Source organism: Oncorhynchus tshawytscha, unplaced genomic scaffold, assembly GCF_018296145.1.
Source record: "Oncorhynchus tshawytscha isolate Ot180627B unplaced genomic scaffold, Otsh_v2.0 Un_scaffold_5493_pilon_pilon, whole genome shotgun sequence".
Classification (NCBI taxonomy): Eukaryota; Metazoa; Chordata; class Actinopteri; order Salmoniformes; family Salmonidae; genus Oncorhynchus; species Oncorhynchus tshawytscha.
This window is the reverse complement of record NW_024609741.1, coordinates 325,001-379,739: the sequence shown is the minus strand read 5'-3', so window position 1 is coordinate 379,739 and position 54,739 is coordinate 325,001. Positions and strand designations below refer to the sequence as shown.

General features: G+C 47.4%; 1 protein-coding gene across 8 annotated transcripts; it reads right to left on the bottom strand.

The window, feature by feature from the left end:
* Positions 1–8,616: 8,616 nt before the first annotated feature.
* On the bottom strand, positions 8,617–50,098 carry LOC121845695 (UDP-GlcNAc:betaGal beta-1,3-N-acetylglucosaminyltransferase-like protein 1). Of its 8 annotated transcripts, none has more exons than XM_042317471.1 (14): positions 49,991–50,098; positions 49,617–49,754; positions 48,674–48,790; positions 48,204–48,303; positions 47,618–47,682; positions 39,816–39,881; positions 30,494–30,589; positions 19,557–19,652; positions 18,531–18,655; positions 13,498–13,633; positions 11,852–11,920; positions 11,266–11,340; positions 8,855–9,020; positions 8,617–8,808 (listed from the first exon to the last, which is right to left on the bottom strand). In XM_042317471.1, the coding sequence occupies exons 2-13, from the start codon at positions 49,752–49,754 to the stop codon at positions 8,940–8,942; spliced, it is 1,164 nt and encodes a 387-aa protein (XP_042173405.1). In that variant the 5' UTR covers positions 49,991–50,098; the 3' UTR covers positions 8,617–8,808; positions 8,855–8,939. The 8 variants fall into 8 exon arrangements, with proteins under 8 accessions (XP_042173405.1, XP_042173401.1, XP_042173403.1 ...); XM_042317467.1 differs by having other exon boundaries at positions 47,618–47,760; positions 49,991–50,079; XM_042317469.1 differs by lacking the exon at positions 49,991–50,098 and adding an exon at positions 49,863–49,983 and having other exon boundaries at positions 47,618–47,760.
* Between the last annotated feature and the right edge of the window lie 4,641 nt (positions 50,099–54,739).

The following is a 54,739-nucleotide window of genomic DNA, read 5'->3' as shown; positions in this document are numbered from 1 at the left end:
CTAGTGAATCAGTGTTCTGTTGTAACCCTGGTGATTTAGATATAAAGCCTCTAGTGAATCAGTGTTCTGTTGTAACCCTGGTGATTTAGATAGAAAGCCTCTAGTGAATCAGTGTTCTGTTGTAACCCTGGTGATTTAGATATAAAGCCTCTAGTGAATCAGAGGAATCAGTGTTCTGTTGTAACCCTGGTGATTTAGATATAAAGCCTCTAGTGAATCAGTGTTCTGTTGTAACCCTGGTGATTTAGATATAAAGCCTCTAGTGAATCAGTGTTCTGTTGTAACCCTGGTGATTTAGATATAAAGCCTCTAGTGAATCAGTGTTCTGTTGTAACCCTGGTGATTTAGATATAAAGCCTCTAGTGAATCAGTGTTCTGTTGTAACCCTGGTGATTTAGATATAAAGCCTCTAGTGAATCAGTGTTCTGTTGTAACCCTGGTGATTTAGATATAAAGCCTCTAGTGAATCAGAGATATAAAGAATCAGTGTTCTGTTGTAACCCTGGTGATTTAGATATAAAGCCTCTAGTGAATCAGAGGAATCAGTGTTCTGTTGTAACCCTGGTGGTTTAGATATAAAGCCTCTAGTGAATCAGTGTGTTCTGTTGTAACCCTGGTGATTTAGATATAAAGCCTCTAGTGAATCAGAGGAATCAGTGTTCTGTTGTAACCCTGGTGATTTAGATATAAAGCCTCTAGTGAATCAGAGGAATCAGTGTTCTGTTGTAACCTGGTGGTTTAGATATAAAGCCTCTAGTGAATCAGAGGAATCAGTGTTCTGTTGTAACCCTGGTGGTTTAGATATAAAGCCTCTAGTGAATCAGTGTTCTGTTGTAACCCTGGTGATTTAGATATAAAGCCTCTAGTGAATCAGTGTTCTGTTGTAACCCTGGTGATTTAGATATAAAGCCTCTAGTGAATCAGAGGATCAGTGTTCTGTTGTAACCCTGGTGATTTAGATATAAAGCCTCTAGTGAATCAGTGTTCTGTTGTAACCCTGGTGATTTAGATAGAAAGCCTCTAGTGAATCAGTGTTCTGTTGTAACCCTGGTGATTTAGATATAAAGCCTCTAGTGAATCAGTCAGTGTTCTGTTGTAACCCTGGTGATTTAGATATAAAGCCTCTAGTGAATCAGTGTTCTGTTGTAACCCTGGTGATTTAGATAGAAAGCCTCCAGTGAATCAGTGTTCTGTTGTAACCCTGGTGATTTAGATATAAAGCCTCTAGTGAATCAGTGTGTCTGTTGTAACCCTGGTGGTTTAGATATAAAGCCTCTAGTGAATCAGTGTTCTGTTGTAACCCTGGTGATTTAGATATAAAGCCTCTAGTGAATCAGAGGAATCAGTGTTCTGTTGTAACCCTGGTGATTTAGATATAAAGTCTCTAGTGAATCAGTGTTCTGTTGTAACCCTGGTGATTTAGATAGAAAGCCTCTAGTGAATCAGTGTTCTGTTGTAACCCTGGTGATTTAGATATAAAGCCTCTAGTGAATCAGTGTTCTGTTGTAACCCTGGTGATTTAGATATAAAGCCTCTAGTGAATCAGTGTTCTGTTGTAACCCTGGTGATTTAGATATAAAGCCTCTAGTGAATCAGTGTTCTGTTGTAACCCTGGTGATTTAGATATAAAGCCTCTAGTGAATCAGTGTTCTGTTGTAACCCTGGTGATTTAGATAGAAAGCCTCTAGTGAATCAGTGTTCTGTTGTAACCCTGGTGATTTAGATATAAAGCCTCTAGTGAATCAGTGTTCTGTTGTAACCCTGGTGGTTTAGATATAAAGCCTCTAGTGAATCAGTGTTCTGTTGTAACCCTGGTGATTTAGATAGAAAGCCTCTAGTGAATCAGTGTTCTGTTGTAACCCTGGTGGTTTAGATATAAAGCCTCTAGTGAATCAGTGTTCTGTTGTAATCCTGGTGATTTAGATATAAAGCCTCCAGTGAATCAGTGTTCTGTTGTAACCCTGGTGGTTTAGATATAAAGCCTCTAGTGAATCAGAGGAATCAGTGTTCTGTTGTAACCCTGGTGGTTTAGATATAAAGCCTCTAGTGAATCAGAGGAATCAGTGTTCTGTTGTAACCCTGGTGATTTAGATATAAAGCCTCTAGTGAATCAGAGGAATCAGTGTTCTGTTGTAACCCTGGTGATTTAGATATAAAGCCTCTAGTGAATCAGAGGAATCAGTGTTCTGTTGTAACCCTGGTGGTTTAGATATAAAGCCTCTAGTGAATCAGTGTTCTGTTGTAACCCTGGTGATTTAGATATAAAGCCTCTAGTGAATCAGTGTTCTGTTGTAACCCTGGTGATTTAGATATAAAGCCTCTAGTGAATCAGAGGAATCAGTGTTCTGTTGTAACCCTGGTGGTTTAGATATAAAGCCTCTAGTGAATCAGAGGAATCAGTGTTCTGTTGTAACCCTGGTGGTTTAGATATAAAGCCTCTAGTGAATCAGTGTTCTGTTGTAACCCTGGTGATTTAGATAGAAAGCCTCTAGTGAATCAGTGTTCTGTTGTAACCCTGGTGATTTAGATAGAAAGCCTCTAGTGAATCAGTGTTCTGTGGTAACCCTGGTGATTTAGATATAAAGCCTCTAGTGAATCAGTGTTCTGTTGTAACCCTGGTGATTTAGATAGAAAGCCTCCAGTGAATCAGTGTTCTGTTGTAACCCTGGTGATTTAGATATAAAGCCTCTAGTGAATCAGAGGAATCAGTGTTCTGTTGTAACCCTGGTGGTTTAGATATAAAGTCTCTAGTGAATCAGTGTTCTGTGGTAACCCTGGTGATTTAGATAGAAAGCCTCTAGTGAATCAGTGTTCTGTGGTAACCCTGGTGATTTAGATATAAAGCCTCTAGTGAATCAGTGTTCTGTTGTAACCCTGGTGATTTAGATAGAAAGCCTCCAGTGAATCAGTGTTCTGTTGTAACCCTGGTGATTTAGATATAAAGCCTCTAGTGAATCAGAGGAATCAGTGTTCTGTTGTAACCCTGGTGATTTAGATATAAAGTCTCTAGTGAATCAGTGTTCTGTTGTAACCCTGGTGATTTAGATAGAAAGCCTCTAGTGAATCAGTGTTCTGTTGTAACCCTGGTGATTTAGATATAAAGCCTCTAGTGAATCAGTGTTCTGTTGTAACCCTGGTGGTTTAGATATAAAGCCTCTAGTGAATCAGTGTTCTGTTGTAACCCTGGTGATTTAGATAGAAAGCTTCTAGTGAATCAGTGTTCTGTTGTAACCCTGGTGATTTAGATATAAAGCCTCTAGTGAATCAGTGTTCTGTTGTAACCCTGGTGGTTTAGATATAAAGCCTCTAGTGAATCAGTGTTCTGTTGTAACCCTGGTGATTTAGATCTGTTGTAGTGAATCAGTGTTCTGTTGTAACCCTGGTGGTTTAGATATAAAGCCTCTAGTGAATCAGTGTTCTGTTGTAACCCTGGTGATTTAGATAGAAAGCCTCTAGTGAATCAGTGTTCTGTTGTAACCCTGGTGGTTTAGATATAAAGCCTCTAGTGAATCAGTGTTCTGTTGTAACCCTGGTGATTTAGATATAAAGCCTCTAGTGAATCAGTGTTCTGTTGTAACCCTGGTGATTTAGATATAAAGCCTCTAGTGAATCAGTGTTCTGTTGTAACCCTGGTGATTTAGATATAAAGCCTCTAGTGAATCAGAGGAATCAGTGTTCTGTTGTAACCCTGGTGGTTTAGATATAAAGCCTCTAGTGAATCAGAGGAATCAGTGTTCTGTTGTAACCCTGGTGATTTAGATATAAAGTCTCTAGTGAATCAGTGTTCTGTTGTAACCCTGGTGATTTAGATATAAAGCCTCTAGTGAATCAGTGTTCTGTTGTAACCCTGGTGGTTTAGATATAAAGCCTCTAGTGAATCAGTGTTCTGTTGTAACCCTGGTGATTTAGATAGAAAGCTTCTAGTGAATCAGTGTTCTGTTGTAACCCTGGTGATTTAGATATAAAGCCTCTAGTGAATCAGAGGAATCAGTGTTCTGTTGTAACCCTGGTGGTTTAGATATAAAGCCTCTAGTGAATCAGAGGAATCAGTGTTCTGTTGTAACCCTGGTGGTTTAGATATAAAGTCTCTAGTGAATCAGTGTTCTGTTGTAACCCTGGTGATTTAGATATAAAGCCTCTAGTGAATCAGTGTTCTGTTGTAACCCTGGTGATTTAGATATAAAGCCTCTAGTGAATCAGTGTTCTGTTGTAACCCTGGTGATTTAGATAGAAAGCCTCTAGTGAATCAGTGTTCTGTTGTAACCCTGGTGATTTAGATATAAAGCCTCTAGTGAATCAGAGGAATCAGTGTTCTGTTGTAACCCTGGTGATTTAGATATAAAGCCTCTAGTGAATCAGTGTTCTGTTGTAACCCTGGTGATTTAGATATAAAGCCTCTAGTGAATCAGTGTTCTGTTGTAACCCTGGTGATTTAGATATAAAGCCTCTAGTGAATCAGTGTTCTGTTGTAACCCTGGTGGTTTAGATATAAAGCCTCTAGTGAATCAGTGTTCTGTTGTAACCCTGGTGATTTAGATAGAAAGCCTCTAGTGAATCAGTGTTCTGTTGTAACCCTGGTGATTTAGATAGAAAGCCTCTAGTGAATCAGTGTGAATCTGTTGTAACCCTGGTGGTTTAGATATAAAGCCTCTAGTGAATCAGTGTTCTGTTGTAACCCTGGTGATTTAGATAGAAAGCCTCTAGTGAATCAGTGTTCTGTTGTAACCCTGGTGATTTAGATTTCTAGAATCAGTGTTCTGTTGTAACCCTGGTGAGATATAAAGCCTCTAGTGAATCAGTGTTGTTCTGTTGTAACCCTGGTGGTTTAGATATAAAGCCTCTAGTGAATCAGAGGAATCAGTGTTCTGTTGTAACCCTGGTGGTTTAGATATAAAGCCTCTAGTGAATCAGTGTTCTGTTGTAACCCTGGTGATTTAGATAGAAAGCCTCTAGTGAATCAGTGTTCTGTTGTAACCCTGGTGGTTTAGATATAAAGCCTCTAGTGAATCAGTGTTCTGTTGTAACCCTGGTGATTTAGATAGAAAGCCTCTAGTGAATCAGTGTTTCTGTTGTAACCCTGGTGATTTAGATATAAAGCCTCTAGTGAATCAGTGTTCTGTTGTAACCCTGGTGATTTAGATATAAAGCCTCTAGTGAATCAGCCTCTAGTGAATCAGTGTTCTGTTGTAACCCTGGTGGTTTAGATATAAAGCCTCTAGTGAATCAGTGTTCTGTTGTAACCCTGGTGGTTTAGATATAAAGCCTCTAGTGAATCAGTGTTCTGTTGTAACCCTGGTGATTTAGATAGAAAGCCTCTAGTGAATCAGTGTTCTGTTGTAACCCTGGTGGTTTAGATAGAAAGCCTCTAGTGAATCAGTGTTCTGTTGTAACCCTGGTGATTTAGATAGAAAGCCTCTAGTGAATCAGTGTTCTGTTGTAACCCTGGTGATTTAGATATAAAGCCTCTAGTGAATCAGTGTTCTGTTGTAACCCTGGTGGTTTAGATATAAAGCCTCTAGTGAATCAGTGTTCTGTTGTAACCCTGGTGATTTAGATAGAAAGCCTCTAGTGAATCAGTGTTCTGTTGTAACCCTGGTGGTTTAGATATAAAGCCTCTAGTGAATCAGAGGAATCAGTGTTCTGTTGTAACCCTGGTGGTTTAGATAGAAAGCCTCTAGTGAATCAGTGTTCTGTTGTAACCCTGGTGATTTAGATAGAAAGCCTCTAGTGAATCAGTGTTCTGTTGTAACCCTGGTGGTTTAGATATAAAGCCTCTAGTGAATCAGTGTTCTGTTGTAACCCTGGTGGTTTAGATATAAAGCCTCTAGTGAATCAGAGGAATCAGTGTTCTGTTGTAACCCTGGTGGTTTAGATAGAAAGCCTCTAGTGAATCAGTGTTCTGTTGTAACCCTGGTGATTTAGATATAAAGCCTCTAGTGAATCAGTGTTCTGTTGTAACCCTGGTGGTTTAGATAGAAAGCCTCTAGTGAATCAGTGTTCTGTTGTAACCCTGGTGATTTAGATATAAAACCTCTAGTGAATCAGTGTTCTGTGGTAACCCTGGTGATTTAGATAGAAAGCCTCTAGTGAATCAGTGTTCTGTTGTAACCCTGGTGATTTAGATATAAAGCCTCTAGTGAATCAGTGTTCTGTTGTAACCCTGGTGATTTAGATAGAAAGCCTCTAGTGAATCAGTGTTCTGTTGTAACCCTGGTGATTTAGATATAAAGCCTCTAGTGAATCAGTGTTCTGTTGTAACCCTGGTGATTTAGATATAAAGCCTCTCGTGAATCAGTGTTCTGTGGTAACCCTGGTGATTTAGATAGAAAGCCTCTAGTGAATCAGTGTTCTGTTGTAACCCTGGTGATTTAGATATAAAGCCTCTAGTGAATCAGCATTCTGTTGTAACCCTGGTGATTTAGATATAAAGCCTCTAGTGAATCAGCGTTCTGTTGTAACCCTGGTGATTTAGATAGAAAGCCTCTAGTGAATCAGAGGAATCAGTGTTCTGCTCCAGTCAGAATGTAAACAGTCCTCGGGGAGAGAGTGGACAGGTCAGGGAGGGTGTGTGTGTCGGGGGTTAGACGTGGAGACCATGTGTTAACTGGAGGTGCTAGTTTTCTCCAGCTCTGTACTGGGCTCAGCTAGCCTGTCACTATGGTAACCATGAGAGAGGTTTCCCAGGTTACACACCATCTTTTTTGATTTTGCGGGATTTTCTCCCTACCTTTTGAGGAGAACAGAAAATACAGGGAGCGTTACTTTAAATCGCTCTGTGATCGGCTTCTACCCACCTATTTGTTTTGCCACTATATCACTACCCAGAATCCCATGTGTAGCTAGCTGTGGTCAGAGTTCCAGGGGGTTTCTGTTGAAATACCATAGCATTGGTGTTGGTGGTAAGGTTTGTTGACCTTTCAACAGTGAAACTCAAGAGCTCTGTGTGGGAAAACGAATGCCCTTACTGGGCATGGTGTGTGTGTGTGTGTGTAGTGTGTGTCAGAGCATAGTACTCTAAAATACATCATTGTTCCTGAGGTTTTATAAGAGACTTGTGGAAAGAAAAACAAATATGGGAGTGTGTGTGTATAGTGTGTGTAGTGTGTGTATAGTGTGTGTGTGTGTGTGTGTGTGTGTGTGTGTGTGTGTGTATAGTGTGTGTGTGTGTGTGAGATTGGACAGCACAACATATTTCTGGAAAGTCTCTTTCAGAGGACATGATGGAAACGTTTGTATTTGTGATTTATCTCCACGATCAACATGGACATGCTGCCACACATATTACACTAACTAGATAGCAGGCAGGCAGGCGCACCAGGTGACTGTCATAGTCCTTCTCAGCATCCAACCCTCAAACACTCAATTACCATCTACCAGACTCCCCCTCCCTCCCCTCCCTCTGTCTCTCCATCCCATCATCTCTACATCTCAGAGTGTTAGTTGAAGTGGTAGTAGTCAACTCCTCTCCATCTCTACATCCCAGAGTGTTAGTTGAAGTGGTAGTAGTCAACTCCTCTCCATCTCTCCATCCCAGAGTGTTAGTTGAAGTGGTAGTAGTCAACTCCTCTCCATCTCTCCATCCCAGAGTGTTAGTTGAAGTGGTAGTAGTCAACTCCTCTCCATCTCTCATCCCAGAGTGTTAGTTGAAGTGGTAGTAGTCAACTCCTCTCCATCTCTACATCTCAGAGTGTTAGTTGAAGTGGTAGTAGTCAACTCCTCTCCATCTCTACATCTCAGAGTGTTAGTTGAAGTGGTAGTAGTCAACTCCTCTCCATCTCCATCCCAGAGTGTTAGTTGAAGTGGTAGTAGTCAACTCCTCCCATCTCTACATCTCAGAGTGTTAGTTGAAGTGGTAGTAGTCAGTCTCCATCTCTCCATCCCAGAGTGTTAGTTGAAGTGGTAGTAGTCAACTCCTCTCCATCTCTACATCTCAGAGTGTTAGTTGAAGTGGTAGTAGTCAACTCCTCTCCATCTCTACATCTCAGAGTGTTAGTTGAAGTGGTAGTAGTCAACTCCTCTCCATCTCTCCATCCCAGAGTGTTAGTTGAAGTGGTAGTAGTCAACTCCTCTCCATCTCTACATCTCAGAGTGTTAGTTGAAGTGGTAGTAGTCAGAGTGTTAGTTGAAGTGGTAGTAGTCAACTCCTCTCCATCTCTCCATCCCAGAGTGTTAGTTGAAGTGGTAGTAGTCAACTCCTCTCCATCTCTCCATCCCAGAGTGTTAGTTGAAGTGGTAGTAGTCAACTCCTCTCCATCTCTCCATCCCAGAGTGTTAGTTGAAGTGGTAGTAGTCAACTCCTCTCCATCTCTACATCTCAGAGTGTTAGTTGAAGTGGTAGTAGTCAACTCCTCTCCATCTCTACATCCCAGAGTGTTAGTTGAAGTGGTAGTAGTCAACTCCTCTCCATCTCTCCTCCCAGAGTGTTAGTTGAAGTGGTAGTAGTCAACTCCTCTCCATCTCTCCATCCCAGAGTGTTAGTTGAAGTGGTAGTAGTCAACTCCTCTCCATCTCTACATCCCAGAGTGTTAGTTGAAGTGGTAGTAGTCAACTCCTCTCCATCTCTACATCCCAGAGTGTTAGTTGAAGTGGTAGTAGTCAACTCCTCTCCATCTCTCCATCCCAGAGTGTTAGTTGAAGTGGTAGTAGTCAACTCCTCTCCATCTCTCCATCCCAGAGTGTTAGTTGAAGTGGTAGTAGTCAACTCCTCTCCATCTCTCATCTCCCAGGGTGTTAGTTGAAGTGGTAGTAGTCAACTCCTCTCCATCTCTACATCTCAGGGTGTTAGTTGAAGTGGTAGTAGTCAACTCCCTCCTCTCCATCCCAGAGTGTTAGTTGAAGTGGTAGTAGTCAACTCCCTCCTCTCCATCTCTACATCTCAGGGTGTTAGTTGAAGTGGTAGTAGTCAACTCTCCTCCTCTCCATCTCTCCATCCCAGGGTGTTAGTTGAAGTGGTAGTAGTCAACTCCTTCTTCCAGATGGAGAGACTTCAGGTTTTCCTCAAACACTCCTCCGGTCATGTCCTGGGAGAACGAAATGACAGAACATGAAAAGAGTGAGAGTGAGGAGGAGATGCTGGTCATCGCTCTAATTATCACCAACGCCCATGGTCAGTCTCATACTTCCTGTCTGTAGGTGAGGTCACTTCCTGTTTTGAGTTATCTCTGGCATCTGATTGGTCAACAGTTAAAGAGATAAGGACCAGGGTTGGGGCCAATTCCAATTCATTTCCAGTCAAGTCAGAAAGTAAACCTAATTAAATTACAGATGTTCATTGAAAATGGAATTTAAATGGAATTAAACCCAATCCGGTACTTGTAACATATGGGTGTGTTTAACAATTCATTGTGTGATTGGCTCCAGGTGTGTGTGTGTGTGAGAGAGATTGAGTCCAGGTCCCAGTGTCCTCTGACTGAATAATCACTGATTCCCATAATTGGCCAATTAGAAGCTCTGGGAGGCAGGGCCAGTCGATTAGCTGTCTGCAGCTCATAATTAGATAAACACAACATTAACTGTCTGTCTGCCTGGGCTGGCCAACAGAGAGTGTGTGTGTGTGTGTGTGTGTGTGTGTGTGTGTGTGTGTGTGTGTGTGTTTTCTAAACCCAGAGGCAATTCAATTCCCCAGTTAAAGGATCACCAAATAACTTTTAGGAAGGCTTTATAACTGTTGAATATATATATTTATATTATACCCTGTCTGGTTGTTACTAAGGCTTTATAACTGTTATATATTTATATTATACACTGTCTGGTTGTTACTAAGGCTTTATAACTGTTATATATTTATATTATACCCTGTCTGGTTCTTACTAAGGCTTTATAACTGTTATATATATATATTATACCCTGTCTGGTTGTTACTAAGGCTTTATAACTGTTATATATTTATATTATACCCTGTCTGGTTGTTATATATTTATATTATACCCTGTCTGGTTGTTACTAGGCTTTATATGTTATATATTTATATTATACCCTGTCTGGTTGTTACTATTTATAACTTATATAAGATATTATACCCTGTTCTGCAGTCAAAGGTTTATAACTGTTATATATATACCCTGTCTTATATTATACAGTCTGGTTGTTACTAAGGCTTTATAACTGTTATATATTATTATACCCTGTCTGGTTGTTACTACGTGTCTGGTTGTTGTGCGTTATAATACATGTCTGTTTTATAACTGTTATATATTTATATTATACCCTGTCTGGTTATATTTATATTATACCCTGTCTGGTTGTTAAGTTATATGTGCCAGGGCATACCCTGTCTGGTTGTTACTAAGGCTTATAACTGTTATATATTTATATTATACCCTGTCTGGTTGTTACTAAGGCTTTATAACTGTTATATATTTATATTATACCTGTCTGGTTGTTATATTTATATTATACCCTGTCTGGTTGTTACTAAGGCTTTATAACTGTTATATATTTATATTATACCCTGTCTTATTTATATTATACCCTGTCTGGTTGTTACTTATATTAAGGCTTTATAACTGTTATATATTTATATTATACCCTGTCTGGTTGTTACTAAGGCTTTATAACTGTTATATATTTATATTATACCCTGTCTGGTTGTTACTAAGGCTTTATAACTGTTATATATTTATATTATACACTGTCTGGTTGTTACTAAGGCTTTATAACTGTTATATATTTATATTATACCCTGTCTGGTTGTTACTAAGGCTTTATAACTGTTATATATTTATATTATACCCTGTCTGGTTGTTACTAAGGCTTTATAACTGTTATATATTTATATTATACCCTGTCTGGTTGTTATATATTTATATTATACCCTGTCTGGTTGTTATATATTTATATTATACCCTGTCTGGTTGTTACTAAGGCTTTATAACTGTTATATATTTATATTATACCCTGTCTGGTTCTTACTAAGGCTTTATAACTGTTATATATTTATTGAGGCAAAACGCTGGTTAAAGAGGGTGTGTGTGAAGGTGAGCGCCGGTCAAAGTATCAGTGAGGTTCATGGTAAAAAAAGATTGTTCTGCAGTCAAAGATCAGCAGGCTGTGTGTGTGTGTACGTGTGTGTGTGTGCGTGCATGTGTGTGTGTGTACGTGTGTGTGTGTACATGTGTGTGTGTGTGTACGTGTGTGTGTGTGTGTGTGCCAGGGCACACGCCCTAGCTCATTATACCATTAGCAGAGATTACCGACCTGGCGGAGATACGATCTGGAACAACGAACAACAGGACACACAGACGCACACACACTTTCTCCACTCACCAGCTTGACACAGATGATGTAGGGTGGAGAGGCATCTCTGTAGTGCAGTACAGGGATCTGAGGCTTGGGCCTCTCCTGGGAGGAAGACAGGAGGAACAATGAGGAGAGGAAAAGGACACAAACATAATAACATGGTTAGGACTTCTCCTTCTATGGTAGCTTAGCTCCAGGATCTGATCTGACATCTATGGTAGTTTGGCTCCAAGATCTGATCTGACATCTATGGTAGCTTAGCTCCAGGATCTGATCTGACATCTATGGTAGCTTAGCTCCAAGATCTGATCTGACATCTATGGTGGCTTAGCTCCAAGATCTGATCTGACATCTATGGTAGCTTAGCTCCAAGATCTGATCTGACATCTATGGTAGTTTGGCTCCAGAGTGTTGTGGTATCTATGGTAGTTTGGTTCTAGAGTGTTGTGGTATCTATGGTAGTTTGGTTCTAGAGTGTTGTGGTATCTATGGTTCTAGAGTGTTGTGGTATCTATGGTTCTAGAGTGTTGTGGTATCTATGGTTCTAGAGTGTTGTGGTATCTATGGTTCTAGAGTGTTGTGGTATCTATGGTTCTAGAGTGTAGGGTCTCACCTTGGACTCCTCATAGGTGTAGAAGCCTTTCTTGATCTTATTCTCGTCCACGTCGCAGAACGCTCGAACCTGACCAACACACACACAAACCGCTGTTTGTAAATGTATGTACACACACTATTAAGGTCAACATCTGTCGTTCTGCCCCTGAGAAAGGCAGTTAACCCACTGTTCCCCAGGTGCTGAAGACGTGATGTTGATTAAGGCAGCCCCCCACACCTCTGAGTCAGCCCACCACACCTGGTGTATCAGTCAGTGTAACAGTAGATTGTGATCCACGACCCATTATGACCAGCTGGCTCCTCCTACTACAGTGTCTCAACACAGAGTGTCCCAAATCGCATCCTATTGCCTATTCAGTGCACTACCAAATCGGATCCTATTATTGACACTAAATAGGGAATAGGGTGCCATTTGAGATGCAGCTCCATGTTGTCATGACGGATCAGAGGACACAGCTCCATGTTGTCATGATGGATCAGAGGACACAGCTCCATGTTGTCATGACGGATCAGAGGACACAGCTCCATGTTGTCATGATGGATCAGAGGACACAGCTCCATGTTGTCATGATGGATCAGAGCACAAAGCTCCATGTTGTCATGACGGATCAGAGGACACATCTCCATGTTGTCATGACGGATCAGAGGACACAGCTCCATGTTGTCATGACGGATCAGAGGACACAGCTCCATGTTGTCATGACGGATCAGAGGACACAGCTCCATGTTGTCATGACGGATCAGAGGACACAGCTCCATGTTGTCATGACGGATCAGAGGACACAAGATAAACAGCTCCATGTTGTCATGACGGATCAGAGGACACAGGATAAACAGCTCCATGTTGTCATGACGGATCAGAGGACACAGGATAAACAGCTCTGTGTTGTCATGACGGATCAGAGGACACAGCTCCATGTTGTCATGACGGATCAGAGGACACAGGATAAACCACTCCGTGTTGTCATGACGGATCAGAGGACACAGGATAAACAGCTCTGTGTTGTCATGACGGATCAGAGGACACAGCTCCATGTTGTCATGACGGATCAGAGGACACAGGATAAACCACTCCGTGTTGTCATGACGGATCAGAGGACACAGGATAAACAGTTCCATGTTGTCATGACGGATCAGAGGACACAGCTCCATGTTGTCATGATGGATCAGAGGACACAGCTCCATGTTGTCATGATGGATCAGAGGACACAGCTCCATGTTGTCATGATGGATCAGAGCACACAGCTCCATGTTGTCATGATGGATCAGAGCACACAGCTCCATGTTGTCATGATGGATCAGAGCACACAGCTCAATGTTGTCATGATGGATCAGAGGACACAGCTCCATGTTGTCATGATGGATCAGAGGACACAGCTCCATGTTGTCATGATGGATCAGAGGACACAGCTCCATGTTGTCATGATGGATCAGAGGACACGGGATAAAGGATCATTGAACCTACAAACAGATCTAAGGTCAGCACTGTGTTCTGGGGAGGAGGGTCACCTGATCCTACCAATCAGAGAGTACTGACTGTGGAAGATGCAACCTAATTGGCTATTGAGAGTTTTGTTAACCTTTCCTGATTGGCTAGCAAGTGTTGCATAACCTTTTGCGATTGGCTGTTGGAAAGGTACATACCTTCTTCTGATTGGAGGAACTGAGGCAGCGGTATAGTTTCCGGCCCTGTTTCCCAGCATTCCATATGGTGAAGGATTCCCATTGGTTGATAACTCTCTCCTGGAGGAAGGCCACACGGAGGTTCCAAATGGTTTCCCTGGAGACCGGAGGACAGAGGAGGAGTTAGACATGGACCACACACACACACACACACACACACACATAGAACAACAGCCTGATAGTTATCATATGGAGACATTAGTGAGCTCTTCCTCTGATGTGATGGTTTGACTAAAACACTGGGCCTCCATGACAAACAACCCTAATCCACCACCATAAACCATGGTTCTAGTCAAATACACACACACACACACAGGTGTACACACACGCACATATTCACACACACACATCAATTAAACACATACACACTGTGCATGGGTGGTCCCCATATTGCTTCCTTTAGCAGTTTCACTGATGCTTTGATTTAGGGGGACCTAGATTAACACATAGAAATATATACACGCAGTGTGGACACACACACACACACACACACACACACACATATGTAATCGTAGAGGGATTGACTCAGAAGTGTGAAGTGTCTTTAGAGTTAAGATGGTATAAAAGAGAAACAGAAAGAGAGAGAGAGAGACAGAGGGAGAAGTTAAGTGAGAGATAACAGAAGGAGCTGGAAATAAGACTGATAGACAAATAGAAAGAGAAAGGAGAGGGAGGAGAGAGGGAAGAGAGAGGGAGGAGAGGAGAGAGGGAGGAGAGGAGAGAGGGAGGAGGGAGAGAGGGGGAGGAGAGAGGGAGGAGAGGAGAGAGGGAGGAGAGAGGAGGAGAGGAGAGAGGGAGGAGAGGAGAGAGGGAGGAGAGAGGGAGGAGAGGAGAGAGGGAGGAGAGGGAAGAAGAGGAAGAGAGGAGAGGGGGAGAGAGGAGAGGGGGGGAGAGAGGGAGAGAGGGAAGAGAGGGAGGAGAGAGGGAGGAGAGGAGAAGAGGGAAGAGAGGAGAGAGGGGAGAGAGGGAGGAGAGGAGAAGAGGAGAGAGGGAAGAGAGGAGAGAGGGAGGAGAGAGGGAAGAGAGGAGAGAGGGAGGAGAGAGGGAAGAGAGAGGAGAGAGAGGAGAGAGGGAGGAGAGAGGGAAGAGAGAGGGAGGAGAGGGAAGAGGGAGGGAGGAGAGAGGGAGGAGAGGAGAGAGGGAAGAGAGAGGAGAGAGGAGGAGAGAGGGAGGAGAGAGGGAAGAGAGGAGAAGAGAGGAGAGAGGGAAGAGAGGAGAAGAGAGGAGAGAGGGAAGAGAGAGGGAGGAGAGGGAAGAGAGAGGGAGGAGAGAGGGGGAGAGGGAAGAGAGAGGGAGGAGAGAGGGAGGGGAGGAGAGAGGGAGGAGAGAGGGAAGAGAGAGGGAAGAGAGAGGGAGGACAGGGAAGAGAGAGGGAGGAGAGAGGGGGAGAGGGAAGAGAGAGGGAAGAGAGAGGAGAGAGAGGAGAGAGGGAGGAGAGAGGGAAGAGAGAGGGAGGAGAGGAGAGGGAAGAGGGAGGGAGGAGAGAGGGAGGAGAGGAGAGAGGGAAGAGAGAGGAGAGGAGAGGGAAGAGAGAGGGAGGAGAGGGAAGAGAGAGGGAGGAGAGAGGGGGAGAGGGAAGAGAGAGGGAGGAGAGAGGGAGGAGAGAGGGAAGAGAGAGGGAAGAGTGGGAAGAGAGAGGGAGGAGAGAGGGGGGAGAGGGAAGAGAGAGGGAGGAGAGAGGGGAGGAGAGGGAAGAGAGAGGGAGGAGAGAGGGAGGAGAGGGAAGAGAGAGGGAGGAGAGAGGGGGAGAGGGAAGAGAGAGGGAGGAGAGAGGGAGGGGAGGAGAGAGGGAGGAGAGAGGGAAGAGAGAGGGAAGAGAGGGGGAAGAGAGGAGAAGAGGGAAGAGAGGAGAGAGGGGAGAGAGGGAAGAGGGAGAGAGAGGAGAGAGGGAGGGAAGAGAGGAGAAGAGGGAAGAGAGGAGGAGAGGGGAGAGGGAGGAGAGAAGGAGGAGAGGAGAGAGAGGAGAGAGGGAAGAGAGGAGAGAGAGGAGAGAGGGAGGAGAAGATGGAAGAGAGGAGAGAAGTTAAGTGAGAGATAACAGAAGGAGCTGGAAATAAGACTGATAGACAAATAGAAAGAGAAAGGAGAGGGAGGAGAGAGGGAAGAGAGAGGGAGGAGAGAGGGAGGGAAGAGAGGAGAAGAGGGAAGAGAGGAGAGAGGGGAGAGGGAGGAGAGAAGGAGGAGAGGAGAGAGAGGAGAGAGGGAAGAGAGGAGAAGAGGAGAGAGGGGAGAGAGGGAGGAGAGAGGGAAGAGAGGGAAGGGAGGAGAGAGGGAAGAGAGGAGAGAGGGAAGAGAGGAGAGAGGGAAGAGAGGAGAGAGGGAAGAGAGGAGAGAGGGAAGAGAGGAGAGAGGGAAGGGAGGAGAGAGGGAAGAGAGGAGAGAGGGAAGAGAGGAGAGAGGGAAGAGAGGAGAGAGGGAAGAGAGGAGAGGGAAGAGAGGAGAGAGGGAAGAGAGGAGAGAGGGAAGAGAGGAGAGAGGGAAGAGAGGAGAGAGGGAAGAGAGGAGAGAGGGAAGGGAGGAGAGAGGGAAGAGAGGAGAGAGGGAAGAGAGGAGAGAGGGAAGAGAGAGGGAGGAGAGGAGAGAGGGAGGAGAGGAGAGAGGGAGGAGAGGAGAGAGGGAGGAGAGAGGGAGGAGAGGAGAGAGGGAGGAGAGAGGGAGGAGAGGAGAGAGGGAGGAGAGGAGAGAGGGAGGAGAGAGGGAGGAGAGGAGAGAGGGAGGAGAGGGAAGAGGGAAGAGAGGAGAGGGGGAGAGAGGAGAGAGGGGGAGAGAGGGGAGAGAGGGAAGAGAGGGAGGAGAGAGGGAGGAGAGGAGAAGAGGGAAGAGAGGGGAGAGAGGGAGGAGAGGAGAAGAGGAGAGAGGGAAGAGAGGAGAGAGGGAGGAGAGAGGGAAGAGAGGAGAGAGGGAGGAGAGAGGGAAGAGAGAGGAGAGAGAGGAGAGAGGGAGGAGAGAGGGAAGAGAGAGGGAGGAGAGGGAAGAGGGAGGGAGGAGAGAGGGAGGAGAGGAGAGAGGGAAGAGAGAGGAGAGAGAGGAGAGAGGGAGGAGAGAGGGAAGAGAGGAGAAGAGAGGAGAGAGGGAAGAGAGGAGAAGAGAGGAGAGAGGGAAGAGAGAGGGAGGAGAGGGAAGAGAGAGGGAGGAGAGAGGGGGAGAGGGAAGAGAGAGGGAGGAGAGAGGGAGGGGAGGAGAGAGGGAGGAGAGAGGGAAGAGAGAGGGAAGAGAGAGGGAGGACAGGGAAGAGAGAGGGAGGAGAGAGGGGGAGAGGGAAGAGAGAGGGAAGAGAGAGGAGAGAGAGGAGAGAGGGAGGAGAGAGGGAAGAGAGAGGGAGGAGAGGAGAGGGAAGAGGGAGGGAGGAGAGAGGGAGGAGAGGAGAGAGGGAAGAGAGAGGAGAGGAGAGGGAAGAGAGAGGGAGGAGAGGGAAGAGAGAGGGAGGAGAGAGGGGGAGAGGGAAGAGAGAGGGAGGAGAGAGGGAGGAGAGAGGGAAGAGAGAGGGAAGAGGGGAAGAGAGAGGGAGGAGAGAGGGGGGGGAGGGAAGAGAGAGGGAGGAGAGAGGGAGGAGAGGGAAGAGAGAGGGAGGAGAGAGGGAGGAGAGGGAAGAGAGAGGGAGGAGAGAGGGGGAGAGGGAAGAGAGAGGGAGGAGAGAGGGAGGGGAGGAGAGAGGGGGAGGAGAGAGGGAAGAGAGAGGGAAGAGAGGGGGAAGAGAGGAGAAGAGGGAAGAGAGGAGAGAGGGGAGAGAGGGAAGAGTGGAGAGAGAGGAGAGAGGGAGGGAAGAGAGGAGAAGAGGGAAGAGAGGAGAGAGGGGAGAGGGAGGAGAGAAGGAGGAGAGGAGAGAGAGGAGAGAGGGAAGAGAGGAGAGAGAGGAGAGAGGGAGGAGAAGATGGAAGAGAGGAGAGAAGTTAAGTGAGAGATAACAGAAGGAGCTGGAAATAAGACTGATAGACAAATAGAAAGAGAAAGGAGAGGGAGGAGAGAGGGAAGAGAGAGGGAGGAGAGAGGGAGGGAAGAGAGGAGAAGAGGGAAGAGAGGAGAGAGGGGAGAGGGAGGAGAGAAGGAGGAGAGGAGAGAGAGGAGAGAGGGAAGAGAGGAGAAGAGGAGAGAGGGGAGAGAGGGAGGAGAGAGGGAAGAGAGGGAAGGGAGGAGAGAGGGAAGAGAGGAGAGAGGGAAGAGAGGGAGAAGAGAGGAGGAGAGGAGAAGAGGGAGGAGAGGAGAGGAGAAGAGGGAAGAGAGGAGAGAGGGGAGGGAGGAGAGAGGGAAGAGAGAGGGAGGGAAGAGAGGAGAAGAGGGAAGAGAGGAGAGAGGGGAGAGGGAGGAGAGAAGGAGGAGAGAGGGAAGAGGGAGGGAGGAGAGAGGGAGAGAAGTTAAGTGAGAGATAACAGAAGGAGCTGGAAATAAGACTGATAGACAAATAGAAAGAGAAAGGAGAGGGAGGAGAGAGGGAAGAGAGAGGGAGGAGAGAGGGAGGGAAGAGAGAGGGAAGAGAGGAGAGTGGCAGGGGAAGAAGAGAGAGCGAGGGAGAGAGAGGGAGGAGAGAGGGAAGAGAGAGGGAAGAGAGAGGGAAGAGAGGAGAGAGGGATGAGAGAGGGAGGAGAGAGGGAAGAGAGAGGGAGGAGAGGATGATTTGTAAAGGAGTAGATGGTGACAGCGCGTCAACAAGGTTAGATATACGATGGACAGATGGAAGGAAGGAAGGAGTGATAACAGGAACGAGGGGATGAGAGAAGGGAAGGAGAGGGAAGGGAAGGAGAGGAGAGGTCTTCCCTATCAGAGTATTTACAGAAACAGGCTTCCGCTACGCGTGTCCTACGTGTGTGTGTCGCTATAGAGGTTGGAAAGGGCAACACACACACACACACACACACACGAGGCTAGGGAATTCCAGAGCTGAGTGTGTGTGTCCAGGGATGAGGCTCAGGAAGGGGTCAGCTGGACAGCTGTGTGTAGCTGGAGGACATGTTGTGTGTGTGTGTGTGTGTAAGCGTGGCTGTGTGTGCATGTCTTACTCCAGGACAGAGTGTGTAGCAGCTTGTTGATGGTAGCGGTAGACTAGTAAACACTGGTCCACTCTGACCACACCTCCTCCCTGACCAACACTCTGATAGAACCACAACAGATCCTCTGGAACTCCCTGGAGAGGAGAGATGAGAGGAGAGGACAGGAGAGGAGAGATGAAAGAGGAGAGGACAGGAGAGGAGAGAAGAAGAGGACAAGAGAGAAGAAGAGAAAAGAGGACAGGAGAGAGGAAGAGGACAGGAGAGTAGAGAGAAGAGGACAGGAGAGAAGAAGAGGACAGGAGAGAAAAAGAGAGAAGAGGACAGGAGAGAAGAATAGAGAAGAGGACAGGAGAGAAGAAGAGAGAAGAGGACAGGAGAGAAGAAGAGAGAAGAGGACAGGAGAGAAGAAGAGAGAAGAGGACAGGAGAGAAGAATAGAGAAGAGGACAGGAGAGAAGAAGAGAGAAGAGGACAGGAGAGAAGAAGAGGACAGGAAAGAGGAAGGGAGAAGAGGACAGGAGAGAAGAAGAGGACAGGAAAGAAGACAGGAGAGAAGAATAGAGAAGAGGACAGGAGAGAGGAAAGAGAAGAGGACAGGAGAGAAGAGGACATGAGAGAAGAAGAGAAGAGGACAGGAGAGAAGAAGAGGAGAGAAGAAGAGAGAAGAGGACAGGAGAGAGGAAAGAGAAGAGGACAGGAGAGAAGAAGAGAAGAGGAGAGGTGAGAAGAAGAGGACAGGAGAGAAGAAGAGAGAGAAAAGAGGGTGATGAGGGAAGAGGTGGTAGAGAAGGGAAGAGTGAGGTCACATTATTCAAATGATTTTGTGATCTAACGTTGGACAAATTACATGCAGTCTTGTGCTTGCACTTCTTGACCCCTAACCCCTGAGCACACCTGAAAGGGAAGTCCTCCCTCGACTTCCCTTCCTTTTCAGACTCGGTGGACCCACTGTTCAAATAATTCAAATCTGCATAAGTGGTCGGTTTTAGATTCTAAATTTGACTTCCGTGGAGATGTTTTAGGGGTGGAGTCTCACCTTGCCGCCCTCGTCAAAGGTTCCGACCCGTTGGAACCAATCCCTGGAGCAGAACCAGGTTGGCATGATGACCGTAGGGCCGTGAGAGGTGTACACCTGAGAGAGGACACACACACACACTCAGCGGCGCCGGACTGCTTGTGGATCCAGTGACTAGAGAGCAGTGAGATATCAACACCCTGCGAGAGAGACTAGAGAGCAGTGAGATATCAACACCCTACTAGAGAGACTAGAGAGCAGTGAGATATCAACACCCTGATAGAGAGACTAGAGAGCAGTGAGATATCAACACCCTGATAGAGAGACTAGAGAGCAGTGAGATATCAACACCCTGCTAGAGAGAGACTAGAGAGCAGTGAGACATCAACACCCTGTTAGAGAGACTAGAGAGCAGTGAGATATCAACACCCTGATAGAGATACTGGAGAGCAGTGAGATATCAACACCCTACTAGAGAGACTGGAGAGCAGTGAGATATCAACACCCTGTTAGAGAGCAGTGAGATATCAACACCCTACTAGAGAGACTGGAGAGCAGTGAGATATCAACACCCTGATAGAGAGCAGTGAGATATCAACACCCTACTAGAGAGACTGGAGAGCAGTGAGATATCAACACCCTGATAGAGAGCAGTGAGATATCAACACCCTACTAGAGAGACTGGAGAGCAGTGAGATATCAACACCCTACTAGAGAGACTGGAGAGCAGTGAGATATCAACACCCTGTTAGAGAGCATTGAGATATCAACACCCTGATAGAGAGCAGTGAGATATCAACACCCTACTAGAGAGACTGGAGAGCAGTGAGATATCAACACCCTGATAGAGAGCAGTGAGATATCAACACCCTACTAGAGAGACTGGAGAGCAGTGAGATATCAACACCCTACTAGAGAGACTGGAGAGCAGTGAGATATCAACACCCTGTTAGAGAGCATTGAGATATCAACACCCTACTAGAGAGACTGGAGAGCAGTGAGATATCAACACCCTGTTAGAGAGCATTGAGATATCAACACCCTACTAGAGAGACTGGAGAGCAGTGAGATATCAACACCCTGATAGAGAGCAGTGAGATATCAACACCCAACTAGAGAGACTGGAGAGCAGTGAGATATCAACACCCTGATAGAGAGCAGTGAGATATCAACACCCTACTAGAGAGACTGGAGAGCAGTGAGATATCAACACCCTGCTAGAGACTAGAGAGCAGTGAGATATCAACACCCTACTAGAGAGACTGGAGAGCAGTGAGATATCAACACCCTGCTAGAGAGACTAGAGAGCAGTGAGATATCAACACCCTACTAGAGAGACTGGAGAGCAGTGAGATATCAACACCCTGCTAGAGAGACTAGAGAGCAGTGAGATATCAACACCCTGCTAGAGAGACTAGAGAGCAGTGAGATATCAACACCCTGCTAGAGAGAGACTAGAGAGCAGTGAGATATCAACACCCTGCTAGAGAGACTAGAGAGCAGTGAGATATCAACACCCTGATAGAGAGTAGTGAGATATCAACACCCTGCTAGAGAGCAGTGAGATATCAACACCCTGCTAGAGAGAGACTAGAGAGCAGTGAGATATCAACACCCTGATAGAGACTAGAGAGCAGTGAGATATCAACACCCTGCTAGAGAGCAGTGAGATATCAACACCCTGCTAGAGAGACTAGAGAGCAGTGAGATATCAACACCCTGCTAGAGAGCAGTGAGACATCAACACCCTGCTAGAGAGACTAGAGAGCAGTGAGATATCAACACCCTGCTAGAGACTAGAGAGCAGTGAGATATCAACACCCTGCTAGAGAGACTAGAGAGCAGTGAGATATCAACACCCTGCTAGAGAGAGACTAGAGACCAGTGAGATATCAACACCCTGCTAGAGATACTAGAGAGCAGTGAGATATCAACACCCTGCTAGAGAGACTAGAGAGCAGTGAGATATCAACACCCTGCTAGAGAGACTAGAGAGCGGTGAGATATCAACACCCTGCTAGAGATACTAGAGAGCAGTGAGATATCAACACCCTGCTAGAGAGAGACTAGAGAGCAGTGAGATATCAACACCCTGCTAGAGACTAGAGAGCAGTGAGATATCAACACCCTGCTAGAGACTAGAGAGCAGTGAGATATCAACACCCTGCTAGAGAGAGACTAGAGAGCAGTGAGATATCAACACCCTGATAGAGAGAGACTAGAGAGCAGTGAGATATCAACACCCTGATAGAGATACTAGAGAGCAGTGAGATATCAACACCCTGCTAGAGAGAGACTAGAGAGCAGTGAGATATCAACACCCTGCTAGAGAGAGACTAGAGAGCAGTGAGATATCAACACCCTGATAGAGATACTAGAGAGCAGTGAGATATCAACACCCTGCTAGAGAGAGACTAGAGAGCAGTGAGATATCAACACCCTGCTAGAGATACTAGAGAGCAGTGAGATATCAACACCCTGCTAGAGAGACTGGAGAGACTAGAGAGACTAGAGAGCAGTGAGATATCAACACCCTGCTAGAGAGACTGGAGAGACTAGAGAGCAGTGAGATATCAACACCCTGCTAGAGAGACTAGAGAGACTAGAGAGACTAGAGAGCAGTGAGATATCAACACCCTGCTAGAGAGACTAGAGAGCAGTGAGATATCAACACCCTGCTAGAGATACTAGAGAGCAGTGAGATATCAACACCCTGCTAGAGACTAGAGAGCAGTGAGATATCAACACCCTGTTAGAGAGCATTGAGATATCAACACCCTACTAGAGAGACTGGAGAGCAGTGAGATATCAACACCCTGATAGAGAGCAGTGAGATATCAACACCCAACTAGAGAGACTGGAGAGCAGTGAGATATCAACACCCTGATAGAGAGCAGTGAGATATCAACACCCTACTAGAGAGACTGGAGAGCAGTGAGATATCAACACCCTGCTAGAGACTAGAGAGCAGTGAGATATCAACACCCTACTAGAGAGACTGGAGAGCAGTGAGATATCAACACCCTGCTAGAGAGACTAGAGAGCAGTGAGATATCAACACCCTACTAGAGAGACTGGAGAGCAGTGAGATATCAACACCCTGCTAGAGAGACTAGAGAGCAGTGAGATATCAACACCCTGCTAGAGAGACTAGAGAGCAGTGAGATATCAACACCCTGCTAGAGAGAGACTAGAGAGCAGTGAGATATCAACACCCTGCTAGAGAGACTAGAGAGCAGTGAGATATCAACACCCTGATAGAGAGTAGTGAGATATCAACACCCTGCTAGAGAGCAGTGAGATATCAACACCCTGCTAGAGAGAGACTAGAGAGCAGTGAGATATCAACACCCTGATAGAGACTAGAGAGCAGTGAGATATCAACACCCTGCTAGAGAGCAGTGAGATATCAACACCCTGCTAGAGAGACTAGAGAGCAGTGAGATATCAACACCCTGCTAGAGAGCAGTGAGACATCAACACCCTGCTAGAGAGACTAGAGAGCAGTGAGATATCAACACCCTGCTAGAGACTAGAGAGCAGTGAGATATCAACACCCTGCTAGAGAGACTAGAGAGCAGTGAGATATCAACACCCTGCTAGAGAGAGACTAGAGACCAGTGAGATATCAACACCCTGCTAGAGATACTAGAGAGCAGTGAGATATCAACACCCTGCTAGAGAGACTAGAGAGCAGTGAGATATCAACACCCTGCTAGAGAGACTAGAGAGCGGTGAGATATCAACACCCTGCTAGAGATACTAGAGAGCAGTGAGATATCAACACCCTGCTAGAGAGAGACTAGAGAGCAGTGAGATATCAACACCCTGCTAGAGACTAGAGAGCAGTGAGATATCAACACCCTGCTAGAGACTAGAGAGCAGTGAGATATCAACACCCTGCTAGAGAGAGACTAGAGAGCAGTGAGATATCAACACCCTGATAGAGAGAGACTAGAGAGCAGTGAGATATCAACACCCTGATAGAGATACTAGAGAGCAGTGAGATATCAACACCCTGCTAGAGAGAGACTAGAGAGCAGTGAGATATCAACACCCTGCTAGAGAGAGACTAGAGAGCAGTGAGATATCAACACCCTGATAGAGATACTAGAGAGCAGTGAGATATCAACACCCTGCTAGAGAGAGACTAGAGAGCAGTGAGATATCAACACCCTGCTAGAGATACTAGAGAGCAGTGAGATATCAACACCCTGCTAGAGAGACTGGAGAGACTAGAGAGCAGTGAGATATCAACACCCTGCTAGAGAGACTGGAGAGACTAGAGAGCAGTGAGATATCAACACCCTGCTAGAGAGACTAGAGAGACTAGAGAGACTAGAGAGCAGTGAGATATCAACACCCTGCTAGAGAGACTAGAGAGCAGTGAGATATCAACACCCTGCTAGAGATACTAGAGAGCAGTGAGATATCAACACCCTGCTAGAGACTAGAGAGCAGTGAGATATCAACACCCTGCGAGAGAGACTAGAGAGCAGTGAGATATCAACACCCTGTTAGAGAGACTAGAGAGCAGTGAGATATCAACACCCTGATAGAGAGACTAGAGAGCAGTGAGATATCAACACCCTGCTAGAGAGACTAGAGAGCAGTGAGATATCAACACCCTGATAGAGAGACTGGAGAGCAGTGAGATATCAACACCCTGCTAGAGAGACTGGAGAGCAGTGAGATATCAACACCCTGCTAGAGAGACTGGAGAGCAGTGAGATATCAACACCCTGATAGAGAGACTAGAGAGACTAGAGAGCAGTGAGATATCAACACCCTACTAGAGAGACTAGAGAGCAGTGAGATATCAACACCCTGCTAGAGATACTAGAGAGCAGTGAGATATCAACACCCTACTAGAGAGACTGGAGAGCAGTGAGATATCAACACCCTACTAGAGAGACTAGAGAGCAGTGAGATATCAACACCCTGCTAGAGATACTAGAGAGCAGTGAGATATCAACACCCTACTAGAGAGACTGGAGAGCAGTGAGATATCAACACCCTACTAGAGAGACTGGAGAGCAGTGAGATATCAACACCCTGCTAGAGAGCAGTGAGATATCAACACCCTGCTAGAGAGACTGGAGAGCAGTGAGACATCAACACCCTGCTAGAGAGACTAGAGAGACTAGAGAGCAGTGAGACATCAACACCCTACTAGAGAGACTAGAGAGACTAGAGAGACTAGAGAGCAGTGAGACATCAACACCCTGCTAGAGAGACTAGAGAGCAGTGAGATAAACACCCTGCTAGAGAGACTAGAGAGCAGTGAGACATCAACACCCTACTAGAGAGACTAGAGAGCAGTGAGACATCAACACCCTGCTAGAGAGACTAGAGAACAGTGAGATAAACACCCTGCTAGAGACTAGAGAGCTCTCTCTCTCTCTCTCTCTCATAAAATATTCTACTTGTGTATATATTTGTTCTATTTCTCAACTTTATTATTTCCTTCCGAGTCATCATCTCATCTCTATAGACCTGCTGCCTGTGCTGTCTGACAAAATCACTATTTTAGTCGTTTTTTGTAGATTTTTGTAACTGCTGAATACCAACAACTGTCAATCACTTGGATGATGTATTTTCAGGTAGAGACATCTCTCACAGCAACTGTTCTCTATCCCTCGTCTTCTCTCTCTTCCCTCTCTTCCCACACAGACTGGGCAAGAGGGCTTATGGTCATTTTAGTTAATTACCACGTTTTCTGCGATAAACTATGTTGAATATTGGCCTGTAGGAAACGACAACATCACACAGTTCAGGATTCATCTGATTTCATCTCTAGAGAAACACATTGAACTCACAGAAGGAAAAAAACATTTAGTCAATTAGATGTTTAAAAACGGTTAATCACTCAGCATTTCTCCCAGCTGGTGTTCCAGTCTGACTCTGGTCCAGCTCACTAATCAACAACCTTCCCATTTCTCCCAGCTGGTGTTCCAGTCTGACTCTGGTCCAGCTCACTAATCAACAACCTTCCCATTTCTCCCAGCTGGTGTTCCAGTCTGACTCTGGTCCAGCTCACTAATCAACAACCTTCCCATTTCTCCCAGCTGGTGTTCCAGTCTGACTCTGGTCCAGCTCACTAATCAACAACCTTCCCATTTCTCCCAGCTGGTGTTCCAGTCTGACTCTGGTCCAGCTCACTAATCAACAACCTTCCCATTTCTCCCAGCTGGTGTTCCAGTCTGACTCTGGTCCAGCTCACTAATCAACAACACTCCCATTGCTTCCCCCACTACTGTTCTCTGGGATTATCCCACATCACTGATCTCCATTAGAGATGCAACTGGAGGAACACATCTGGACGGGCAGCTGAATACTATAGAATCTGAAGAGAGAGTGAGTGTGAGTGAGTGTGAGAGAGAGTGAGAGAGAGTGTGAGTGTGTGTGAGTGAGTGAGTGAGTGAGTGTGTGTGTGTGTGTGAGAGAGAGTGAGATTGTGTGTGAGTGTGTCCCACCTTATATCCACTCTCTCTAAACGTAAATTCCAACATTTGCATTTAGCAAATGTCAGCGGTTCAAGATGATATTTTTTTGTTGAGAAAGTTGTGACAGTCATACTGAGAGAGAGAACGAGGGGGAGAGAGAGAGGAGAGGAGAGAGAGAACGAGGGAGTGACAGAGAGGAGAGGAGAGAGAGAACGAGGGAGTGACAGAGAGGAGAGAGAGAACGAGGGAGTGACAGAGAGGAGAGGAGAGGAGAGGAGAGAGAGAACGAGGGAGAGACAGAGAGGAGAGGAGAGGAGAGGAGAGAGAGAACGAGGGAGTGACAGAGAGGAGAAGAGAGAGAACGTTGAGAAAGTTGTGACAGTCATACTGAGAGAGAGAACGAGGGAGAGACAGAGAGGAGAGGAGAGGAGAGAGAGAACGAGGGGAGAGACAGAGAGGAGAGGAGAGGAGAGAGAGAACGAGGGAGAGACAGAGAGGAGAGGAGAGAGAACATTGAGAAAGTTGTGACAGTCATACTGAGAGAGAGAACAAAGGAGAGACAGAGAGGAGAGGAGAGAGAACATTGAGAAAGTTGTGACAGTCATACTGAGAGAGAACGAGGGAGAGAAAGGAAAAGACAAAGGCTAGATAGACAGATAGCGATGTGGTGACGTGTTCACAGTGGGGAGTTGTAGTGTGTAGTTATGGAACAGCCATATCTAATGTCCTTCAGCTGAACACTGTGCTTCCAATCATATCTTCAACTCAGAAAGAACAGACTCCACAGGCTAGAGAACGCACGCACGCACGCACGCACGCACGCACGCACGCACGCACGCACGCACGCACGCACGCACGCACGCACGCACGCACGCACGCACGCACGCACGCACGCACGCACGCACGCACGCACGCACGCACGCACGCACGCACGCACGCACGCACGCACGCACGCACGCACACACACACACACACACACACACGCACACACACACGAATTAAAACAAGCAGCACCTTAGATAAACCTAGGAGAGAGAGGGAGGAGAGGTAGAGAGGAAGAGAGGAGAGAGGTAGAGAGAGAGAGGAGGGGAGAGGAGAGAAGTAGAGAGAGAGAGGGAGGGGAGAGGGGTAGAGAGGAAGAGAGGAGAGAGGTAGAGAGAGAGGAGGGAGAGGAGGAGAGAAGTAGAGAGAGAGAGAGGAGGGGAGAGGAGGAGAGAGGTAGAGAGGAGAGAGGTAGAGAGAGAGGAGGGGAGAGGAGGAGAGAGAGAAAGAGAAGGAAATGAGAGAGGGAAAGAAGGAGTAGAGGGTTACTGAGGCGTTAGATTACTACATACAACCGGAAGGAGAAATAGAACAAGTGTGAGAGAGAGAGACAGAGAGAGAGAGGGGACAGAGAGAGAGAGAGAGAGAGAGAGAGAGAGAGAGAGAGAGAGAGAGAGAGGGACACAGAGAGAGAGAGAGGGACAGAGAGAGAGAGAGAGAGGGACAGAGAGAGAGAGAGAGGGACAGAGAGAGAGAGAGAGAGGGACAGAGAGAGAGAGGGATAGAGAGAGAGAGGGACAGAGAGAGAGAGGGACAGAGAGAGAGAGGGAGAGAGAGAGAGAGAGAGGGACAGAGAGAGAGAGGGACAGAGAGAGAGAGGACAGAGAGAGAGAGAGAAAGACAGAAAGAGGGAGAGAAAGAGAGGGAGAGAAAGAGAGGGAGAGAAAGAGAGGGAGAGCGAGAAAGAAAGAAAGACAGAGAAACTCTGAGAGGGAGAAACTCATATGTAGATATAATCACCACACCAACAGAACCTATGGTCTCATTCTGGCCCATGAAATTCAATACCATAGAAATATATTTACTAGGAATGTCTGCAAAAGAATTCTCCAGGCCGTGTGTGTGTGTCTGTACAGTGTGTGTGTGTGTGTATGTGTGTGTACACAGTGTGTGTCTGTACAGTGTGTGTGTGTACATAGTGTGTGTGTGTATGTGTGTGTACACAGTGTGTGTGTATGTGTGTGTGTGTACACAGTGTGTGTGTGTGTGTGTGTCTACACATGGACCAGCCAGGCAAAATCCAGGGCAGTTGTATGCAGTCCTGTCTCCTAGACGACAGGACTGCACTGAATCACAGAGCTCTACGTTCCTCTCCCTGAGTTAGAGCTGAATCACAGAGCTTTACTTTCCTCTCCCTGAGTTAGAGCTGAATCACAGAGCTCTACTTTCCTCTCCCTGAGTCAGAGCTGAATCACAGAGCTTTACGTTCCCCTCACTGAGTTAGAGCTGAATCACAGAGCTTTACGTTCCCCTCACTGAGTTAGAGCTGAATCACAGAGCTTTACGTTCCCCTCACTGAGTCAGAGCTGAATCACAGAGCTTTACGTTCCCCTCACTGAGTCAGAGCTGAATCACAGAGCTTTACTTTCCTCTCCCTGAGTCAGAGCTGAATCACAGAGCTCTACTTTCCTCTCCCTGAGTCAGAGCTGAATCACAGAGCTCTACTTTCCTCTCACTGAGTCAGAGCTGAATCACAGAGCTCTACTTTCCTCTCCCTGAGTCAGAGCTGAATCACAGAGCTTTACTTTCCTCTCCCTGAGTCAGAGCTGAATCACAGAGCTTTACTTTCCTCTCCCTGAGTCAGAGCTGAATCACAGAGCTTTACTTTCCTCTCCCTGAGTTAGAGCTGAATCACAGAGCTCTACTTTCCTCTCCCTGAGTCAGAGCTGAATCACAGAGCTCTACTTTCCTCTCCCTGAGTCAGAGCTGAATCACAGAGCTCTACTTTCCTCTCCCTGAGTCAGAGCTGAATCACAGAGCTTTACTTTCCACTCAAGTATTTAGGCTTGCAAAATTCAGCAAACTTTCAGAAAATTCCCAGGTTTTACAGAAATCCTGGTTGGAAGATTAATATTCTCTCCTGATTCCGGGAATCTTCCAACCGGAATCTTTGCGCGATACCAGCTAGAGGTCAACCGATTAATCGGAATGGCTGATTAATTAGGGCCGATTTCAAATTTTCATAACAATAGGAAATTGGTATTTTGGGCGCCGATTTTTTTTATTTTTATACCTTTATTTAACTAGGCAGGTCAGTTAAGAACTAATTCTTATTTACAACGACGGCCTAGGAACGGTGGGTTAACTGCCTGTTCAGGGGCAGAACGACAGATTTTCACCTTGTCAGCTCGGGGGATCCAATCTTGCAACCTTACAGTTAACTAGTCCAACGCAATAAAGACCTGCCTCTCTCTCGTTGCACTCTACAAGGAGACTACCTGTTACGCGAATGCAGTAAGCCAAGGTAAGTTGCTAGCTAGCATTAAACTTATCTTATAAAAAACAATCAATCATAATCACTAGTTAACTACACATGGTTGACGATATTACTAGATATTATCTAGTGTGTCCTGCGTTGCATATAATCTGACTGAGCATACAAGTATCTAAGTACTGACTGAGCGGTGGTAGGCAGAAGCAGGCGCGTAAACATTCATTCAAAACAGCACTTTGTGCATCAAGCATTGCGCTGTTTATGACTTCAAGCCCATCAACTCCCGAGATGAGGCTGGTGTAACCGAAGTGAAATAGCTAGCTAGTTAGCGCGCGCTAATAGCGTTTCAAACGTCACTCACTCTGGGCCTGTGGTTGTTTCCCTTGCTCTGCATGGGCAATGCTGCTTCGAGGGTGGCTGTTGTTGTTGTGTTCCTGGTTCGAGCCCAGGTAGGAGCGAGGAGAGGGACGGAAGCTTTACTGTTACATGGGCAATACTAAAGTGCCTATTAGAACATCCAATAGTCAAAGGTAAAGGAAATACAAATGGTATAGAGAGAAATAGTCCTATAATTCCTATAATAACTACAACCTAAAACTTCTTACCTGGGAATATTGAAGACTCATGCTAAAAGGAACAAACAGCTTTCATATGTTCTCATGTTATGAGCAAGGAACTGAAACTTTAGCTTTCTTACATAGCACATATTGCACTTTTACTTTCTTCTCCAACACTTTGTTTTTGCATTATTTAAACCAAATTGAACATGTTTCATTATTTATTTGAGGCTCAATGGATTTTATTGATGTATTATGTTAAGTTAAAATAAGTGTTCATTCAGTGTTGTTGTAATTGTCATTATTACAAATACAAATAAATAAATAAAAGCGGCCAATTAATCAGCTTTTTTTGGTCCTCCAATAATCGGTATCGGCTTTTTTTGGTCCTCCAATAATCGGTCTCGGCGTTGAAAAATCCTAATCGGTCGACCTCTACTACCAGCCCATCCTAAAGCCAGGAGTCATCTCTCTCTCTGTCACACACACAAATGTAGGTAAAATAATTCTGGAATTTTACACAAGTGGTCCTCCTGTTTCCTCTGGTGTGTGTGTGTGTGTGTGTGTGTGTGTGTGTGTGTGTGTGTGTGTGTGTGTGTGTGTGGAAACTGCAGGCTCCATCCTGTTTCCATCGGACATGGTCACTGCCTGGCACGCGACCCCCCCCACACACACACACACACACTGAGTGTGTGTTACCTGGGTGCTGAGTTGATCCTGGCTGATGTTGTTGATCCAGCGTGTGTAGCGCTCAGTAGATCCCTCTGGATCCCTGCGGACCTGACAGCCAATCAACTGAGAGAAACACAGACATCTCTTAGTGATCTACTAGATACATGTGATCAACACAGACACTCACACACAAACAAACCACACATGATTTATGGAAGAGACAAAGAGGGAGGGCTAGAGAGGAACACACCAAGAGAGACATAGAGAGAGAGAGAGAGAGACAAAGAGAGACCGACAGAGCGAGACAGACAGAGCGAGAGAGACAGAGCGAGACAGGGGGGGTTAGAAAGGATAGGGAGAGAGAAAGAGAGGAACAGAGAGGAAAATGTAAGAGAAAAATACAAAGATGAATGCTTCTTCTGTTCTGCATCCTAATGATCCACCAGAGAGATGAAATTCGCAGACGAGTAGGTAAACCACCACTTCCCTCCGTATTACTGGCCAACGTGCAATCATTGGAAAACAAACTGGACAACCTACGATTAAGACTTTCCTACCAAAGGGACATTAAAAACTGTAATATCTTATGTTTCACCGAGACGTGGCTGAATGAGAAGGATAATAAAGAGATGGCTGGCTTCTCCTTCTTCTCCGTGCATCAGCAGGACAGAGAAACGCCGTCTGTTAAGACGAGCGGCGGGGGTGTGTGTCTATTTGTCAATAGCCTACTACACCGGCTCTGACGCTCGTCTGATGTGGCAGGGCTTGAAAAATATTACGAACTACAAAGGGAAACCCAGCCGCGAGCTGCCCAGTGAAGCGAGCCTCACCAGACGAGCTAAATGCCTTTTATGCTCGCTTTGAGGCAAGCAACACTTAAGCGTGCATGAGAGCACCAGCTGTTCCGGACGACTGTGTGATCAAGCTCTCCGTAGCCGATGTGAGCAAGACTTTTAAACAGGTCAACATTCACAAAGCCGCGTGGCCAGACGGATTACCAGGACGTGTACTCAAAGCATGCACGGATGAACTGGCAAGTGTCTTCACTGACATTTTCAACCTCTCCCTGTCTGAGTCTGTAATACCTACATGTTTCAAGCAGACCACCATAGTCCCTGTGCCCAAGGAAGCGAAGGTAACCTGCCTAAATGATTACCCGCCGTAGCGCTCACGTCTGTAGCCAGGAAGTGCTTTGAAAGGCTGTTCATGGCTCACAACAACACCATGCCGGAAACTCTAGACCCACTCCAAATCGCATACTACTCCAACAGATCCACAGATGACACAATCTCAATCACACTCCACACTGCCCTTTTCCACCTGGACAAAAGGAACACCTATGTGAGAATGCCCTCATAGTGCCCTCAAAGCTCATCACTAATATAAGGACCCTGGGACTAAACACCTCCCTCTGCAACTGGATCCTGGACTTCCGGATGGGCCGCCCCCAGATGGTAAGGGTAGGCAACAACACATGTGCCGCTCTGATCATCAACCCTGGGGAACCTCAGGGGTGTGTGCTCAGTCCCCTCCTGTACTCCCTGTTCACCCACTACTGCATGGCCAGGCACGACTCCAACACCATCATTAAGTTTGCTGACGACATAACAGTGGTAGGCCTGTTCACTGACAACGATGAGACAGCCAATAGGGAGGTGGTCAGAGACCTGGCAGTGTGGTACCAGGACAACAACCTCTCCCTCAATGTGAGCAAGAAGGAGGAGCTGATCTGAAATACAGGAAAAGGAGGGCAGGCCCCCATTAACATCAATGGGTCTGTAGTGGAGTGGGTCGTGAGATAACATCTCCAACTGCCATGGTCCAAACAGACCAAGACATTTGTGAAGAGGGGAAGACAACACCTTCCCCCTCCCCAGGAGACTTAAAGTCCCCAGATCCTCAAAAAAGTCCTACAGCTGCACCATCGAGAGCATTCTGACCGGTTGGATCACCGGCCAGTATGGCAACTGCTCAGCATCTGACCGTAAGGCGCTACAGAGGGTAGTGCGTACGGCCCAGTACATCACTGGGGCCAAGCTTACTTCAATCCAGGACCTTTATAATAGGCGGTGTCAGAGGAAGACTATGCATAGTCACTTTACAAATTACCTCAACTAACCTGCACCCCGCACATTGACTCGTTACCGGTACCCCTGTATACAGCCACATTGTTGTCATGTAATTGTATTGTGTTACTTAAAAAAAAAAAATCTTTAGTTTATTTTTTCGTATTTTATCTACCAGACAGATGGAGAGGAATGATCTACCAGACAGAGAGGAATGATCTACCAGACAGATGGAGAGGAATGATCTACCAGACAGATGGAGAGGAATGATCTACCAGACAGACAGAGAGGAATGATCTACCAGACAGACAGAGAGGAATGATCTACCAGACAGATGGAGAGGAATGATCTACCAGACAGATGGAGAGGAATGATCTACCAGACAGATGGAGAGGAATGATCTACCAGACAGATGGAGAGGAATGATCTACCAGACAGATGGAGAGGAATGATCTACCAGACAGATGGAGAGGAATGATCTACCAGACAGATGGAGAGGAATGATCTACCAGACAGACAGAGAGGAATGATCTACCAGACAGATGGAGAGGAATGATCTACCAGACAGATGGAGAGGAATGATCTACCAGACAGACAGAGAGGAATGATCTACCAGACAGATGGAGAGGAATGATCTACCAGACAGATGGAGAGGAATGATCTACCAGACAGATGGAGAGGAATGATCTACCAGACAGATGGAGAGGAATGATCTACCAGACAGATGGAGAGGAATGATCTACCAGACAGATGGAGAGGAATGATCTACCAGACAGATAGAGAGGAATGATCTACCAGACAGATGGAGAGGAATGATCTACCAGACAGACAGAGAGGAATGATCTACCAGACAGATGGAGAGGAATGATCTACCAGACAGATGGAGAGGAATGATCTACCAGACAGATGGAGAGGAATGATCTACCAGACAGATGGAGAGGAATGATCTACCAGACAGATAGAGAGGAATGATCTACCAGACAGATGGAGAGGAATGATCTACCAGACAGACAGAGAGGAATGATCTACCAGACAGATGGAGAGGAATGATCTACCAGACAGATGGAGAGGAATGATCTACCAGACAGATGGAGAGGAATGATCTACCAGACAGATGGAGAGGAATGATCTACCAGACAGATGGAGAGGAATGATCTACCAGACAGATGGAGAGGAATGATCTACCAGACAGATGGAGAGGAATGATCTACCAGACAGATGGAGAGGAATGATCTACCAGACAGATGGAGAGGAATGATCTACCAGACAGATGGAGAGGAATGATCTACCAGACAGATGGAGAGGAATGATCTACCAGACAGATGGAGAGGAATGATCTACCAGACAGATGGAGAGGAATGATCTACCAGACAGATGGAGAGGAATGATCTACCAGACAGATGGAGAGGAATGATCTACCAGACAGATGGAGAGGAATGATCTACCAGACAGATGGAGAGGAATGATCTACCAGACAGATGGAGAGGAATGATCTACCAGACAGATGGAGAGGAATGATCTACCAGACAGATGGAGAGGAATGATCTACCAGACAGATGGAGAAGAATGATCTACCAGACAGATGGAGAGGAATGATCTACCAGACAGATGGAGAGGAATGATCTACCAGACAGATGGAGAGGAATGATCTACCAGACAGATGGAGAAGAATGATCTACCAGACAGATGGAGAGGAATGATCTACCAGACAGATAGAGAGGAATGATCTACCAGACAGAGAGGAATGATCTACCAGACAGATGGAGAGGAATGATCTACCAGACAGATAGAGAGGAATGATCTACCAGACAGATGGAGAGGAATGATCTACCAGACAGAGGAATGATCTACCAGACAGATGGAGAGGAATGATCTACCAGACAGATAGAGAGGAATGATCTACCAGTAGGGATGTAAAACAACCCTAAAGTGAACCCATATTATTATTCCACATAGCTGAACCAATCCCTCTCATTTCCTCTCTACACCCTGTCTGCTGCACACCCACACAGTTCAAAGGGCAAATAAGCAGAGAAAACCACATGGCCTTACTTACCTTTTTCCCCATTCACTCTCTCTGTCTCTCTATTATCTCTCTGTCTCTCTATTATCTCTCTGTCTCACTATTATCTCTCTGTCTCTCTCTCTCTTTTATCTCTCTCTCTCTATTATCTCTCTGTCTCTATTATCTCTCTGTCTCTCTATTATCTCTCTGTCTCTCTGTTATCTCTCTGTCTCTCTCTCTCTCTATTATCTCTCGGTCCCCCTCTCTCTCTATTATCTCTGTCTGTTATCTCTCAGTCCCTCTCTCTCTATTATCTCTCTGTCTCTCTCTCTCTCTCTCTCTATTATCTCTCGGTCCCTCTCTCTCTAGCCACCCCCCCCCACCATCTCCTGCAACTCTCCCTCACCTACTACACATCACTCCCTAACCTTTAACCTGTAATCCCACAGCTCACACTGAGACACACCTTAATATACACCCACCCACACCACTCTACCAGAAACACGACCCCAGTGCACAGGACAGAAGGAATGTGGGGAACTCCGGACATACAGAATGTTAAAGTTTTCCTGTCTGTTATGATCATTTAGAGGAGACAGGGAGAGCAGGAGGGAGAGAGGGAGGGAGGGGGAGATGGAGGGATGGAGAGAGAGAGAGGGACGAAGGGGGGGAGATGGAGAGGGAGGGAGATGGAGAGAGAGAGAGGGAGGGAGATGGAGAGAGAGAGAGGGAGATGGAGAGAGAGAGGAGGGAGATAGAGAGGGAGGGAGGGAGGGAGATAGAGAGGGAGGGAGATGGAGAGAGAGAGGGAGGGAGATGGAGAGAGAGGGAGGGAGGGAGATATAGAGAGGGAGGGAGGGAGGTGGAGAGAGAGGGAGGGAGATAGAGAGGGAGGGAGGGAGGTGGAGAGAGAGGGAGGGAGGTGGAGAGAGAGGGAGGGAGGTGGGAGAGAGAGAGGGAGGTGGAGAGAGAGAGGGAGGGAGGGAGTGAGAGGGAGGGAGGAGATGGAGAGAGGGAGGGAAGAGATGGAGAGAGGGAGGAGAGAGGGAAGGAAGAGATGGAGAGAGGGAGGAGAGAGGGAGATAGAGAGGGAGGGAGATGGAGAGATGGAGAGAGAGAGGGAGGGAGATGGAGAGAGAGGGAGGGAGGGAGATATAGAGAGGGAGGGAGGGAGGGAGGTGGAGAGAGAGGGAGGGAGGTGGAGAGAGAGAGGGAGGGAGGGAGGGAGGGAGGAGAGGGAGGGAGTGAGATGGAGAGAGGGAGGGAAGAGATGGAGAGAGGGAGGAGAGAGGGAAGGAAGAGATGGAGAGAGGGAGGAGAGAGGGAAGGAAGAGAGGGAGATGGAGAGAGGGAAGGAGGACATGGAGAGAGGGAGATGGAGAGAGGGAGGAGATGATGAGATGGAGAGAGGAGAGTGGGAGGGAGGAGATGGAGAGAGGGAGGGAGGGAGATGGAGAGAGAGGGAGGGAGGTGGAGAGAGAGAGGGAGGGAGGTGGAGAGAGAGAGGGAGGGAGGGAGGTGGAGAGAGAGAGGGAGGGAGGTGGAGAGAGAGAGGGAGGGAGGGAGATCGAGAGAGAGAGAGAGGGAGATGGAGAGAGAGAGAGGGAGGGAGACGGAGAGAGAGGGAGGGAGACGGAGAGAGAGGGAGGGAGATGGAGAGAGAGGGAGGGAGATGGAGAGAGAGGGAGGGAGATGGAGAGAGAGGGAGGGAGATGGAGAGAGAGAGGGAGGGAGATGGAGAGAGAGAGGGAGGGAGGTGGAGAGAGAGGGAGGGAGGTGGAGAGAGAGGGAGGGAGGTGGAGAGAGAGGGAGGGAGGTGGAGAGAGAGAGGGAGGGAGGGAGATGGAGAGAGAGGGGAGGGAGATGGAGAGAGAGAGAGGGAGGGAGATGGAGAGAGAGAGAGGGAGGGAGACGGAGAGAGAGGGAGGGAGATGGAGAGAGAGGGAGGGAGATGGAGAGAGAGGGAGGGAGATGGAGAGAGAGAGGGAGGGAGATGGAGAGAGAGGGAGGGAGGTGGAGAGAGAGAGGGAGGGAGGGAGATGGAGAGAGAGGGGGAGGGAGATGGAGAGAGAGAGAGGGAGGGAGATGGAGAGAGAGAGAGGGAGGGAGACGGAGAGAGAGGGAGGGAGACGGAGAGAGAGGGAGGAGATGGAGAGAGAGGGAGGGAGATGGAGAGAGAGAGGGAGGGAGATGGAGAGAGAGGGAGGGAGGTGGAGAGAGAGGGAGGGAGGTGGAGAGAGAGGGAGGGAGGTGGAGAGAGAGAGGGAGGGAGGTGGAGAGAGAGAGGGAGGGAGGTGGAGAGAGAGAGGGGAGGGAGGGAGATGGAGAGAGAGGGAGGGAGGGAGATAGAGAGGGGGAGGGAGATGGAGAGAGAGGGAGGGAGATGGAGAGATGGAGAGAGAGAGGGAGGGAGATAGAGAGGGAGGGAGGGAGATAGAGAGGGAGGGAGGGAGATAGAGAGGGAGGGAGATGGAGAGATGGAGAGAGAGAGGGAGGGAGATGGAGAGAGAGGGAGGGAGGGAGGTGGAGAGAGAGGGAGGGAGGTGGAGAGAGAGGGAGGGAGGTGGAGAGAGAGAGGGAGGTGGAGAGAGAGAGGGAGGGAGGGAGTGAGAGGGAGGGAGTGAGATGGAGAGAGGGAGGGAAGAGCTGGAGAGAGGGAGGAGAGAGGGAAGGAAGAGATGGAGAGAGGGAGGAGAGAGGGAGATAGAGAGGGAGGGAGATGGAGAGATGGAGAGAGAGAGGGAGGGAGATGGAGAGAGAGGGAGGGAGGGAGATATAGAGAGGGAGGGAGGGAGGGAGGTGGAGAGAGAGGGAGGGAGGTGGAGAGAGAGAGGGAGGGAGGGAGGGAGGAGAGGGAGGGGAGTGAGATGGAGAGAGGGAGGGAAGAGATGGAGAGAGGGAGGAGAGAGGGAAGGAAGAGATGGAGAGAGGGAGGAGAGAGGGAAGGAGGAGATGGAGAGAGAGAGGGAGGGAGATAGAGAGGGAGGGAGGGAGATAGAGAGGGAGGGAGGGAGATAGAGAGGGAGGGAGATGGAGAGATGGAGAGAGAGAGGGAGGGAGATGGAGAGAGAGGGAGGGAGGGAGGTGGAGAGAGAGGGAGGGAGGTGGAGAGAGAGGGAGGGAGGTGGAGAGAGAGGGAGGGAGGTGGAGAGAGAGGGAGGGAGGTGGAGAGAGAGGGAGGGAGGTGGAGAGAGAGAGGGAGGGAGGTGGAGAGAGAGAGGGAGGGAGATGGAGAGAGAGGGAGGGAGGGAGATAGAGAGGGGGAGGGAGATGGAGAGAGAGGGAGGGAGATGGAGAGATGGAGAGAGAGAGGGAGGTGGAGAGAGAGGGAGGGAGGTGGAGAGAGAGAGGGAGGGAGGTGGAGAGAGAGAGGGAGGGAGGGAGATGGAGAGAGAGGGAGGGAGGGAGATAGAGAGGGGGAGGGAGATGGAGAGAGAGGGAGGGAGATGGAGAGATGGAGAGAGAGAGGGAGGGAGATAGAGAGGGAGGGAGGGAGATAGAGAGGGAGGGAGGGAGATAGAGAGGGAGGGAGATGGAGAGATGGAGAGAGAGAGGGAGGGAGATGGAGAGAGAGGGAGGGAGGGAGGTGGAGAGAGAGGGAGGGAGGTGGAGAGAGAGGGAGGGAGGTGGAGAGAGAGAGGGAGGTGGAGAGAGAGAGGGAGGGAGGGAGGAGAGGGAGGGAGTGAGATGGAGAGAGGGAGGGAAGAGCTGGAGAGAGGGAGGAGAGAGGGAAGGAAGAGATGGAGAGAGGGAGGAGAGAGGGAGATAGAGAGGGAGGGAGATGGAGAGATGGAGAGAGAGAGGGAGGGAGATGGAGAGAGAGGGAGGGAGGGAGATATAGAGAGGGAGGGAGGGAGGGAGGTGGAGAGAGAGGGAGGGAGGTGGAGAGAGAGAGGGAGGGAGGGAGGGAGGAGAGGGAGGGAGTGAGATGGAGAGAGGGAGGGAAGAGATGGAGAGAGGGAGGAGAGAGGGAAGGAAGAGATGGAGAGAGGGAGGAGAGAGGGAAGGAGGAGATGGAGAGAGAGAGGGAGGGAGATAGAGAGGGAGGGAGGGAGATAGAGAGGGAGGGAGGGAGATAGAGAGGGAGGGAGATGGAGAGATGGAGAGAGAGAGGGAGGGAGATGGAGAGAGAGGGAGGGAGGGAGGTGGAGAGAGAGGGAGGGAGGTGGAGAGAGAGGGAGGGAGGTGGAGAGAGAGGGAGGGAGGTGGAGAGAGAGGGAGGGAGGTGGAGAGAGAGAGGGAGGGAGGTGGAGAGAGAGAGGGAGGGAGATGGAGAGAGAGGGAGGGAGGGAGATAGAGAGGGGGAGGGAGATGGAGAGAGAGGGAGGGAGATGGAGAGATGGAGAGAGAGGGGAGGGAGATAGAGAGGGAGGGAGGGAGATAGAGAGGGAGGGAGATAGAGAGGGAGGGAGGGAGATAGAGAGGGAGGGAGGGAGATAGAGAGGGAGGGAGGGAGATAGAGAGGGAGGGAGATGGAGAGATGGAGAGAGAGAGGGAGGGAGATGGAGAGAGAGGGAGGGAGGGAGATATAGAGAGGGAGGGAGGGAGGTGGAGAGAGAGGGGGAGGTGGAGAGAGAGGGAGGGAGGTGGAGAGAGAGGGAGGTGGAGAGAGAGAGGGAGGGAGGTGAAGAGAGAGAGGGAGGGAGGTGGAGAGAGAGAGGGAGGGAGGTGGAGAGAGAGAGGGAGGGAGGTGGAGAGAGAGAGGGAGCGAGGTGGAGAGAGAGAGGGGAGGGAGGGAGGAGAGGGAGGGAGGAGATGGAGAGAGGGAGGGAAGAGATGGAGAGAGGGAGGAGAGAGGGAAGGAAGAGATGGAGAGAGGGAGGAGAGAGGGAAGGAGGAGATGGAGAGGGAGATGGAGAGAGGGAGGAGATGATGAGATGGAGAGAGGAGAGTGGGAGGGAGGAGATGATGAGATGGAGAGAGGAGAGTGGGAGGGAGGAGAGGAAGAGAGGAGATGGAGAGAGGCAGGGAGGATAAGGAGAAAGAGCGAGAGGAGATAGATGGAGATATGGAGGGAAGAGATGGATGGAGATATGGAGGGAGGAAATGGAGAGGAGGGAGGAGATGGACAGAGGGAGGGATAACTCATCAGACTAGAGCTGTACTCCCTGGGCTCTAGAGGGAGGGATAACTCATCAGACTAGAGCTGTACTCCCTGGGCTCTAGAGGGAGGGATAACTCATCAGACTAGAGCTGTACTCCCTGGGCTCTAGAGGGAGGGATAACTCATCAGACTAGAGCTGTACTCCCTGGGCTCTAGACAGACAGTAGTACTTACAGAGGTAGAGTTGAAGAGGCAGGCCTCGTATTGGAGATGTATTCGCTGAGGCATCATCACATCATCCTGGAACACATAGTTACAGTTAGCATGCTCTCTCTCTCACACACACACAGTTACAGTTAGCATGCTCTCTCTCGCACACAGTTACAGTTAGCATGCTCTCTCTCACACAGTTACAGTTAGCATGCTCTCTCTCACACAGTTACAGTTAGCATGCTCTCTCTCACACAGTTACAGTTAGCATGCTCTCTCTCACACAGTTACAGTTAGCATGCTCTCTCTCACACAGTTACAGTTAGCATGCTCTCTCTCACACAGTTACAGTTTGCATGCTCTCTCTCACACACATAGTTACAGTTACCATGCCTCTCTCTCACACACAGTTACAGTTAGCATGCTCTCTCTCTCTCACACACAGTTACAGTTAGCATGCTCTCTCTCACACAGTTACAGTTAGCATGCTCTCTCTCACACAGTTACAGTTAGCATGCTCTCTCTCACACAGTTACAGTTAGCATGCTCTCTCTCACACAGTTACAGTTTGCATGCTCTCTCTCACACACATAGTTACAGTTAGCATGCTCTCTCTCACACACACAGTTACAGTTAGCATGCTCGCTCTCTCACACACAGTTACAGTTAGCATGCTCTCTCTCTCACACACACAGTTACAGTTAGCATGCTCTCTCTCTCACACAGTTACAGTTAGCATGCTCTCTCTCTCACACAGTTACAGTTAGCATGCTCTCTCTCTCACTCTCACACACAGTTACAGTTAGCATGCTCTCTCTCACACACAGTTACAGTTAGCATGCTCTCTCTCACAGTTACAGTTAGCATGCTCACTCTCACACACAGTTACAGTTAGCATGCTCTCTCTCACACACACAGTTACAGTTAGCATGCTCTCTCTCAAACACAGTTACAGTTAGCATGCCTCTCTCACACACAGTTACAGTTAGCATGCTCTCTCACACACAGTTACAGTTAGCATGCCTCTCTCACACACAGTTACAGTTAGCATGCTCTCTCTCACACACAGTTACAGTTAGCATGCCTCTCTCACACACACACAGTTACAGTTAGCATGCTATCTCTCTCACAGTTACAGTTAGCATGCTCTCTCTCACACACAGTTACAGTTAGCATGCTCTCTCTCTCACAGTTACAGTTAGCATGCTCTCTCACACACAGTTACAGTTAGCATGCTCTCTCGCACACACAGTTACAGTTAGCATGCTCTCTCTCACACAAACACAGTTACAGTTAGCATGCTCTCTCTCACACACACAGTTACAGTTAGCATGCTCTCTCTCACACACAGTTACAGTTAGCATGCTCTCTCTCACACACAGTTACAGTTAGCATGCTCTCTCTCTCACACACAGTTACAGTTAGCATGCTCTCTCTCACACACAGTTACAGTTAGCATGCTCTCTCTCACACACAGTTACAGTTAGCATGCTCTCTCTCACACACACAGTTACAGTTAGCATGCTCTCTCTCTCACACACAGTTACAGTTAGCATGCTCTCTCTCTCACACACACAGTTACAGTTAGCATGCTCTCTCTCTCACACACACATAGTTACAGTTAGCATGCTCTCTCTCACACACATAGTTACAGTTAGCATGCCTCTCTCACACACACAGTTACAGTTAGCATGCTCTCTCTCTCACACACAGTTACAGTTAGCATGCTCTCTCTCACACACACAGTTACAGTTAGCATGCTCTCTCTCACACACACACAGTTAGCATGCGCTCTCTCACACACAGTTACAGTTAGCATGCTCTCTCACACACACACACGCACACACAGTTAAGGTTAGCATTCTCTCTCACACACACACTCTCTCTCACATACACACACAGTTAAGGTTAGCATTCTCTCTCACACATACACTCTCTCTCACATACACACACAGTTAAGGTTAGCATTCTCTCTCATACACACACCACGCGTGTTCTCTCTCTCACACACACAGTTAAGGTTAGCATTCTCTCTCATACACACACACCACGCGTGTTCTCTCTCTCACACACACACACACACACACACACACACACACACACACACACACACACACACACACACACACACACACACACACAAACTTACAGTTAGCATGCTCTCTCTCTCACACACAAGGTTAGCTAGCTCTCTCACAAACATTTCAAGGTGTGTTGATGGGTTTAACAGTGTGTTTGTTATGACTAGAGCACTCCGGGAGGTCGCGATCTTCAGAGAGGATCTAAACAGACATGTTCAGAATCAACACTTACACACACATCAGACATAACACACCAGAGGTTGACAGAGAGAGAGAGAGAGACAGCGAGAGAGAGAGAGAGAGAGAGAGAGAGAGAGACAGAGAGAGAGAGAGAGAGAGAGAGAGAGAGAGAGAGAGAGAGAGAGACAGAGAGAGACAGACCCAACCAAATTATGAGAAAACAAAAAGATAACTACTTAACACATTGGAAAGAATTAACAAAAAAAACAGAGCAAACTAGAATGCTATTTGGCCCTACACAGAGAGTACACAGCGGCAGAATACCTGACCACTGTGACTGACCCAAAATTAAGGAAAGCCTTGACTATGTACAGACTCAGTGAGCATAGCCTTGCTATTGAGAAAGGCCGCCGTAGGCAGACATGGCTCTCAAGAGAAGACAGGCTATGTGCTCACTGCCCACAAAATGAGGTGGAAACTGAACCGCACTTCCTAACCTCCTGCCCAATGTATGACCATATTAGAGAGACATATTTCCCTCAGATTACACAGATCCACAAAGAATTCGAAAACAAATCCAATTTTGAAAAACTCCCATATCTACTGGGTGAAATTCCACAGTGTGCCATCACAGCAGCAAGATTTGTGACCTGTTGCCACGAGAAAAGGGCAACCAGTGAAGAACAAACACCATTGTAAATACACCCATATTTATGCTTATTTATTTGATCTTGTGTCCTTTACCATTTGTACATTGTTAAAACACTGTATATATATATAATATGACATTTGTAATGTCTTTACTGTTTTGAAACTTCTGTATGTGTAATGTTTACTGTTAATTTTTGTTGTTTTTCACTTTATATATTCACTTTGTATGTTGTCTACCTCACTTGCTTTGGCAATGTTAACACATGTTTCCCATGCCAATAAAGCCCTTGAATTGAATTGAATTGACAGAGAGAAAGAGAGACAGAGAGACAGAGAGAACCAGAAATGAGGGTCTACTATACAAATTGATGGAAAGAGGTGTTGGGGGAAAAACATGACATTATGAAACCCATGTACACAAACAACAAATGTGAGGTTTTTCTTCCCACAGGGCCGTGGGGTGACACAGGGATGCAGCTTAAGCCCCGCCCTCTTCAACATATACATCAACGAATTGGAGAGGGCACTAGAACAGTCTGCAGCTTAAGCCCCGCCCTCTTCAACATATACATCAACGAATTGGAGAGGGCACTAGAACAGTCTGCAGCTTAAGCCCCGCCCTCTTCAACATATACATCAACGAATTGTAGAGGGCACTAGAACAGTCTGCAGCTTAAGCCCCGCCCTCTTCAACATATACATCAACGAATTGGAGAGGGCACTAGAACAGTCTGCAGCACCCGGCCCCACCCTACTAGAATCTGAAGTCAAATGTCTACTGATGATCTGGTGTTTCTGTCCCCAACCAAGAAGGGTCGTCAGCAGCACCTAGATCTTCTGCACAGATTCTGTCAGACCTGGGCCCTGACAGTAAATCTCAGTAAGACATAATGCTGTTTTAAAAAGGTCCAATCACCAGGACCACAAATACAAATTCCATCTAGACACCGTTGCCCTAGAGCACACAAAAAACCATACATACCTCAGCCTAAACATCAGCGCCACAGGTAACTACCACAAAGCTGTGAACGATCTGAGAGACAAGGCAAGATGGGCCTCCTATGCCATCAAAAGGAAAATAAAATTCAACATACCAATTAGGATCTGGCTAAAAATACTTGAATCCGTAATAGAACCCATTGTCCTTTATGGTTGTGAGGTCTGGGGTCCGCTCACCAACCAAGACTTCACAAAATGGGACAAACACCAAATGTAGTTCTAATTCCACAACAACTGTTGAACCACATCAGGAGGCCAAGAGTAGCTGCCCTTTCATTGAACTGTGACCCTGAGAGACTGTGGTGTTTCTATAGCAGTGTACATGTGATGGGAGAGTCTGTAAATCAAACGCCCACCATGATAGACATCATCATGATATCATTCTGTTTCTATAGCAGTGTACATGTGATGGGAGAGTCTGTAAATCAAACACCCACCATGATAGACATCATCATGATGTCATTCTGCCAGGTGGACGACTTTACAGTCAACATTTAACTGGGAAGGTTTTTGGAGGAAGCCTTTAGGAATGACTGTTTCTGCACGCTGACTGTTTCTGCACGCTGACTGTTTCTGCACGCTGACTGTTTCTACACGCTGACTGTTTCTGCACGCTGACTGTTTCTGCACGCTGACTGTTTCTGCACGCTGACTGTTTCTGCACGCTGACTGTTTCTGCACGCTGACTGTTTCTGCACGCTGACTGTTTCTGCACGCTGACTGTTTCTACACGCTGACTGTTTCTGCACGCTGACTGTTTCTGCACGCTGACTGTTTCTGCACGCTGACTGTTTCTGCACGCTGACTGTTTCTGCACGCTGACTGTTTCTACACGCTGACTGTTTCTGCACGCTGACTGTTTCTGCACGCTGACTGTTTCTGCACGCTGACTGTTTCTACACGCTGACTGTTTCTACACGCTGACTGTTTCTACACGCTGTTTCTGCACGCTGACTGTTTCTACACGCTGACTGTTTCTACACGCTGACTGTTTCTACACGCTGTTTCTGCACGCTGACTGTTTCTACACGCTGACTGTTTCTACACGCTGACTGTTTCTACACGCTGTTTCTGCACGCTGACTGTTTCTACACGCTGACTGTTTCTACACGCTGACTGTTTCTACACGCTGTTTCTGCACGCTGACTGTTTCTGCACGCTGACTGTTTCTACACGCTGACTGTTTCTACACGCTGACTGTTTCTACACGCTGACTGTTTCTGCACGCTGACTGTTTCTACACGCTGACTGTTTCTACACGCTGACTGTTTCTACACGCTGACTGTTTCTGCACGCTGACTGTTTCTGCACACTGACTGATTCTACACGCTGACTGTTTCTGCACGCTGACTGTTTCTGCACGCCGACTGTTTCTGCACGCCGACTGTTTCTGCACGCCGACTGTTTCTACACGCTGACTGTTTCTACACGCTGACTGTTTCTACACGCTGACTGTTTCTGCACGCTGACTGTTTCTACGCGCCGACTGTTTCTGCACGCCGACTGTTTCTACACGCTGACTGTTTCTGCGCACTGACCGTTTCTGCGCGCTGACTGTTTCTGCACGCTGACTGTTTCTACACGCTGACTGTTTCTGCACACTGACTGTTTCTTCACAGTGACTGCCTCTTTCTGCACGCTGACTGGCTACACAGAAACAGGCAGAAACAGGCACACAGAAACAGGCACACAGAAACAGGCACACAGAAACAGGCACACAGAAACAGTCAAACAGAAACAGGCACACAGAAACAGGCACACAGAAACAGTCAAACAGAAACAGGCACACAGAAACAGGCACACAGAAACAGGCACACAGAAACAGGCACACAGAAACAGGCAAACAGAAACAGTCAAACAGAAACAGGCACACAGAAACAGGCAAACAGAAACAGGCACACAGAAACAGGCAAACAGAAACAGGCACACAAAAACAGGCACACAGAAACAGGCACACAGAAACAGGCACACAGAAACAGGCAAACAGAAACAGGCACACAGAAACAGGCACACAGAAACAGGCACACAGAAACAGGCACACAGAAACAGTCACACAGAAACAGGCAAACAGAAACAGGCACACAGAAACAGGCAAACAGAAACAGTCACACAGAAACAGGCACACAGAAACAGGCAAACAGAAACAGGCACACAGAAACAGGCAAACAGAAACAGGCAAACAGAAACAGGCACACAGAAACAGGCACACAGAAACAGGCACACAGAAACAGGCACACAGAAACAGGCACACAGAAACAGGCACACAGAAACAGGCACACAGAAACAGGCAAACAGAAACAGGGACACAGAAACAGGCACACAGAAACAGGCACACAGAAACAGGCACACAGAAACAGGCACACAGAAACAGGCAAACAGAAACAGGCACACAGAAACAGGCACACAGAAACAGGCACACAGAAACAGGCAAACAGAAACAGGCACACAGAAACAGGCACACAGAAACAGGCAAACAGAAACAGGCAAACAGAAACAGGCACACAGAAACAGGCACACAGAAACAGGCACACAGAAACAGGCACACAGAAACAGGCACACAGAAACAGGCACACAGAAACAGGCACACAGAAACAGGCACACAGAAACAGGCAAACAGAAACAGGCAAACAGAAACAGGCACACAGAAACAGGCACACAGAAACAGGCACACAGAAACAGGCAAACAGAAACAGGCACACAGAAACAGGCACACAGAAACAGGCACACAGAAACAGGCACACAGAAACAGGCACACAGAAACAGGCACACAGAAACAGGCCCTGCTGCATTCTCTTCATGCATTATGAGAAACTAATTCCACTTAACTACTATTCTAATGAGCTCAATACATTTAACTTCCTGTTCTCAGTCCAGAGGCTCAGCCAATCATTTCGATGTGAGACACCCCACCCCCCAAAAAATGTTTTCACTCCGGATCTGCCCGACTCATTCTATTAAACTCTGAGAGGGCGGAGAGGATAATATTTAGAAAGATACTGAACTCTATTTGACCATTTAATTATATTTCTAGAGGAACGGTCTGATTTTATCACCGTTCTCTTTCAACTCTGTTTCAGCCCAGTCGGGATAAGAAAGAGTCTCATTTCAGGAAATATGCTTTTTTTGGGGCACAGAACAGCCCCAGGCATCTTAGACACACACACACACACACATGGCGGGGGCCAGAACTCGTGACTATAATTCAGTTCCATATTTTGTATTTTTTGTGCGTCACAAGACAGAGCATATCCGAGTGTGTGAGTGTGTGTGTGTGCGATGTCCCTGGCTGCGATGTCTCTGGTTAGTGCTTTGGTTCTCTTGCTCTCAGATGTGCACCAATGGAATGGCCTGAAATGTAAAAACTCCGCCCACCTCTGGCACCGGGCCATGAAAAACAAACTCGCTCATTGACACCGGTAACATGCAGTGGAGCTTAGGCTCATTTAGCAATTACTAAGTGTAACACACACACACAAACACACACTCTAACACAAACACACACACACTCTAACACAAACACTCACACAGACTGGAGTCTCAGTCCTCATGTTATACTGACAGCTCTGTCAAACATTTACTCTGATACAGTACCCACCTGTTATATAGCCTGTGTGTGTGTGTGTGTGAGTGTGTGTGTGTGTGTGTGAGTGAGTGAGTGTGTGTGGTACTAAACGTGGCCCAGATGTGTCAGACAGCAGCAGCTAGAGCATGACGATGACTCCCTCCAGACCTCTAACACACACACACACACACACACACACACACACACACACACACACACACACACACACACACACACACACACACATATACTTTCTCACTCTACCTCTCTCTCCCACATACTGACACACACATTATCTCACAGACAAACACACAGGAGACAGGTTAACATAAACACGTTGTGTTGTGACTCACAGCGTCCTGAAAGCAGAGGTACTTTCCTGAGCTCTGAGACACAGCCTGGTTCTTGGCATGACCCACTGGAGGAGAGGAGATCAACATGGGGTCTGTTACAATACACACACACCTAGACACAGCCTGGTTCTTGGCATGACCCACTGGAGGAGAGGAGATCAACATGGGGCCTGTTACAATACACACACACACCTAGACACAGCCTGGTTCTTGGCATGACCCACTGGAGGAGAGGAGATCAACATGGGGCCTGTTACAATACACACACACCTAGCATGCATACACACACCTCACACACACACACACACCTCACACACACACACACACCTCACACACACACACACACTCACACACACACACCTAGCATACACACACCTCACACACACACACCTCATACACACACACCTAGCATACACACACCTAGCATACACACACCTCACACACACACACCACACACACACACACCTCATACACACACACCTCATACACACACCTCATACACACACCTCATACACACACACACACCTAGCATACACACACACACACCTCGCTTACACACACACACACCTTGCGTTCGTACACTTACCTCCCCTGGGTTGGGCGGAGTCATGGCCAGAGATCACCATGGAAACACCTCTCCTTTCCAGCCTCTCCCTCCATCCCTCCACTATCGCTCTGGAACCATCCTGACACACACACAACACATACACGCACGTATGTAACTCACAGTGCTGTAGCATTAGTAGTACTGTAGTAGTACTATAGTAGTATTCAATAACTCACAGTGCTGTAGTATTGGTACTATTGTAGTAGTACTGTAGTAGTATTCAATAACTCACAGTGCTGTAGTATTATTAGTACTGTAGTAGTATTCTAGTAACTCACAGTGCGGTAGTATTAGTAGTACTGTAGTAGTACTATTGTAGTATTCTAGTAACTCACAGTGAAGTAGTATGAGTAGTACTGCAGTAGTAGTATAGTAGTACTATAGTAACTCACAGTGCGGTAGTATTAGTAGTACTGCAGTAGTACTATAGTAGTATTCTAGTAACTCACAGTGCTGGCGTCATCATAGACAGACAGTTCCATAGAGCCAGTGTAGTCCTGGTCCACAATCCCCTGCAGACACTCATCCAGCCAGCAGGAGGCGTTATGCACTGGTATGACTATAGACTAGAGACAGGAGGAGGGGTTATACACTGGTATGACTATAGACTAGAGACAGGAGGAGGGGTTATACACTGGTATGACTATAGACTAGAGACAGGAGGAGGGGTTATACACTGGTATGACTATAGACTAGAGACAGGAGGAGGGGTTATACACTGGTATGACTATAGACTAGAGACAGGAGGGGTTATACACTGGTATGACTATAGACTAGAGACAGGAGGGGTTATACACTGGTATGACTATAGACTAGAGACAGCAGGAGGGGTTATACACTGGTATGACTATAGACTAGAGACAGGAGGAGGGGTTATACACTGGTATGACTATAGACTACAGACAGGAGGGGTTATACACTGGTATGACTATAGAGGAAGAGATTGTGTCAGGCTAGATAATTAATATTAGCCAACGTGCAAACAGGCACCAACCAGATGTGCTGCCACAAAGTAAACAAAAACGCCAATCTGCAATTGCAACATCATTATACATTCTTCATATGAGCTTGTTTTACTCCAATGTTTGTCAGCATTGTAAATGTAAACAAACACTGTATAGCGTTAAAACATGCTTCAAGCTATAATGTGTATATATTGGATGGTCAGTCCTTACATCCAAAGCTCTGTCCGTGAATTTGAGTGGTTACATTTTTCCAGGCCCGGCCCTCAGAATTTTTACAATAACAGAGGCTTTGTTATTGTTTCTACTCCGGATTGACAGACTGGTACATTTTCCATCCGGTCTGGTTATCTAGGCCAGTGAAATGTTCTCTCGTGGACAAACAATGTTGGTTCTGGGTTGTTGCCGAGATTAGTGATATGTCACCTACCACCTCCACGGCCCTGCTTGCCTTCCCCCCTCCACCTCCGACCGACCCATCCTGCGCGCACTCCCCCTTGCAGAGCCTCTTGGCTGGGAGAGATTCGGCCTTCTGCCCGTTGGGATGCTCCAGTGAACAGGTACTCATCTGAACAAACAAGGAAGACACGATAAAAACATGCTTTTTTTGCCGAAAACTGGCTAGCGGATTTGAAAGAGTGAACGTCGACGGAGAAAGCACACGTGGGATATTTACAGTGATATCTGCTCTTATAGAATGTATGACTTTGCATTACGATGTTACACTCGTTCTCGAGTGAGCTGCTTTTCATTTGAGCTGTAAACAAACACCAAAATACATTCAAATTTGCTCTCGAAACTTGCCTGGAGGGTAGCAGCTCCACTTCCGCAAACAAAGATGATAAATCGCTCATTGGTCGGTTTAAAACGCGGACAAGCTTCTGATTCGCTGTTTCCAATGTTAGTCACACATGACGCAGATTATTGACGTTCGCTTGGTCTCGCCCACTGCCCCAGTACAAACAGCAGATAAGAATAATTTACAGTCGCCTAGCAACGCAACTATATTACGTTTTAACAGTAAAACAATATCTTATTTTCTTAGGTATTTTTCTTAAAACTGCATTGGAGGTAAGCATTTCACTGTAAGGTCTAAACCTTTTTTATTCAGCGCATGAAATGCTCAGTGTGTGTTTTGATATCGTCCCGTGTCACGTTTAAACAGGCTCATGTCCCCTTCCCATCGGAGCCCAATGCAGTCTCTTGTCCAAGAACAACATGGTTCCTATATGCTGTCTGTCTCATTTCATTTGACAGGTAATCCATCTGTTTGACAGACCAGGTGATTCCGTAGTGATGTATCAAGTTTTAATGTCACGTGCACAAGTACAGGGAAATGCCCTTTCCTGCAGCTCTAACCCCAACAATGCAGTAATCAATAACAATGTAATACTAACAATAATAAGGAAGAACAGGAGATAACAGAATAAGAATAAGGGTGGGGAGCGGGTAGTGTCAGCTGAGATGGATTCTGAGTGTGAAGCGGAGACTTGGATCACAGCTGGGGGATGAGAAACAGACGCTGAGTTATGATTCACTACGGTAGAGACACACACATCTGTTTCAACGAGAGAGAGAGAGAGAGTGCATGACCTCACCACTGTCAAGTCAGGGGAGAAAGAGAGAGAGTTGTGAGACCTGTTTTGGTGTGCCCTGTTAGGCAGTGTACTGAACTCTGTGATTAGTTTCCCCCTCATATAAATTCCTGTGGTCTGGTCCAAAGGAAACAGAACTTAGATAGTATTAGGGAGTATGTGCTCGTACAGGAGGGACTGGTGAGGTATGGTCCCATATGACTCAGTTGGCAGGCTCGTACAGGAGGGATTGGTGAGGTATGGTCCCATATGACTCAGTTGGCAGGCTCGTATAGGAGGGACTGGTGAGGTATGGTCCCGTGTGACTCCGTTGGCAGGCTCGTACAGGAGGGACTGGTGAGGTATGGTCCTGTGTGACTCAGTTGGCAGGCTCGTACAGGAGGGACTGGTGAGGTATGGTCCCGTGTGACTCAGTTGGCAGGCTCGTACAGGAGGAACTGGTGATGTATGGTCCCGTGTGACTCCGTTGGCAGGCTCGTACAGGAGGGACTGGTGAGGTATGGTCCCATATGACTCAGTTGGCAGGCTCGTACAGGAGGGACTGGTGAGGTATGGTCCTGTGTGACTCAGTTGGCAGGCTCGTACAGGAGGGACTGGTGAGGTATGGTCCCGTGTGACTCAGTTGGCAGGCTCGTACAGGAGGAACTGGTGAGGTATGGTCCCGTGTGACTCCGTTGGCAGGCTCGTACAGGAGGGACTGGTGAGGTATGGTCCCATATGACTCAGTTGGCAGGCTCGTACAGGAGGGACTGGTGAGGTATGGTCCCGTGTGACTCAGTTGGCAGGCTCGTACAGGAGGGACTGGTGAGGTATGGTCCCGTGTGACTCCGTTGGCAGGCTCGTACAGGAGGGACTGGTGAGGTATGGTCCCATATGACTCAGTTGGCAGGCTCGTACAGGAGGGACTGGTGAGGTATGGTCCCGTGTGACTCAGTTGGCAGGCTCGTACAGGAGGGACTGGTGAGGTATGGTCCCGTGTGACTCAGTTGGCAGGCTCGTACAGGAGGGACTGGTGAGGTATGGTCCCGTGTGACTCAGTTGGCAGGCTCGTACAGGAGGGACTGGTGAGGTATGGTCCCGTGTGACTCAGTTGGCAGGCTCGTACAGGAGGGACTGGTGAGGTATGGTCCCGTGTGACTCAGTTGGCAGGCTCGTACAGGAGGGACTGGTGAGGTATGGTCCCGTGTGACTCAGTTGGCAGGCTCGTACAGGAGGGACTGGTGAGGTATGGTCCCGTGTGACTCAGTTGGCAGGGCATGGCACTTGCAATACCAGGGCTGTGAGTTTGATTCAGACGGGGACCAGTATGAAAGTGTATGCACTAAGTACTGTAAGTCACTATGGATAAGAGTGTCTACTAAAATGGTATGAGAGACTGTTGCACACGAGCGCACATGCTGGAATTGAGGACTGAATGAAAGCAGAGTCCTTGGTCTGAGATCAAACCACAGCAAACTGGAATTGCTTTCGGGTTTGTGCCCTGAGGTGTATTCATTCGTGCAAACCGTAGAGAAACGTTTTGCAATGAAAACAAACATTTCTTATTGGACAAGTGCTGAACGTGGCCTGACTTCAGGGTCTAATTCTAACAGGAAGTAGTTTAGAGACGACTCCTGCTGCCTTCGCTCAATTAGCACTCAGCTTTCTGCACGACCTTCCTTTCATCGTGTGTGTGTGTGTGTGTGTGTGTGGCAGTGCTGCAGCGGTCCTAATGGTTTCCACATTGGGAGAAGGACTTGGTCGGCCATCTTGGTAATTCTCTTTATGACTCCTTAGTGGTTCATTGACCAGACGACTGACACTCCTACAGCCACACATATGGAAACACTTCTCCCTGTGTGTGTGTGTGTGTGTGTGTGTGTGATCTCATAGAATAATTAGCAATCAAGCACAGATCTGTATTTTTCTCCCTGTAACTATTAAAAAGCCAGTTGATTGATACTCTTTACATCTGCACATCTCTCCTTTTAAGAGGAGAGAGAAATGTGAGCAATAGAGAGAGATGTGTGTGTGAGAGAGAGAGAGAGAGAGAGAGAGAGAGAGAGAGAGGTGTGTGTGAGAGAGAGAGAGAGAGAGAGAGAGAGAGAGAGAGAGAGGTGTGTGAGAGAGAGAGAGAGAGAGAGTGTGTGAGAGAGAGAGAGAGAGAGAGAGAGGTGTGTGTGAGAGAGAGAGAGAGAGAGAGAGAGAGGTGTGTGTGAGAGAGAGAGAGAGAGAGAGAGAGGTGTGTGGGAGAGAGAGAGAGAGAGATGTGTGTGTGGAAGAGAGAGAGAGAGAGAGAGAGAGAGATGTGTGTGTGAGAGAGAGAGAGAGAGAGAGAGAGAGATGTGTGTGAGAGAGAGATGTGTGTGTGTGGGAGAGAGAGAGAGAGATGTGTGTGTGTGTGGGAGAGAGAGAGAGAGATGTGTGTGAGAGAGAGAGATGTGTGTGTGTGGGAGAGAGAGAGAGAGATGTGTGTGTGTGTGGGAGAGAGAGAGAGAGAGAGAGAGAGATGTGTGTGTGTGTGGGAGAGAGAGAGATGTGTGTGTGGGAGAGAGAGAGAGAGATGTGTGGGGAGAGAGAGAGAGATGTGTGTGGGAGAGAGAGATGTGTGTGTGGGAGAGAGAGAGAGATGTGTGTGTGGGAGAGAGAGAGAGAGAGAGAGAGAGAGAGAGAGATGTGTGTGTGGGAGAGAGAGAGAGATGTGTGTGTGGAGAGAGAGAGAGATGTGTGTGTGGGAGAGAGAGAGAGAGAGATGTGTGTGTGGGAGAGAGAGAGATGTGTGAGAGAGAAAGAGAGGTAAGCCAGATGTGTCGTCACCATGTGTTGTCTTTGTAACCAGACCAGTCTGCTCTGTAAACAGAGTCATAATATTATTAATCTCACCAGGCTACCAGAGCTCAGGGCTAAAACTATACTGACCAATCAGAAAGAGATAAATACCTATACATACCTGCTCTTTATCTCCACCTCTCTTTCTCTGTGTCTCTCTCTCTTTCTCTGTGTCTCTCTCTCTTTCTCTGTGTCTCTCTCTCTTTCTCTGTGTCTCTCTCTCTTTCTCTGTGTCTCTCTGTGTCTCTCTGTGTCTCTCTGTCTCTCTCTCTCTCAATTCAATTTCAATTCAATTCAATTCAATTCAAGGGCTTTATTGGCATGGGAAACATGTGTTAACATTGCCAAAGCAAGTGAGGTAGACAACATACAAAGTGAATATATAAAGTGAAAAACAACAAAAATTAACAGTAAACATTACACATACAGAAGTTTCAAAACAGTAAAGACATTACAAATGTCATATTATATATATATACAGTGTTCTAACTTCTCTCTCTCTCTCTCTCTCTCTCTCTCTCTCTCTCTCTGTCTCTCTCTCTCTCTCGCTCTGTCCGAGACAGAAAGGGTCACAGAGGGAGAAAGGGAAAGAGCAGAGAGGGAAAGGCCTGTAGAGAAAGTGGTAGACTGTTAGTACCGACCCAAAGGAAGAGGTCAGATCCATGTTGACTCCACTGCTTCCCACAGTTGTGTCAAGTTGGCTGAATGTTCTGTGGGTGCTGGACCACTCTTGATACACATAGGAAACTGTTGAGTGTGTGAAAAATCCAGTAGTGTTGCAGTTCTTGACACAAACCGGTGCCCCTGGTACCCACTACCATACCGGTGCCCCTGGTACCCACTACCATACCGGTGCCCCTGGTACCCACTACCATACCGGTGCGTCTGGTACCTACTACCATACCGGTGCGTCTGGTACCTACCACCATACCGGTGCGTCTGGTACCCACCACCATACCGGTGCGTCTGGTACCCACCACCATACCGGTGCGTCTGGTACCCACCACCATACCGGTGCGTCTGGTACCCACCACCATACCGGTGCGTCTGGTACCTACTACCATACCGGTGCGTCTGGTACCCACTACCATACCGGTGCGTCTGGTACCCACTACCATACCGGTGCGTCTGGTACCCACTACCATACCGG

Excerpts from the sequence above, each read along its gene's own strand:
- LOC121845695 (XM_042317468.1), bottom strand. The coding sequence starts at position 49,754 with ATGAGTACCTGTTCACTGGAGCATCCCAACGGGCAGAAGGCCGAATCT. Across the intron at positions 48,304-48,673 it reads TCTATGATGACGCCAGCACT|GATGGTTCCAGAGCGATAGT; the intron begins GTGAGTTACTAG and ends TGTGTGTGTCAG. Across the intron at positions 11,341-11,851 it reads ACACCTATGAGGAGTCCAAG|GAGAGGCCCAAGCCTCAGAT; the intron begins GTGAGACCCTAC and ends TCTTCCTCCCAG.